This window comes from Lygodium microphyllum, chromosome 16, assembly GCF_053477565.2.
Source record: "Lygodium microphyllum isolate KBCC chromosome 16, Lygodium_microphyllum_v1.1.10, whole genome shotgun sequence".
NCBI classification, from domain to species: Eukaryota; Viridiplantae; Streptophyta; class Polypodiopsida; order Schizaeales; family Lygodiaceae; genus Lygodium; species Lygodium microphyllum.
Genome location: NC_141150.1, coordinates 103,783,160 through 103,855,248, shown reverse-complemented (window position 1 = coordinate 103,855,248; position 72,089 = coordinate 103,783,160). Strand labels below are relative to the sequence as shown.

Here is a 72,089-nt window from a genome sequence, read left to right as displayed (position 1 = left end):
TATTGCTTATGCAATGGCTGATGATTTTAATTCCTCTTTTGTCCATAGTATCTGCAATATCCTTATGTAAAACCATTGGAATAACTCACAAAGATTGTTGCATGAGGAAAAAAATGAAGTCACAAATGGGCCTTTTAGCCCCCCCTTCTCTCCTCCTTAAAACAAGGAAAAGAGGAGAGAAGAATAGTAAAATAATTCTCATTTCTCTCCACTTTTGCAATCTCGTTTTGCCTTTTTTATATTATCTACAAAGATATACTCAGATTCCTTCTCTCTTATCATTCAAGAAGTCTTTTTCAACCAAATTTTATATTCAAAAAGGAGTTAGTTACGAGAGTGTGGTGCTTTGTTTTCAATGCAAAATGATTAGTAGATACGAGGTAATTGATTTTTTAATCGAGAACAAGGAAAATGAAATTTCGGAAGTTCCTTTTAAGATATTTTTGGGATTTTTTATATCCTAGCTTTTGGTCAAAAAATAAACGAACTGGTCAAATTTCATGTTTTTTGGAGATGTTTTTGGAGGCAAAATAAAAATATCTAAAATACAAAAAGTCTTGGACATCGCTATCCTCTGAGCTGTTTCCCCCCATATCTATACTCTCTCATGGCTCTATTGTGACCTCTTCTCTGTGTTTATGCAACCTTCACTAACAGAGTGAATTACTTACACCCTCCTTTCCCTTGGCACCTTTGTGTGACTCTATGTGCATCTCCACTCTACCTCTTGTGACAACCAAGTAGGCTCCCCGTTTCTATTAATAGTAAAATGAATACAGGAAAGAAGGAGCTGCATATTGAGGTAGAGATTGAATATGTCCCATTATTCAAAAGAACCCAACATACCAGTGTCAATCCTTAGGTTTTGTAGAGTTACATGCAAATGGGATTGAAACATGTGGATTTGTGGGTTGATGGGGGAATCTACCCAATTGACCCCTTAAACAACAGACCTCCAACTTTCTCAAGAATCGCAAATTTGCTGAAGTATGTGTGCGAGGGTGAAAATGGGTTACTTGGTTATACTAGGCGGCTCAATGATCAGGCGTTCAAAGTATTTACAACTTGCCAAGCAACCATAAAAAATTGCCATGATGTGATCGCTGCACATCAACTTCATATACAATAGCTCATAGGACAAGTGGTACAATTGAATGACACTATAATTCAACAAAACAATCAAATTATTTCAATGCAGGACACTATCCATGACATTGGTATCTCATATGAGGAGGCAATTGCACAATTGGATGACTTGAGAAAGATCAACAACAAGCTAACATAAGAGCGCAAACGAAAGAAGAAGCCAATCAGTGAGTTAATTGTGAATAGTGGCCAGTGGAAGCGACGCATCAAAGCATGTAAGGTAGCTTAGAAAGAGAACCTAGGTGAGGGTGAGGTTGGATTGTGTATTAGTAGATTGCTGAAGGCAAGTATATTGGAAAATGCTTTGAGCAATCCTAAGTTTAAGGCTGTGAAGGAAAAGGTGATTGAGTGCACATTAAAAGATGTGTCAAATGAGTTCTCAGCTATGGATGCACAATCTATTTGTGACATGGCTAGCATTAGCACAATGACTTACTCAAAGATATTCAAAGATGTGAAGGCTGGGTTTGATCGTGTGCTGAAGAGAAATAGAATCATGTCTCTTCCTCAACCTTCAAAGTTAATAGAGGCCCGACCACAACTTAATACAAAGGTTTTGGAGTTGATAGATCCCATGCATGTTCAATGTGTGGAAACACTAAAGGTTGGGACCAAAAACGCATATGAGGTGAAGTTCACTGAACTCAACAATTACTATTTAGATTTGAACAAGGTGCAGTATGTACTACAATATGTCTATTGAGGAATGTAATGGTAGATTGCAGTTTGTTATAAAATTAGGTGAAAGTGAGGTTGTCAAAGGAGTGAAGCTTGAAAGAGTTAGTGCAACTCTGATGAATAGAGCTTTACAATTCAACAAGAACAACCCAGGGAACTTTAGTGTTCAATCCGAGTGCCATGTGTGGTGGCTCGCTGCATTTGAAGTTCCTAAGGAAACATTTGAGGTGTTGCAGCTATTCTTTATGCACATAAGCATTCCAAGCATCATTGATTGTAAGGAACATGGTGAGATGCTCTCGGTTGAAGGGTATGGTCAATACTTGTTTGAATAGCATCTTGCAGAAGACTTGAAAACTTTAAAATGCATGTGTGGAATCTCCAATGGTGCAAATACAAAGAATCCATGTCTATATTGCTTCACAGAGAGGGTGGAAGGAAAGGATGGAAAGAAGAACTGGCGAAAGGTGACAAGTGCTGCACCGACGCGCAATAGTGAAGATCCCACTTGGAAGCCCATCTTCAACATTCCCTTGGATCGTATTCACATTTGTTCATTGCATGCCTTTGTCAGAATCATGGAGAAACTTGTATATGAATACATTTGCTTTGCTTATAGGATGCAACCAGAAAAAGAAGCCATTGTAATGTGTAGGAATGTGAAGCGAGTGCTATCAGAAATTGGGCTACATAAGCATCAAGTGATGATTGAAAAAGATGAGAAGAGATCAAGAAAATCTGGTAACTTGCCAAAAAAGCCTTGATTTGGAGGAGCAAAGACTAGGAAGTTTCTCTCAGTACCCATCAATGAGAAAGGGAATGTCATAATTCGTAGGCCGCAGGACTATGATGGGTGGAAAAAGTTACATTTTGCAGTACCTGATTGAAGTAATGGAGGAAAAACAAGATTGGCCAAAGCTAAGGTTTGGATAAGTCTTAACAAATTGGCTCCCTTACTTCGCAAGATGGTGTTTAACAATGAAGATAAGCAAGAATTTATCAATGTTGTGCATAGCTTCTACTAAAACATGGTGGAAGCATGGGGCAAAAGCTCTATCACACATTAGATGGTGCGTACTAAGTTATTATTTTAAAATTGTATGAATTGTATAAACTATTGAGCATAGTTTTACTCATGTGTGATATGTGTCTTTGTAGCATATCCTTGAGGCACATGGCCATACTTTGCAGAAAAGGGAAGCATCGAAATTTGGTCCACACAAGGGATGGAAAATTCACATTGGATAGCACGTGGTGCATACCAAAGAAAAACTGATCATGGTGGAGGAGTGAATGGTAGCAATCCAATGATCCAACTGCTATCTTGGTGGTATAGGATTATAGTACGAGATGAAGCTAAACTCTCACAAAAGAGAGCAAATGAAAGTGCTGGTGAATCGACTGTAGACATGATGGAATCACGTTGTGTCACTAAAAGAGTGCGTTATGAAGCCTCAAGTGCCAAAGAAAACCATGCCAAGTGGCTAGAAACAAGGCTTCGACGAGGTAGCAAATGGGTTTGAAAAGAGCTAAGATAGTAAGATGAACAATGTGAGTCAGTGTGAATGCAATTCATAGTTTAAGAGAGAAAGAGAGAGTGTGCATCTATGTGAATGAGTCTCACAGTTTAGGGTTATATAAAAGAGGGTTTCACTTTCTATCTTATTCATTGAGTTCTCACATCTCTTGTGTAGGAAAGATGGCTAGGTCTAAGGTAGTTGCAAATAAGCTTCCGCTCAGAGCCCCATATCGTGTTCAGCCCCTTGGAGCATCTACTAGCTCAGATGCACCCCTTTCTCAACCTAATCCACCTTCCTCAAGTCACCCTCACAAGGGTCCTCCTCAGCATCCCTACAAGAAATGCAAGTGGAAGCCAGGTATAGTAGCCTTGAGAGAAATTAGAAGGTATCAATGCTCTTTTGATCTTATCATTCTGAAGGCGAGCTTCTTGAGACTTGTTCGTGAGATTATGCAAGACCTCTACCACACAGAAAGCAGGAGGTTGTTTTTGGCACAAGGTTAGGATAGACCTAATTGCTTCACAGAAGAACGTCTTCAGGCTCTATAGTGTGCTACGGAGGCCTTTTTAGTTGACTTGATGACTGATGCTCAACGTTGTGCAATACATGCGAAGCGCATTACTATAACTCTCAGGACTTCCAACTTGTAAGAAATCTTCAAGCAGTGAAGGATGCATTCGTTCCAATGGAATGAACATAGTTTGCAATGTTATCTTTTTTGGCATAGTGTTATCCTCGTACATTGGACATATGACTATGTTCTAGTGCAAAACTATTGTATGCGCCCTTAAAATATGAATTAAAATTTTACACTTGTCCTTTGCTCTCAACTTTGACTGTGCATCTTCGCTGTATTTTCAATTCTTACTTACAGTTTTTGTTAGCACTGTCAATTTCAATAGGAATAACATGCAAAAATTTGCCATTTCTTGTTGTAGACTTTACTCCTAATGCCTCTATATAGTCTATGTGGTGCGAAGTTTCTAAGGGCCAGTAGTCGTGATGTTGATTTCTCAATTATCAATCCATCCATAATTTTGGTGTGGGATAATTTTTAAAACCAGAAAGTGGCTCCAGACGCCAGACTTCGGACCTGGGATCTGCACACACTTTTTTTTCAAAAAAAAAAAAGGGCTCTTGGCCACCTAACGAGTGCACGTGTGAAGTTTCGTTGCATTCAGATAAAAGGTAATGGATTAAAAGTTCATTCTTCTTCTCATTTTCACATCTTGATTTCTTTGCTTTCTCCATTTTCATATCCCCAACCTCTGTCTCTTCTCCGTCTTACCCTCCTTGAGCTTGCATGGCACACACCAAGCAAGCATGTCGCCATTTTGGCCCTGGGAAGACATCACGCCAAGGCCTGCCACCTGAAGCACAAGGTGGAGCCTCCTCTAGTGAAGCAATAGGTGCTCCCCGTAGAGAATAAGGACCACCACAGAAGAAGAGGAGATGGAAACCGAGCACTGTCGCCCTTCGAGAGATAAGGAGAATCCAATGCGAATACGAGCTTCTCATCCCGAAAAGTTCTTTTCTTAAGGTTGTTCGAGAAGTCATGCAAGACTTGGAGTTGAAAGGGATGTAAAGATTTTGGGCACGAGTGTGGGATGGCCCACCAGCACGAAGGTGGACCACTGCAGCTATGGAGGCCCTACAAACAACTGCAGAGGGGTTTCTCATTGACTCGTTTGATGATACACAGCTTGCGGCCATCCATGCAAAGGGTGTCACAATCACAGATAAAGACATGAATTTTATCATTCGGCTTCGACACGGCAAGGGGACTCTGCCATAGTTTACTAGATTAATGATGCAAGGTTTGTAATGAGTGTTACATCGCCATAAAATCTTGGAAGGCCAAAAAATTTTGTATACTCTGCCACATTGGAATATTTATTTATATATACATAATATCTCATGCGATGTGTACTGAATTCAAATAATTGAGTAAAGTTGTTTTGTTTTGCTTCTTGAAACACATGACTCTTAATTTTTGTTTAACGTACGAACACATCGAAAGTAGTAATACGTATGGATACAAGTTACGTTATTGCTTATGCACAATCGCAAGTGCAATACTACACGTTGAATTATGTTAATATATGCGGATGTGTCATTCACGTATCACACATTATCGTCACACTTACACAATCACAAGTGCAGTACTAGGCGTTGAATTATGTTAACGTATGCGAATGCGTCATTCATGTACCACACATTATTGTCACACTTATACGAATCACACATTTATTTAATAAATATTTATTTGTAGGGACAAAGTAAAGTATCTTATATTCATCAAGAAAAATACATGTGATGGCTGTTAGTGATGGTAGATACAAAAAGCTGATAGCCAACAAGAACTCTCAATTGTTCCTTGTCTTTTTCATCGGTGGAGAGAAGGGGCTTACTTCCGATGAAAATATAAGTTCCTTCTTTGCTTCAAAAATGATGCGCTCCCCCTTCAGCTCTTTCTCTAGGAGAAGTGGATCTGACACTTTGGCGAGGTCGCCTAATGTAGCAAGCACACACATTGCTCCACCACGTGTTTGGTCAAACAAGTAAAGAAGCTTTGATCGCTTGATTAGCACCACCTTCTCCAAGCTAGATGTCACATGTATCGCTCGAAAAGGTTCAAACTTAGTCAAAGCTCGAAATTTCATGATTATTTCTTACCCTCCTAGTGAGCACTTCTTGTGGAAGACCACCAAATCTGCAACAAGGTTACCAATATACTCCTTCAGAGTTGAATCCTTGCATCGATTCGCATGTCGAGCTCCTCCTTGCCTTGATGCAAACTCATCTATATATAGTATGTCCTGAATGACAAAGTGAAATAAAAAAATATATTTAGTGACTAACCTAGAGTTATCAGAAAGCGATGAAAATTGACGGTAGGGTGCGTCGGGTCCCCTGGAGTCCACGGGTGAAATCTTGGCCAAAAATGATAGCTGCAGACTTCGGGGGACCCGATGCACCCTACCGTCAAGCAGAGGTCCCAGATGCTAGACTTCAGACAGGGCAGCTGTAGGCATAATTTTTTGCCAAGATTTCACTAGTGGACTCCGGGGGACCCGATGCTCCCTACCGTCAAGTTTCATTGCATAAAAATATATGGTAGTTAGAAATCTCACCTTCTCCAGATCATCTTGTATCTTCATTTCATCATGTATCAAGGAGGCACCTCTTTGAGTAGAGGGATCTACAAACTCCTTGGTAGGAAGTTGGGGCCTTGGTCTGAACAAATCATGCTGTAGTGCTTCAAATTCAGCATCTAGCACAAGGTAATCTTCTTCAACCAAGGTAATATGCTCCTGTGCTGCTATGATCACACTCACAGTATCTAAGCTTGTGCCATCATATCTTCCAATCTCTGCCATTGTTGGATGCACATCCATGTAATCATAATCGCATGTCTTCCATTGAATCCTTGACTAGGATAGAAAACAACTCTTCTTTCTTCATTTCCAAGTATTGCAGTACATCTGATAGAAGCAAGTATTGTACACCATCTACTTCAATGGGTGTCAAGGAGGAAAGTTTGTTGTCGACTTGTGGCTGTTCTGAAGAAGATGGCACCATGAGAGCCAACCCTTACTCTGCCACCACTCGATGTTCCTCTTCAACATTTATGAGCTCTTCAATCGGTTCTTCTCCTGTGTATGTGATAGAAACAACCTGTGGAGTTGTATCTTCATCACTCTCCTCCTCTAGGGGTGTATCCAATGCAAGGAGGTAAATTGCCAATGCATAATCACACTCCACGAGATCCAAAGGTGATGTACCTGGTGCACTTTCCATGGGAACAGTGCATACTCTATGCGAAGGATCCACATGGGCCAGACACCTATTCACCACTTTTTGGTGATTCTTCCCTGCCTAAAATACCATGAGCTATTCTAGAGATACTCAAGTCATGTCGGATCCCTCGATGGAGTATGTGCATGTAGCAATGGTGGTCACAAAGTCTTCCAAAACCTGAAGGGGGGGATCCAGCGATGAGAGCACACTTTCAAGGTTGAAGTTCTTAGAGAAAACCCGGAATATCTCATCACCCTGGTTGGCAAAGATAGTCTCGTGGATCCACTCATCAAAGTGTGCATGAGCATCCATCGTAGCAGGTAGGAGGGATGTGGTGGATATAAAGAGATGAAGAGAGAAAGTGTGAAATGAAACAATGAAACAAGAACTAAACTAGTTCTATATTAAAAACCTTAAGTTTTAAACCATTAAGGGTTGTTCACATACGATATTTAGTTATGGATTTACTTACATCTTTGTAAAGTTTACATGTATATGTAAATGTGTTGATGTGGAAAGTGTATAACAAGTGTATGATTTTGCATAAATACCATAATTTTTTAATATTAGAGTTTGTAAGCAACAATATTCTATTGGCCAAAAAAATCCAAAAATTTATAGGTGTTGGATATTACAACTTGTGGTGTTGGGATTTTTAGGGAGACTCTACAATTTCTAAAATATGTGAAGCCACACACTTTCCGCTAGTAACAGTATCCTCAGCTCGGCTTCGAATTTTCTTACCATATAGTTTAAAATAGAAGCTAATAGGTGGATTTTGCATTAGCATTGTAATTTCCTAGCGTATTATACTCAAGGGCCAATCATCCTCCATTTGCAACACTTGGGGCTCGCGGCCCTCACAAATGACAATAACATCCACAGCTGCACTTTCACACATGTCTTGATCAACACACAATCATTTACCCTTGAGCATCCTCCATCTATGATACTTGAACACTAGGCATAAAGTTTGTCATGCGACAAAGTACCTGTAATTGGAAAGGAAAGTTAGCCGATTCATCCCAAAGTAAGATAATAATCAACTAAGAGAGAAATTTTTTACCTAAAAGCCATGTCCCTTGTTGTGACTCGACACTCCACTGTGTCAGGACTGTGAGTTATTTTTGATGTCCAAGTTTTGCCTAGAATCCTTGTTATATAATCCTCTGATGTATTTTTTATGACATACGTGCTTTTGGTACGTCTCAAACCCTTACATTCCTTGAACACGTGTGCAAAAATTTCAATCGGTATGAACCAGCTTAGATGTACATTCTTTGAGTCGGTGCTTGGCTTCATAGAATTCAATATGTCTGCTGAAATTTTTGTGCTACACATGTGCAAAATGTCGCTACTACACAATGGCCATTCTATGCTATTGAGATTCGATATGTGCTTAGACTCAAGGGTTCCATATTCTTGACTCCCCTTGGGCAATATGTACTTGGAGTCATAGAAAAAAACAAGGTCCTCTGCGAGTTGCTTAGCTGTACGCCCCTCAAAGAGCAATCTACCAAGTTCGAGGTGGTAACACTTAAAAGAACTAGTGAAACTCTCAACATTTTGCCACTCACAGCATCCGAAGGGTATACTTCTGTAAATACGAGACAAGTTGTTACATAGGTATCATGAAATTTCTCATTCTCAATGAGTTGCAAATACTTACTGTTTGCAATGTTTCGTTGAAAGGGCACAGTGGGTGCAATATGTATTTGTTTTTGCATGAATACATGTTGTACAAATGCCTCTGTTACAAGGTGAGAATCAACATTCCTCTGCCTAAGAGCTAAAATTTTACCCTTCCAGTGCTTTGATACATCTGCAATTGCAGATGCTTTCACCTTGAAAGCTCCCTTCATACTTGGACGCATATGTACCCAAGTCGAGCAATGATACGTATCAGTGATCCAATTCCCTTCTTCATCTTTTTTGTTACGTACTTCTATCAAGAGAATGCTTATTCTTCTCTCAGGCATTATAACCTATGCATTAGATGTAAAGAAGTATGTATTAACCCCTAAATAATAAGCATTTTAAGTATGTCCAGTAATCACCAATATGCCATACAAATCAACATGGCATTAAGAGATGTTTACACTTTTGTAAAAAGACATAAACATCGATATCGAAATGCATGTGGTTATATATATCAACACAAAGTATAGATTTAATTTCAAGACATCACTTTAATCATACAATTTACATGAAATATAATGAAAAGAATAGCACAAGAATACTCAGAGAATTTTGCCCAAATAAATTTTATTATAATGAAGAGGAGTTTGATTTGACTCAATACATTGTATGAAATGTGGGTATTATAGAGTTGTTGTTACAAGGATAGCAACCACATGGCATGCAAATCTTAATAGACACATTGGATTGACACCTGAGATATTCTAAGACTCAACACATTGTGTGTTATATGGATGATATGATACAAGAGTTTCATGGATCATTGCCAATTGGCATGGAGATCCAAATGGACACATAGGACCAATAAAGCAGAGGATTTTTGAACCATTGACTTCCAGCAAATCCATATCATCCAACACAAAGGAATCACTCACCACATCAAAATAGTTGATCGAGAATTATATGCTTCACCTCAACCTTGTACAATACCTGCATGCATAAAAAAACACCTGCATGAATCTCTTTTAACAAAAATACTTACATGAATTCCTTTTAGGAAAAAATATCTAGATAACTGCATGAATAGAAGCAATACAAAATAGGGCCAATCTACCTATAAGCTGATTTGCTAAAGATAAGATTGAATAATTGCTAATCAAAACCCATTGCAAATGATGGACATAAGAAAATATTAATCCCATCAAACATAAAAGTCACTAATTAAATGAAAAAATGTTGGCACCACAAAATATGGCAAATTTACCTGTAAATTGAGCTACAGAATCTCTGCTCTACCTTGTGTTAAGTGCCACAATAACAATTGATTCTTAAGTTAGAACTAGCATCAAACCCTATTGTAAAGATAGTAGAAAAGGGATAATGCAGAGAGAAAGAAAGAGAGAGTGTGTGAGTAATGCGGGAGATGGAAAGAAATGAGCACCTATCCAATCTTGCCCAAATTGATCTCTCCAAAAGACAATTTTGCAAGAGTTAGTATTTACATGAAGGTATACTGAAAAAACAATAGAAAAGAGGAAACATAGAGAGAGAGAGAGAGAGAGAGAGAGAGAGAGAGAGAGAGAGAGAGAGAGAGAGAGAGAGAGAGAGAGAGAGAGAGAGAGAGAGAGAGAGAGAGAGAGAGAGAGAGAGAGAGAGAGAGAGATAAGCACTTATGCAATGTCACTCAAAATGATCTCTGCAATAAAAAAACAAGAAGGGTTAGAACTAACATTGTGTTGTATTGAAAAGATATTAGCAAAAAAAGAACCAAACAGAGAGAGAGATTAACACCTTTGCCTCTTGCTCCAAATAAACTTTGCAAGAAAATAACAATTAGAACTAACATCAAATTCTATTGAAAACACAGCATAAAAGAGAAACAACACATAGAGAGAGGGGGGAAAGAAAGGAGAGAGAGATGAGCACCTCTGTCTCCTGCCCCAAACAACCTCTCCAAATAAAACAACAACAACAGTAAGAAACAACATCAAACCCTATTGAAAAAATAGCAAACAAGAGAAAATGCAAAGAGAGATGGGCACCTGTGTTTTGCCCAAAATCTGGAGCTGCGTGGAGAAGAAAGTACAGAGGTAAGCAGAATGCTCAAAACCCTAATTACTCTCAGCAGGGAGCTTCAATGGAGACGAAAATTCACGAGTATACAGAAGAGAGGGAAAGTGGTCTATTGCTCAACTTTTGGGTCAAACTGATTTCGTGAGAGGAAAAAAACCGAAATTGAAAATTATCCAAAAAAAGGGGAGAAATACAAGGTGAGAGAAACTCAAATTTTGTGTACTATTCATACTCCCTTTTTTAAATCCCCCACTATCTCTTTTTTTAGTAGAAAACCCAAGATTTGGAGAGAGAAGATTCATCCTCCATGGATGTCAACATCTAGCCTTCCTATTGGACAATCCAAAAGGCCCACATCTTAAACTATATTATTTTTAAGGGCCCATTTGAAGTTCATTTTTTTCCTAATGGATTTTCTAATACCACCACCATGTTCGGTATGCCTGAAATACACATTGCGTCCCATGTAATGGGACTTTTCCATGCCTTTTGTGCTCCAAATACTTGGATCCCCATACTTTTCAATGAAATATGGCATATGATTGTATCTGATGTGCTGCAGATAAATGGTTAGTCTTTGAACATTGTTTAGTAGACACTGACAATTTTATACTAACATGTATGAAACCAAAGACTTGTCTTACCATGTAGTGTGTGAAATTGATGTCTTCCCATGCTTTTAGGAACTCTTTCTTGAATAGATCTAGAGTAATTTGAAACGTCTTCTTGTCTGTATTTGTCCATGTCTCCTTATCCAACATCTAGAATATGATATCCACAGCATGCCACACTTCTGCCTTTGCATGTCTTGAAAAAGGTTCGTGAATAACATCTGGTAATGGAGTCTTTTGAAAGACCCATTCCAATGCTTCATAATTCTCTGACACAACTAGAAATGTCCCAAGTCGCCATAAATTCATTTCGGACTATACACTGAAGTAACGGGGATCATCCCTTGGCATGTTTGCCATTGCCCTATCCATCAATGTAATGGCTACCCTCTCCATCTTAACGTCTTTCACAATCTGACACTCATCCATCTTTAATGTAAAGTTCAATATGCCATTTGCCTTTCATGTGAGATGTTGTAAAACTCAACCATTCAGAATTGTAGTATCTCCAAATCCATGAAGATATTGTTGTATTCATCATAGACAACTAGACTGTGTTTTACCTAAAACTCTCCATTGATGTGATAGGGCTTTCCAACATACTCCTCCTACTTTAAGTTAAGATATTTCCAAAGTCTCCAAATTGCTGCAGTTGTGATTTAAATGAACTTGTAACCTCTTTTTGTAAGAAAGCATAGCCATTGCGACTTATATCACTCTCATCCATGGTGCTCTGTATACCCTCCACGCAAACCATGTTCTAGCTCACAAATCGCTCAACAACTTGCCTTTGCACTACCTTAAACTTCTTCTACTGTATGAGTTCTTCTGCAATCTTTGAGCTAACAAGTGGCTTAAGTCGCTTTACAAGGTCATTGGGGTTACAATTTTCCTTGTTTGGCTGTAGCACATCCATGAACGAGAGGGACAATGTAAAGCAAGGAGACATAATAACAAAAAAGCACAGAGTAGTAAGATAAGAGATTCCTAACCTGATAGCCCTTATTTGTTTCTTCATACCTCCAGAGCGCACCTTCAAATCCTCTATGCTCTTTAGTTTTCGTTTCCTTTGTCCAAGGCCAAACAATATTTGCTTTTGTCTCAAAATTTGTAGCTACTTGTTCAGCTTTTCTATCTCCTATTGTTGGGCTTTGATCTTTTCTTCTTGGAGGTTGCATTCTGCCTTTAAGTTATTGATGGTTCTTCTCTTGATGTGCATCATTGCACTCTCCATTGCAGGCGTTGGAGAGATAGCTTTGCAATAGCCAAGAAGGCCATTCTTGCCAACTTCGACAAAAACCTAAGAAGGGTGCTAATATTGTGAGAATATTTGGGATAAAGAGAACCATCACACCAAAGGTCAACATACCTTGCTCCTCCCTCACATAGTTGCATCTTCACTGTTTCTGAGATGTAATTTCCTCCCCTCCTTTTTTGCAATGGGGCATAAACATTCTCTATGTCTATGTGGAGGTGATACTTGGCATTGGTGTTGAGAGGAGGTTACTGCATGTTATTGTCCGCCATTGCACCTATGTGTGGTGGATTTTGCACCATTGCTACAGAAGCAGGAAAGGCTCTAGAAGAAACTCTCACTTTTTGAAAGTGGTTAATTTGGGGCATTTAATGATGTTGCCTTCACCTTAGGGAAGAAGCTAATTCAGTATCTCGACCTTTTGGTACAGATGGGGACACGTTTTGGCCCAAAAATGAGAAAATGTGCTATTTTTCCAGAAATAGAAAGTTCAAGGTTGTATTTTCTTAGAGGGCCCATTTTTAACCACTAAATTTGCTAATGCTCATTTATCTAGGTGATGTTCAATACTGTGTTCAAGAGGCTTTTTGTTGCTCAAGCATCCCTATCTCCATAGCTTCAGCTTTGCTTTCCACCATAATGTGTTTGCTATGTGAATATGCTAGGTGGTAAGGTAGATCTTTAATCATGTCATCATTTTTAGTTGCCCATTCTTCTGCCTTCCCTTTTATTTGCTCAAATCCTTGGTTTTGGTATTGTGTGAGGGTACTGATTACTTGCTCTTGCTCTCACTATAATATACTCGTTTGCTCCTTCTCTCTCGATTGTGGTGCTCTACTTGTTCCCTTATGATGGCCTGCATGAAGTTGATTATGTAGCTTAGCCATCTTTCTCCTTGCTTCTTGCTCACCTTGTGCCTTTGCCTCTTGTAGTTCTTCAGGTAGTTGTTCTTTTTATTGCTTTAAGCTATTGACATCTTCCTCAAGGAATCTCTTGTCTTGAGTTGTGAGAGCGCATTGTGCCTCTAGAGTAATGCGGCTCTCCATTCCTTCATCATACAAGTCTTGCAGGCTCTCTTCACCTTGCCTTGCCTTTAAGTACTTTTTTAATGCCATCACTTCCCTGGTTATTATGGTCATCTGCTAGCCTCATTTTTTCCAGTTGGTAGGTTGCAAAGGCATTCCTTTCTTCATCTAGCTTGACAAGTGTAGCCTTTCTTTCTTCATTCATCTTGTCATGTTGACTCTGAAGTTCTTTCACCATGTCATTATACTCTTGTGTGTTGTGTGTTGTTGAGGGTGCCGAAGTAGTAGATACTTCAAGGTGGGGTACCTTCAGCCCTTGGTGTGATTACACATTAGCTTGCTACTAGCCTTTTGGTTCCTGCGAGTGGAGCTCCTTTGCTTGGTGTAGGTGCTCTTGCACTTTGCTTACAAGAACCCAAGCCCTGATGTTACTTTCATTGACTATCCCTTTTTTGATTCCTTGTGTTGAAGTGGTTGTTGAGGCCATGACTGGTGGGATTGCATGCATGGGGGCCTTTCCCTTCCATTCCACCATTGGTCTTTACTAAGATCTTTGTCTACAACAGCACTTGTCTAGGTACATCCTTATGTGTAGGGCTCATCATGGCTAGCTCTTGAGATTGATAGGGTTGCTCCACTGATCTTTTAATAGCCATGGCCACTTGCTTCTCCTCCTCTCATCTTAGTCTCTCTTCCTCTTCCTTCTATTTCTTTTTATGTTCTTCTTCATATCTTTTTGACTCCCCTTTCACTCTCCGCAAGTGCTCATCTTCTTCCTCCTATTTCTTTTTGTGTTATTCTTCTAGTCTCCTTGATTCTACTTGGGGCGGCTTCTAGGTATCTTCCCCCTTTTGTTGTGGCTCTGATATTTCTACTTGGGATTCTCAACATGATTTTTCTTCTTTCTCCTTAGCTTGATGGTGCAAATCCCTGCTTCTCGTATTCACTAATTGTCCTCTTGCTTGAAGTTTCTTGCTCTATCGAGTTGGGTGGTTGGCTTCTCTCTTCTTAGCAACTTGTTCTACCTTCTCTTTTGCTAAACTCTATTACATTATTCCTCCTTCGAATTCCCCATTGAGAATGAAGTGGAAGGGCTCACTGGAGTGGAAGAGCAATGCTCTTCTTGGATCGGTGATCATTTAGGGGTCTCCTCCACTACTTCTCTTTCCATCTTCCCCACAACTTCTTGTATTACGGTTGTTAGCACCCATCCAAACCCTACGGTCGACACCTTGGATGCAAGTTTTTTCCTCTTTGATTTTTCTATTGTAGTTGGAGACTCTCCTCCTGTTGCCCTTGGAGCTATTGGTAGCACCTTTGCTGATGCCTAGATTGTTTTTTAGATATAAGCATTCCAGTTTACCTCATCTAGTGCATTTGCTACAAGGCTTTCAAGTAAGGGCACTCCTATTCTATTCATAAGGGCATTATATCTTTGACTCAAGAAGTGAGTGTGGACCATCTTTGCTTGCAATCTGATGGTGGGCTCAAGAATATTAGCCAAGTTGATTCCGTCATTTTTGTAAACCTTTTTCTTATCCATTCCTAACATCCCATAGACATCTCTCTTCGGCCTTTTTTTGGCTTGTCCCCACTAACCCCAAGGCATTCTCCATGATCTTTGGGGTAAGTTCGACTTCCACCCTTCTAGTGGCATCTCCTTGTCTGATTGTCACCGTGCCACTATTCTTCTGGACATCAAATTTTTTTAGAAATTCAGTGCATTTGCTATGATCGATGTCCTAGTCCACACTCTCCAAGTACTCAGCAAGATTGCACTGTTCCATTATCTCTCTAACTACCTTTTCTGATGTCACCAAATCCTCTAGGTTATGTTGTGGTATTTCAATTGGTTGAAGACGTGTATCTCTGTGGCTAAGTAGCATTTTTGTGTTCTTCCTCCATGAATGGGAGTTTGTTGGTTTTATCTTGCTGCCTTTCCATTTGGGTTCTTATCACCACACAAAACCCACAATGAGTTCTCTTTGAATGTCATTTCTTGCATAAAAGGCAAAGTGATTAGAAAGAAACACTATCAAATGGTGTAATGTATAAACCACGAAATGAAAATTTGGTAACTTGCATCAAAGTTTTATTGGTTAGCTTTTAGGAAACCTTGTATGCACTATTGGCTTATGTATATGATTATTTCTTATTTGGGATTGCATCTATGTTTATGACATCTTTGGGTCTCTAATAGTAAATTTTGGTACCTTGGTGGTTTATGCTTTATTTTGCACTACTAGAGGCTTCGTATATCCCAGTTGTTACCCAAATATTTGTGACAATGGGAGCTTTATCTTTTTCTTGTTTGCCTCCAATTATACATTCATTTTTTGCAATTTTGCAACCAACTATACTGAAAATTCAGTTTGGAGCTACTCTTTGAGAGTGGACACTTCTATTATGCACTCTAGTGCTTCTTGCTTGTGGATAATAGTGTTTTGGGCTTAGTCTTCTACCTTTTGTATGCTTTTTGGATGAGCTTTGGGGCTTATTTTCAAGTATTACAATAGTTCATATTCTTTTTTGTTTGTAGACGTCATGGCAAGTGTTTCAAATTCTTCCAAAGATAATGCCATCTTTAACATTAACAAATTAGAGGGAAATAGAATTTAGTATTGAAAAACTTAGATTTGGCAAGTATTGGTGTAAGGAAAACAAGTCACTCCATCAACAGATAAGAGAATTAAGTCAAAAAATTGGGATAAAGATAATTAGGATGAAGAATGAAAGTCCATCATTATATTTATCATTGTCTAAGTAGGTGTACTTCAATGTTATTTCGATTGAAGATGATACTTATGATTTATGGAAAAAGACATGTGATCTTTATGATAAGCAAAGTTTGGCCTCGCAATTGTAGATTGTGGACCTTTGCATAAAGTAAGCCACTCATATATCCACTCATTTGAATGAGTTTCACTCTATTTTTAGCTAGCTTGTCTCATAGGGCACTCAGTTTGAGGATAACATTAAGTCATTATTCTTGCTTGTCACACTACCTGAGTTTTACGATATATTTTGTACTAGTATGAGTGCTAATACTCCTGAAGATGGCTTTAAATTCTTTAATGTTGAGAGTGCCTTGCTTATAGAAGAAGTGAATAGAAAAATCATTGATATAACTTGCACTTCTCATGCACTTATAGCTAGAGGTAGATGTGATAGGAAAGGGAATAATGCAGCCCGTACTTCTCATGCAATTATAGTTAGAGGCAGACATGATGGGAAAGGGAATAATAATCATGGTAGAGACTCACATCCTGATAGGGGCAAGTTTAAGTCTCATGGGTAATCACTTAGTAGGTCATGTGATCTTAAACTCTCTCTTACTAATTATTATTATGGGAAACAGGGATAAAGCTACAATGCCATAAGATGTGCAACGATAGATGTAAAAAATAAAAATGGAAAGCATTGGATAATGCTAAGTCTTCTAATAACTACACCATTGTTCCTAAATCTGGCCTTAAGCTAGAAGAGATAAATGCCTTAGAGTACATCTTAGATGATTAATTACTTACTACTTCTTCACTTGATGCTACTCAATTCTTAAAGTTTAGTCTATTTACTCTTAGCATTAGCTTTCTTGATTAAAGGGACTCTTTTCATGTAATCTTTCATTGTCATTGGTTTTATACCTACCATACTGTTACAGAATAAGGTAGACTAAGAGATGATCATATATGTGATATTATTGGCATAAGTGATATTAAAAGGCTCATTTCAGCTAGATAGTCGGATGATGACAACTATCATGTGTCTTTTGGTGATTTTGCATGGAAGTTACACATGGCAACCTCATTTTTGCTAGAGGTGCTAATGTTGGTAGCTAGTGTCCCTTGCTTGTACCTGATCTATTGATCATGTTTTGGTGACTGACTCGTGATTGATCTACCTTATGTATCTCTTTGGTATCACCATCTTGCGTATATATTCCTTAAAGAAATGAATGTTCTCACTCATTTCTAGTATTTTCCACTTCTCGACTAGTCATGTTTTGACTTCTGTAATCATTCTTTATATGGTTAGTAGACTTGTAACTTGAATAAAAAGTTTGGCTCTATGCACGTGGGTGAGCCATTTAATCTTGTGCATTTAGATGTTTGTCATTCCATACCCTATCAATAATTAGATGATACTAAGTATTTTGCCACCTTTATTGATGGTTATTAGCATAAGGTTTGGGCCTAGCCTATTACGCAAAAGTTAGAGTTGTTACCCACTTTTTAGTACTTTCTTGCTATGGTTGAGAACCAATTTGGGTATAGGCTAAAATATCTATGATCTGATAATGGGGTTGAATATGTATGTATGACATTTGAGACATTTTGTTATGACAGATGTGTTAATAATTAGTTGATTGCCTTGTATACCCCACCCTAGAATGGTATGTAGAGTGCATATTGAATAGGACTCTTCAAGAAAAAGTTTGTAGTATGCTTAGTCAAGAACGCCTACCAAAGTACCTTTGGGTTGAGACAATTACTATTGCAATTCATTTGGTTAATAGATCCCCTTGCACTACTCTTGGTAATAGAGTTGCAGAGGAGGTATGGTCTAGTAAATCTCCCTCATATGCACACTTGTGAGTCTTTGGATGTAATGATTTCTACCATATTCCCAAAGACAAATAAAATAAGTTGGATCTAAAGTCTATCAAATGCATCTTTATTAGATATGGTGATATAGGTGAAATGGGCTATTATCTTTGGGATTTGCAAGCTCAAAAGGTTATCTATAGCCATGATATTTTCTTTCAGGAGGACAAGGTGCATATGAGAGAAAACTAGGTGGTTAAGGTAGGTAGAGTGATTCTTTAGGAGGAACCTCTTGTTACAATATAGCAAGTCCCCATTAGATAGCCTAAGTAGCTATTGATGGTGATGTAATGGCATGAGATCTGCTTGTTATATGTAACGTGTCCACCTGTCCGCTGGTAGGACACGTCTTAGTTGGACCAACAAGGATCTAATATTTACAAGGAAACTTAATGAGGAGAAGTAGAGCAAATGTTGTCGTTAAGAACATTTCCTTACTTATTTATTAATGCTGGCCTGCAGAGTCACGAAGCATGGAACAAATTCTTGGTGTTCCAGGTTATGTTTATGACTGCGATGCGTGCTTCGGATTATCGACGGAGGCTAGGTATGATGAATATCCTAGACCACATCTACAATCCTTCGCTCCTGTACGTGGAACGGAGATGGATGGGTGATTCAGGAATTTATTACATAGTTGCCCACCGACTTGCGTACCTTGGACCAACTTGAAGAGAATCAAGTGGATGGAGGACCTAAAGATCATGAAGTTGCTCATCTTTGTTGAGGCTCACACAAACACAACCCTACATGTCGGTGGTCGAAGGGTTAAGCAGAATATGTATGTGTATGAGAAAGTGACTCGAATAATTCCTGCCGACAGAATCAAGGTGTTGGGACATTATGAGAAGAACGGGTATCAAAGGAAAGGATACCCTAATCTTCCTATGACCTATCGATTCCTGAAAATCCATGACCCTAATCCATATTATTACTCAGTTCTCGTAGCTGAATGTAACACAATCTTATTCTTCCCAAATTGATGTGCCAATCAGCTTGTTCACCTTCCCAAAAATAGTTGTACTCAGAAAGGGCTATGCCCATATGAATGAAATAGACTTTTTTTATCAATGACTGTCTTGGCTGTAAGTGTTGGTAATGGAGTTAAGTGATTAGGCCACTTGGCTAAAAGCTGAACTGGGCATGTAATGTAATGTGAGAAATGTTTAGCAAGTTTTTAAAGTAAAGAATTTTAAATGCCTAGGCGCAACCTCAAGTGCAGATTTCTAGTCCAACCCCTATACCAAGTACGGCTATCAAGCCACCAGAATTCGATGGTAAGGGAAGGACCGTCCAAACTGATGCCGAGATCTGGATCGAATCCATGGAGGATTATTTCGAAGCAACAGATAATGTACTCGCTAACCAAGCAATGCTTGCCAAGCTGAAGCTTACCGGCAAAGCAAGACTTTGGTGGAAGCAATGGTGCAGAGACCAAGGGATCTCGGAAGGGTCAGTTACTTGGAAAAAGCTTAAAAGAGTTGTGCGAGGGAGATATCTACCACCTGCCTACCGCACACAGAAGATGAACAAATTCTATGAACTGAAGCAGGTTGGTCTATCCCTTGATGCATACTATTCAAAGTTCATCTCTCTTTTAAAATATGCGGCACAAATGGATATGACACAACGTGTCAAAGTTTTGTGCCGGATTAAACCCACCCATAAATACCCGCCTGGAAGCAATGCGCCCAACAGATCTACAGGATGCGCTCATTCGGGTTGCACCGATAATACAGGAGGTGCAGACCAAGCCAAGGAATAACATGACTTGGTCATACAAGGATCAGAACAAGGGAGTGTACATGTCTCAGGCTAAGAGAGCGCAAGGCCAAAATCAGGCACCAAGGAAGAAAGCTAGGACTAGCACTGTCAATAATTTCGTTCCTACCCAAGGTAATGGCCGCAATCTCCATTGCTTCCATTGCAATGAGCCCGGTCACTTTAAAAGGCAATGTCCCCAACTTAGCGGAGGACAACGTCAGTGTAACGCACAAGGCGTGTGTAGCGTGCAACTTCCCACTTTGTGTTTGTCACCCACGGTTCTCACCATGATTCCCCTCGGTCTTTCCCCACCTTTAGCTTATAAGAAGGCACTTTGCTTAGAAAGAAAGTAGATTTCAAGAAGACTTTGTGATTGCAAGAAATAACACTCGTGTTATGTTGGTGAAAGGCCCGGGTGGAGGGAGAACACCCAGGCAATGCGAGATGAAAATGTTGGTTAAAGGCCCATTCCAAGGAACCGTCCATGGACAAGGAGCCACCGTCATGGCCAGAGGGAGAACCTCCAGTGTTGCCAACAAGGAGTTGTGTGATGAAGAAGACCCAACCATGGAAGCTACTTTGAGAGGGCAACAATTCATGCTGCTCTTCATAAGAAAGGGCTGAATCGCCAGTTCTGGGTGATTCAAATACCATCGGATTATCAAGGTAAAAGCTTCAAAACCTTGATTGATTGTGGCAGTGCACATTCCTTCATTTCACCAATTTGTGCAAGAAGATTAAGAATAGCCACAAAAGATGCACCTACCTTACTTGTGGAATTAGCAAATGGTCGTGAGGTCGCTTGTACCAGGCAAACTGCTAAGGTGGAATTCCTACTCGGTGGAAAGTCGACTTCGGTCAGATTCAGGGTAATGAACCTAGGTATCCACAAATGTTTGCTCGGTATGGATTGGCTAATACCCAATGATGCCCACATTCACTGTGGAAAGGGCCAAGTTTCCTTTCGAAATTCTAAAGAGGAATTGGTCACAACTCAAGGAGAGGCTGGGAAGCCAAAAATTCAACTGGCCAAAGCATCTCGGATAATAAAAGGAGTTAGAAAGGGGCTACCTGTCTATTTGATTAAGCTAAATAAGCTAGATCAGAATCAGGAGTCTAGGGAAGAACCTTCATGGCTAAAGGAGTATGCAGACATATTTCCTGAAGAGCTGACAGAACTTCCTTCCCAAAGGGAAGTCGATCACGGAATCAAGCTAGCACCACCAGGAGCTGCACCAATTGCAAAGAGACCGTATAGGATGTCCATCCCGGAAGCGATTGAGTTGAAGGAGCAACTCAAGCAACTGTTAGACCAAGGCTATATCCATCTTAGCAGTTTTCCATGGGGAGCTCCAGTGTTATTCCAGAAAAAGAAAGATGGAAAGCTTCGGTTATACATTGACTACAGAGGGTTGAATCAATCAACCATTAAGAACAAATATCCCATTCCAAGAATAGATGAACTTCTTGACCGTCTTCAAGGTGCAAAGATCTTCTCCAAGATCGATCTTAGGTCTGGATATTATCAAATAAGGATCAAGGAAGAAGATATCCCAAAGACGGCATTCAGCACAAGATATGGACACTTTGAATTCCTAATCATGTCATTCAGGCTGACAAATGCTCTTGCTACCTTTAACAGGTTAATGTAGGATATCTTTAGGCCATATCTTGATGACTTCGTACTTGTCTTCTTTGATGATACCTTAGTCTACTCCAAACAGGAAGAAGATCATGAACCCTAGCTTCACATTGTCCTTGAGACAATGAGGGCACACAAGCTTTATGCCAAAAAGAAGAAGTGTGCATTTTTCAAGCGACAGATTGAATATCTGGGATTCATTATTTCAACGAAAGGAATTTCAGTAGATTCGACCAATGTCAGAGATGTTCTGGAGTGGCCAACACCAACAACTGTCAAAGAAATACACAGTTTTCTTGGATTGACAGGATGGTACAGGGTCTTTATAAAAAACTATGCCTTGATTGCAGCGCCTTTGAGACGGATCTACTGAAGAAGCAAGCATCAATTGAATGGTCACTGGCTGAACAGTCCAGCTTTGACAAACTAAAGCAAAGCTTGGTATCAACACCAATCTTGAAACTTCTGGATCTTAGTAAGAAGTTTGAAGTAATACTGATGCTAGCACACTTGCTTTAGGATGTGTGCTCACGCAAGAAGGTCATCCCGTAGCATACTCTTCAAGGAAACTGAAGAGCCATGAATGGAACTATGCTACCCATGATCTGGAGCTTTTGGCTGTCATCCATGCTCTCAAGCTTTGGAGACACTATTTGCTGGGTAACAAGTTTACCCTAGTGACGGATCATAAAAGTCTTAAATGGATTTTTACCCAGAATGAGCTCAATATGAGGCAACGTCGATGGATTGAAGTGTTGGAGGAATATGATTTTGAAATCAAATACTAGCTTGGAAAGGAGAATGTAGTTGCCGATGCACTCAGTCGCAAGGTATTTTTGAATTCTCTGATTTTACAAAATCCATCAATAGCTAGATCTCTAGCCACAAAGCTATCCATGCCAAACAACCCAATACTTGAGCTAGCTAAAGAAGAGGCATGCCATGATCCAACCTATCAGAAATTGCTAAGGGAGATCCCTATCAAGGATCAAGACTCGAAGCTACAAACAAAGTATCAAGAATTCTCTATCAATAATGGACTTGTCTACTATAGAACAAGATTATGTATACATGTAAGTCAATCACTCAAGCAGAAGATACTTTGGGAAGCCCATGACTCCCCTTTTTCAGGACATCTTGGCTATGCCAAGACCCTTAATGCAGTCAGAAAGAGCTATTATTGGGAGAGGCTTAAAGGTGATGTTCTCAAATATGTCAGGGAATGTTTGTCTTGTCAACGCATTAAGGCCGAATATGTCAAAATGCCAGGGAAATTACAACCACTTGACATTCCTCAAATGAAGTGGAAATTCATTAGTATGGATTTTGTTGTTGGCCTGCCCCAAGTTCAGGGAGGATACAACTCCATTATGGTTGTGGTAGATATGCTTACCAAGGTTGCACATCTTATCCCTGTTAAGACAAACTATAAAGCCTCAGACATTGCAAGGTTATTCATTAAGGAGATATTCAAATTGCATGGGTTACCTAGAAGAATCATCAGTGATCGTGACTCTCTCTTCACATCACACTTCTGGAGGGCTATCTTTGAGGCCATTGGGACTCAAGTCTGTTTTAGTAGAGCTTACCATCCCCAAACTGATGGTCAAACGGAGCGAGTCAACCAAGTTATTGAGGATATGCTAAGGGCACATTGTTATCGTGAACCCAAAAAGTGGATTCAATATTTGCCACTAGTTGAGTTTGCCTACAATGCTTCCTACCAACAAAGCATTCAGATGACCCCTTTCCAAGCATTGTATGGGCACGACTGTCATAGTCCTTTAAACTTTTCGGATCCAACCTTGAGGATTGAAGCTTCAAAGCAGATGCTGGAAGACATGGATGACCAAATGAAGTCAATAAGACAGGACATCCAAGCCGCCAAGGATAGACAAAAAGCTTATGCGGACTTGAAATGGCAAGACAGATCCTTCGTTGAAGGTGATATGGTCTTCATTTGCGTATGTCCAAAAAAGAGTTTCCTATCTTTGGGTGAGTGCAAAAAGCTAAGTCCAAGGTATTGTGGACCCTACAAGATTCTCAAGTGCCTAGGGCCTAATGCTTACAGACTGCAACTCCTCGAAAACCTAAAAGTTCATAATGTATTCCATATCAGTCTATTGAAAAAGTGTGTATCTAACCCTAGTCACGTACTTGATGATCAACAAGTTGTAATGCCTAGCCAAGGAGTCCTTGAGCTACGGCCTGACAGGATCTTAGATGTTAGGGAGAGGCATTTGAGGTCCATGACCTTGAGAAAATATCTCGTCCAGTGGAAAGATTATCTCGAAGAGGATGCCACTTGGATGGATGAAAGTACTCTCAACCAACAATACCCCCAATTCTTCTCGAGATGAGGACATCTCGATTCCTCTAAGGGAGAGAGAATGTAATATTTCCGCACGAAATATTAAAGATCCTAGACCCCGCACATCTCACGCAAAAGCAGTGCAAAGTAATCTCCCACAATGAAAAAATGTTGGTGGCTAAGTGCTCCCTCCGCATGCATCATCAAATTCTAGCCCGCATTGCGTACAAGAGTCCGTGACTAAAAACCCGCAAGCCCATGCGGGAACACCCTTCACGGGAAAGGCAAAAGGATAATGGATAATTGAGTGCAAATTTTTTTAATAACCCCCTCCCCTTCAGCCATTGCATGGCGGGGGAGAGGGAGTGGAGAAGAGTGGGTGTGGAGTGGGAGAGCACGGGGGGGAGAAGGAGACATGCAAACTAGCCACATGTGTGGCTATTCCTCCCCCTTAAAGCCTATAAGAACCCCCCCTTAAGCTTGAGGGGAGGGGAGGGATCATGGGGACTGTGCCGTGCTGCCCGCCAGAGAAGCTGCCACGGGCCGTTGCTGCCAGGCCGCTGCTACCACGCCACCTCCACCATCATCATCGTCATCATCATAATCATTATCCTCATCATCATCTCCTCCATCATTTCTTTCTCTCTCCACGTCATTCTGTGGAACTGAAGCTTGGAAGCTTCTTTAGAAGCTTCTAAACAAGGCTTCCATAAGCCTTATTCATCCACACCATCTCGGGTTTCCTAAAACCGTATCTGCAAGGGGCCGTGTCCTGCGCAGAAGAGAAGATCCTGGGCAGAGAGGATTCGATACGCAAAAGTAAGCCAAGATGAAGTTGCTAAACCGAGATTTAATGGCTCCCAAGCAAAAGACGCGAGGCGCACACATGAGAGCTTCCAACCCGAGTACACGTGTGGACAATGCTCCGAATCTTAATACCCAGGTTCCAATTGTATTCTTGCATGAAAGGGATGCGTTAAGCATGATGGCTTTTAGGAAAATTTAAATGCATTTGTTTATTCGTTTACGAAGTTAGTGCATGTCGTGCATTTGAAATTGCTTGCACTTCCAAGTTGCAATTCTAAATGCATATTGCATAAGTTAAAAAGATGGATTTGTCTAAATGTATCCTAGATTGCCTCACAGAAAAGAACAACGCATAATGCACTTAGGTAATAAGTTCCTAATCGTGGCTCGTGCATGAGATAATCCTAGACGCCCATTGAATGTTGTCCAAAATAGTCGCAATGCATGGAAAGGAATTTTATGAACTTGTAAATTGCATGCAATGATAGTTCATTTTGAGACGGGTTAAGTGCTAAAGGAAGGATTAATTTAATGTTGGACTCATGGTATTCGCTCATGCGTGGAGTCCTTTGCCAAAATTTGAACGCATCTTCATCAAAATTATTAAAGCCCTGATTTCGTTGCATCAACGTAGGTTTTTATACGAGTTAGCATTGATTTGTAAATCATCACTATAGGAAAGGAAAAGTAACAATCATTATAGATCTTATAGTTGCATAGAAGAAAAAATTTTATGGTTTTTGAATTCACATAATTGCATGGAATGTTATATCTTGCAATTATTTACATCTTTTAGGGGAAGCATTTGCATCTCTAAGGAAAGAACACCTCTTGTCGCAAGACAATTAGATCAATTAGGTAAATCGCTTGTAATGGTGTAACTCAAATGATGATCGCCTCAATGCGCTAGGTAGAGCTAAGCCGCGATAAAATTCTGCCTAGTATCACACTCCAAAAACCGACTGAATATTTCTGACCTCAAAGGCCCTACCCACATTCACGGAATGTTAGGGTTAGTTAAACGCCCATGCAAGAACGATCTAGGGTTCTTACCCTAAGGATCAATTGACCAAATACTAGACTTCCATTTGAATTTAGAAACCCTAGGGCCAAACGTTGTCGCCCTAGTAGGGTTAGGGTTGGGTTGGATCAAGAGGACTCCCAAACCCTACATCTTGACCGAAGGTGTTCTTGACCAAGGAATACCGTGTGATGGGAGGAATAATCCCATAAGTTAGTTATGGAATACCAGCTTGTACTAAATCCATTAGCTAATAAAGTTAAAGAAATACCAAAAGGGGTGCAACTTTTTGGGCCAACAAGGTGTCTACTATCCAAGAATATTAAGGTAGAGTGTGCATTTCAATTTATACTCTTTCATTGATTGATATAATTAAGTGCTTAACCAAGAATTATCCTAGAAGAAAGGTTGGTTTCACAAGCTATACTATAGGGGTGGGAGGTGATCCATGTGCAATCCATGTAGCCATAACGATGCCATGATGGTAGCCTTATCATTTTGGTGTTATATATTGATGACAAGCTAATTGTTGGGAGTGTTCATGCTAAGCTAGCTATCTTAAAGACTCCAACTCAAGAAGAGCTTTGAGATAAAGTACATGGGACATACCTCTCATATACTTGATATGGATATTATTTGCAATTTCCCTAAGGGCAGACATTTATAAGGTCCTTAGGTGGTTCCATATGCATGGTAGTAAGACTATTGACTGCTTGTTACCTTATCAAGTGAAGGTCAATCAGGTAGATTGTCCCCAAGCAGATATTGAGAAGACTGAGATGACCCAGATTCCATATACATTGACAATGGGCAACTTGATGTATGCCATGATAGCCACTAGACTTGACATAGCATTCGTAGTGGGAGTTGTGGCTTAACACACTTGATATGTGATATGTAGGATGCCATGAAGAGTATCATGAAATACCTTAAGAAAAATATAGATATATGCATTTATTATGGTAGCCAAGATACTAGATTCATGATTTCTTAGATGTTTAGGGTGCAAAAATGTATGGCCTTGCCTAGTATCGAGGTTTACATTGCAACCACTGAGGCTTACAAGAAGTCCCTATGGCTAGACCATTTAATTGTAGACCTTGGTATAACTATGACTTCTACAATGCATGCAGAATCTATAAATGCTATTTAGTATGCAGGGAATCAAATATTTCATACAAAGATCAAGCATATTGAGGTTCATTATTACTTTATGTTAAGGGCAAGTAAATAGAGCTTGTTAAGATCTTGACTAATAAGAATTGTATGGTAGAATAGAGGTTCTTGTAATTTTGGTATTATTTGCCATTATTGTGGAAAAATAGGTCATATTTCAGCCCATTATTATGCTAAGAAGGATGACATATGCAGTGGTCAATTGCAACAAGAAACTATGCATTATCTTTTTGACAGAATAAAGACAAAAATGAACTTTGTTATGCAGCATATGATGAATGCTATTATAGGAAAGGAGACACGTGATGATGTATGGTTTATGGTATGTCGATTCAAGTGCATCTAATCATATATGTCGATTCAAGTGCATCTAATCATATGACTAGTCATTCTGAATGGTTTTTTGAGATGCAGGAGTTAAAAAATCTAGGTTATGTGTAGATACGTGATGATTCATGCCATCCAATTTCACACATTAAAAAGGTTCTCTTGTCCTTGCATGATGGTCAAATAAAGAGTTTGTCATATGTACTACATGTGTCATCAATCACAAAGAATTTCATGTTGGCCAAATGGTAGAGAAAGGTTTGTAGGTTTGATTTAATGCAAAAGGTTATTTTGTAGAAGACTTTAATGATAAGTGTAGGTTAGTTGCAAAAGGAAGTAGAGTTGGCCACATGCTCCCTTTAGATACTGGAATTCCTGTTATGAATGATGCCATATATGCTAAAGGAAAATGAGTGGTTACAGACATTGAAATATGGCACAAACTTATTAGACATACAAATGTGCAAAGATTGAAATTAATGCAATCCAAAGGGTTGGTTATAGAGTTGCAGAAATTCATAAACTATGTGATGCATGTCAGTTTGGTATAAGTAGGCAAAACAACCTTTTTTGCATGATAGAGATATGAGTAGAAACATACTTGATGTTATGCACATAGGTGTTTGGGGGCCCACACAGAACATATCTCTTAGTGGAAGCAAATATTTTGTTGTGTTTATTGATGATTGTTCAAGGAAGCCGTGGGTATATTTCATGAAGAAAAAGAATTATGCATTTGAGTACTTCAAAACTTTCAAGTATACCTACTTAGATAAATAGAGTATAACAATAGACTTGGATAACTCATCAAGCTCATACCAATCATATCTATCCCAATTTTTAAATCTTCATAATCTTGTCTTTCAATGGCATAACCTACTTCTTTTGTACCAATACCTACCATATTTGCATGTTCCAACGCTTAAAGTTGTCACCATCCAACTTCTCGATGTTGAAAATAGCACTATCATTAGATACATGTGAAGAGGCCATTATGTTTGCAAAGGATTGCAAAGTACAAGAGTATCGGTTATTATAATTATAACAAAATAGCCCAAAAATTGAGCCAAAAGTGAGCACAAGAAGTGGTGAACTAAAGGGTAAATAGATGTCCACAAACACTAGGTACTAGAGTGCCCAAACAAAGCATTCACTCTCAAAGAAAGTGCTCAGAAATAGTTTTCAATATCATAAAATTGTTGTAAATGGTCATACATCCATAGATAAATGAGCAAAATGAATAAGCTCCCATTTTCTTGGAATAATCAATAGCAACTCGGATATATGAAATGCAACTATTAGTGTGGCAACCAAGTACCAAGAACTATATAAACATATAAGGTGTCAGATACATAGATGCATACAACAATGCATATCAAGCATGGATCCACCATTGACAACCAATTTACAATAATAAGTACAAGGCATCCAATATCTCAAAAGCAAATCATCCTAGAAGAGTCACTATTTGTTCAAGAACAATGTATGCATAGATCAACTCACCATGTACACAAGCAAGAGACTCCCATTGTCTCAAATGAATCAAGCTCTACAATGTAAATACAAAGGGTTCCCATTAGAAGTGAATTCAAAATTCCTAAGCGTACAACATGATTCAATACATCAAGTATATAACATCAAAGTGTCCAAAGTACAATATATATACAACAACTGAGATCATATACGTCCAATGACTCTTCAACTTGTAACTAAGAAACCACTTAAGCAAACTCTGAAGCAATGAGCCATTGCAAGAAGCATGTGATCAAGCTCAAGAAGGAAGCTCAAAGCTTTATGTAAGCATATTCCATACATGTTATCAATGCAAGCATCCTTAGAAGCATGTAGCATTTCCAAATGTCCTATAGGCATTCAAATCATAACCTTACAACCTGTAAGCTTGTTGGTTACTATGTATTATAGCAAGAAATCTTCAAGTCACTACATAAAGAATCCCAAATCAATCTAAAATAGGATCCACAATGGTCTAACAGGATCCCAACATCAATATACAGGTGCATTAACATAAGCTAAGTTCTACACATGAAGAGTATGCTATCACATGTAGTACATAACAAGTTTTTGTAAATAGTGAGTCAATGGCTAAGATCTCCTTCATCAAATAGTGGCCAAACTAAAGCCAATGAAGCCTAAAACAATGTCCAGTAGGGTAGAGAAACTCCTAGGAGCTAATGGCTAAGAGCAACACCAATTGTAGATCAGGGATAGAGGTCTCTCCAAGTAGGCACAAACAACATAGATTGTGTTGAGGGCTTGCTAGTGGTTATGTGCTTAATGCCCTGTGTTAGGCACTCAAGAGTGTCTACTTAATGCCTTGGAGGTCCTAGATTAAGGCTAGACAAGCCGAGAGATGGAGGGAATGAATAGAGAACTCAAATGAATAACTCAATGGCTACCATGTAAGTTGTAGGTGAATCTATTCTTCCCAAGTTGAAGCAACTAATAAAGGAGCTCCTCAAATGCCCACTTTGATACTAGTTAAATGGTGGAGTAGAAGTGGAGGCATGAGCAAAAGTAAGAAGGAAAGAAAGAGCTATGGAGGTTCAAGCAAAGAAGAGACAAATTGATGTGTGAGAACTCTAACAATCACAATGTGTGACTTGCCTTCCCTTATTTTATTGCCACTAAAAGAATAAAGAATCAAGTGACAATGATGGGTGTTTGCCACCTGCAGTGTACAGGCGTGCAGATGCAATGTACATAGTACATGTGGGTGGCTAGGCATAGACACCTTTAACCCCCAACATCCTTGCACAGTGGATAGACCTACTATAAGATCCATGCTAATATATTTCCATTTCATTTAAGGAATATTGAGAGGGTGTAGTTTACCATGCAATTTGACCCTTTTGACCTTGATCTTTTGAGAGCTCAAGCATTGGCTCATGTATCTAGGAGTTTTGGTATTTCATTCTTAGCTAGTAGCCACTTCTCGTGATTGTTATTTATGATATTGGCATACCTTGGATATCCAGCCACATAGGGTTGTCATGTGGTTCTCACAAAATGTTCTTCTTTAGCTCTAAACTTTTAGGTATATGAACCCTTTTTCGATAATACAACAGCTCATCTTGAAGAAGATAGATATATACATATATATATGTGTATATATATATATATATATATATGTATATGTATTATGTATTATGTATATGTATTATGTATATGTACTATGTATATATGTGTGTGTGTGTGTGTGATATATATATATATATATATATCACACACACACACACACACACACACACACATACATGTATATATATATGTATATATATGTATATATATATATGTATGTATATGTATATATATGTGTGTGTGTGTGTGTGTGTGTGTGTATGTATGTATGTATGTATGTATGTATGTATATACATATATATACATACATACATATATATGTATGTATATGTATATGTGTGTGTGTGTGTGTGTGTGTGTGTGTGTGTGTGTGTGTGTGTGTGTGTATGTGTACACACACATGTATGTATGTATGTATGTATATGTACACACACACACACACACACACACAATATTTACATACATACATACATACATACATACATACATACATACATACATACATACATACATACATACATACATACATACATACATACATACATAGAATCTAAAATAATTCAATGTGGTTTTAATCTTTGACTATATAAATGAATTAGTTCACCCTTAATTAAATAAAGGTGTATGGTCTAGTCTAAGAAAAAGGAAAGCAAATCACCTTTCATTTCAGAGCTTATGGATAAGAATGTTAAGCTGATAACTTTAAAAGTGGGGCCATGGTAATTTGAAGCATTCACAAGATGTGGGATTTTGGTACCCTTTTCACATAGGAAAAGAGGGAAGAATTACTCTACTATACAAAGTTTAGATGGATTTAGTCATATATCACAAAATATCCCAAGCTTCAAATGCCAATCATACAACCTAGTGTTTGATTGACTCGCTTGAAATCTTGAATTTGACCTCAAGAGATAGGAGGACTTGCATCAATGGTGGGTTTGGACCCGTGTCTTAAAAAAAAAATGGATGCCCTTGCAAACGTGTTCAGTTTTACATCCATTCTGCAAAATACTTTATAGATGATCACTTCACCAAGAACATTGTTGAAGAGTTCATGGATTTCTTGAAATATGAATGCTACGTTAACAACTTGTACTAGTTCTTAAGGTCTATCCACCCTCAAGAAATACTTTACATGTAAATAATTTGAAGATGGGCACTAGGATTATTCAAAAAGTCACTTTTTCTTTGGGTCTATGTGCCTGGAGATTGACAAATGGGCCAAACCTTTGGACTTCGAGGAACTCATAGGTGATAGATTAGGGGTTAACAGGATGAACCTATAAACATGGTGAGGAGCACATGGCCCCAAGTGGACATTTTCATAATCAAGAGTAAGGCATTCCCAGTGTTAAGTCCCCTCTCCCTCTCCCTCTCTCTCCCCCTACCCCCTTCTTCCACCCTCTAGCCTTGAGGAGATGTGACCCCTTCACCTACCCCCTCACATGACTTGCCTATGAGTACCCAATCTGCAACATAAAGCATTGGTTAGTGCTACATGTATATTTTAACACGTAAGCAAAAAAAATTTAGATGGATTTCTAGGTGAATTTACTTTCATTTAAACAAATCTAGTCCTTTACTATGTTTTTCAAGTTGGCCCCTAGAAGGTATAAGAACTTGCTTTGAGGAAATAGGATACGATGCAAGAAAGCTAAATATGGGTTTACTTAAAAATCACCTTTTTTGTCTAGTATCCTATCTGTGACAAGTGTGGTACTCAGATGAAAAAAACACGGGCTGAAACCCAAGCGCGTTATTTTGCGTGCATTCACAAAAGAGAGAGGGAGAGGGAGAGTGAACATCTTGCATTTGAGAGGGAGAGAAAGAGAGAAAGAGGGAGAAAGAATGCTCTCACCATCACCGTCGCCATTCACGAAGAAGAGAAGGAGGTGTACGGAGGGTGAAAGGAGCCGTCGTCATGAAGAGGAGCCGCCAAACCCTTCTTAGAGCCTTTACGGTGAGTGCATTCTCCATTCTTGCTTTGCTTTTGTGTTTTCTCTCTCTCTCTTTTACTTGTTTTTGGTATAATTCGTGTGTATTGAGAGAGGGAGAGGAAATGAGAGAGAAAGAGAGGGAGAGGGAGAGGGAGGGAGAGGAAATGAGAGAGAAAGAGAGGGAGAGGGAGGGAGAGGGAAATATTAAACATAATAGGGAAAGAGAGAAAGAGAGGGAGGGAGAGAGAAAGAGAGGGGGAGGGAGAGGAAATGAGAGAGGGAGAGGGAGAGGGAGAGGGAGAGGGAGAGGGAGGGAGAGGGAAACATTAAACATAATAGGGAAAGAGAAAGAGAGGGAGGGAGAGAGAAAGAGAGGGGGAGGGAGAGGAAATGAGAGAGGGAGAGGAGAGAGAAAAAACATTAAACACAATAGGGAAAGAGAGAAAGAGAGGGAGAGGGTGAGGGTGAGGGAGGAAGAGGAAATGAGAGAGGGAGAGGGTGAGGGAGGGAGAGGAAATGAGAGAGGGAGAGAAAGAGAGAAAAGAAAATGAGAGAGGGAGAGGAGAGAGAGAAAAAATGAAAGAGGGAGAGGAGAGAGAAAAAACATTAAATCTAATAGGGAAAGAGAGAAAGAGAGGGAGAGGATGAGGGAGGGAGAGGAAATGAGAGAGGGAGAAGAAGAGAGAAAAGGAAATTGTTGTTGTTTGTTGTAGTAGTAGTAGTAGTCGTGGTCGTGGTTGCAGTTGTGGTCGTGGTCGTGATCATTAAAGAAAATGAGAGAGGGGGAGAAAGAGAAAAAAGAAGAAGGAACGAGAGAGAGGGAATAAACATATAGCATAATAAAGAAAGAGAAAGAGAGAGAGAGATGGAAGGAGAGGAGATAATAAATGGATGAAAAACAAAGAGAGAGGTGGCGAGGTTTGGTGAGGTTCGGTGCAGCACCATGAGACGGGAAACACTCAATTTTTACTGAGTTACAAGAGAAGAAATCCCTTCTCAAACAATTTAAGAAAGAAAAAAAGAATGATAACAAAAACAAATTGTTTGTCGTAACGTAGACAAAATGGAAAACGATGAAGATCTTATTGTTTAAGATCGTGAGGCGTATCTTAATTAGCGTGTCCCATGTCCTTGCTCTCAATGCAAGCTGGCAATTAGATGAAAATGTTGATTGTCTATAGAATATGTACGACGCTTCGGCGAGTTTCAATTTGAGATCATTGATCAGGCGATCCTGGATTTTCAGCAAACGGTAAGAAAAGTTAATATCAATCATGCATTGTACTCGCAAGCTAATTGAATACCATATACAAGAAGATTGGGTGTGGCTGGCAAATTTTCTATCCAGGGAGGTGACGTCTCGTCCCAAGGAGGAGTGCATCCTTTGTGGCCAATTAGAAGAGTTCGTGGGCGTGAGATGGATGGAGTGCTTGAGCCAATCCACCACTTGGAAGGTACTACCCAATCTATACCGTCAATACCAGAGGAGACAGGCAGCCTTCCAGACCTACCTACAAACTTGGAGCTTGAGATGGAGGCAATGATCGATGCATTGATTCCCATGGATGTCGAGACATTTGATCCGCTTAGAGAGGAAGCATCCATACCATTATATGATGGATGCCGAGTATCTCGCCTGAAGACACTGCTTGCACTCCTAAGTATGCAAGCAAAATATGGGTGGAGCGATGCGAGTGTGACCGAGTTGTTCAGGTACCTTGTACGTATGCTGAGTTGATTTCTTTTCGGCACTATCATTAAAAACATTTGTGCTTTTTCAAGGCGTTTTATGATTTTTTTCAGGTTACTGAAATATCATATATTACCACCTGTAAATACCATGCATGAGTCTCGTGATGATGCACGACATGTTTTACGAAAGCTTGGCATGGACTACAATATCATCCATGCATGTATCAACGATTGCATACTATTTCAAGGAGAATATAAGACTATGGAGACATGTCGAAAGTGTGGTGCTCATAGGTATTGACAGGACTTGCAAGGGCAAACCATCCCTCAAAAAGTTCTTAGACACTTTTCACTTATTCCCCATATAAATAACATGTTTCGTATGTCCGACATGGCGAGCTTGACAACGTGGCATGCACAGAATAGGTCTACAGATGGAGTTCAATGAATATCAGCGGATTTACGCGCATGGAGCCACATTGACTCTACCTTCCGAGGCTTTGCCCGAGAGCTAAGGAATCTTCGGCTTGGTCTTGCAATGGATGCTGTGAACCCATTCGGTCTGCGCTCGACTTCTTATAGTGTGTGGCCTATAGTCCTTGTCAACTACAATATCCCTCCATGGCTTTCTATGAAGAAAGGACATCTCATCCTTAGCTTACTCATCCCCGGCCGCTACAAAGTCAAAAATATGGATGTGTATCTTCATCCATTAGTCGATGAGCTTAAGATTTTGTGGAAGGAGAGGGTCACCGTGCAAGATATGAGTAAGCGCGATGGTCGAGGTCCACCAATATTCGAGCCATTCTCATGTGGATGATGCATGACTTTCCGGGATTCGGAGAGTGCTTAGGTAAATAAGCTTTCGTTCTTGTTGGTAATATCTATCATAGCTCTTTCAAGTTTGTATTCACTGGATAGAGGTATTAGAACATGTCTGGTTACCTTAGGTTATCATGCATATCCATTGTGCCGGCCACAATTAGACTCCCGAAGGTCACAAACCATGAAGAAGACGGTATATCAAGGACACACTGCTTTCTTGCCAGAGGGTCATGAACTCAGGGAAGGTTTTCTTGGATGACCTCCAATACGTATGAATGCTGCAAGCTGGTACGAGCTGAAAATGGTCCACGAGGAGTCACATCCAAACGGAATGCGATGGTTCTCAGTTTTCTACGAGTTGCCATATTGGATTCACTTACAGAATAACCACCTTTTGGATCCCAAGCATATTTTCAAGAATGTGGGCAGCTTGCTATGGGATCACATCACAAGAAAGAGAGACACTATAGGGGTACGAATGGATTTAAAGGAGGTAGGCAAGATGGAGGCACTTTGGCCGTAGTCGAGTGCTGATGGTCGCGTGCAACTACCTCGCGCTCCTTGGGTTTTGTCCACTAAAGAAGAACGCATTGTGAAGCACATAGTCAAGTCTATCCGCACTTTGACGGGTATGATGCATTTTGCATTTTCTAAAGATGACGAATTATCAGGGCTAAAATCCCATGACTGACATAAGATATGTCAGGTTTATACCACGAATGGATTGTAATTGGCATCCGCATTTTGCTATTTTGAGTGTATCCATTGTTCACAATGCTTTTTCATTTGTGGCAGTTTATACTATCGATCGCGATTGCAGGATGCCTTACTCCAAAAATACGCGGGGCCATTTACAGGTTGTCGACTTTAGTGCAATGGATCTCACACAAGGAGATTAAGACGTCCTCTATTGAATCCGTGACGCGGGGACCAGTGGAGATGATCTGTCTCTTTGAGAAATACTTGCCTACCAGCATGCTCACGATACAAATCCACCTTCTTGTGTATCTTGTAGATGAAGTGGAGATTGTTGAACCTGTCCATACACGATGGATGTTCTTCTTGGAGTGCTTCATGAAAACCTTGAAAGGCTTTGTGCGACAACGAGCTCGGCCAAAAGATAGCATGGCTGAAGGTTGGTTGGTATCTGAGGCGCTAGTGCACATTTCACAATGGCTACCAATGGTGGATCCAGACAACAAAATGCTATGGTCGCTGAAGGATGATGATAGATTGATAGGAGATGTGGTGGTTGAAAATGGGGTAGAAAAAAGAATGGACGCTGCAATGGAGGAGAAGGTGAATCACTTTTGTATGTTGCACCATGCCTCTATGGAGACGTGGCTCACTAGGTACTAGCAAGCTAGGCAAGATTAAGAGGAAGCGCGATTTGAATTTTGACGTAGTACGCGCCATCGACCGATTCGATATCCCGAGAGCATGGAGGAGATGGCGCGGTTCATGTCAACGCGATGGTTGCATGGAGCTTTGACCGCCGCAGCATCTCGCGAAGGGGCAGAGTCTCAATCAAGGAGTGGTAATTCTCAAGGGGATGTAGTTCAAAGGTGATGATGTGTTTAGGATTTATCGTATCCATATTTTATATGTGACAACTAATTTGAGTGTTTCAATGTATAGTACAAAATATATAGTGCAGCATGGTCGCGCGAACGACATTTTCGCGTGGAGCGTATTGACAAAATGCACTCCACAATGGACTGTGGTATCATGGCAAGATTCGAGCAAGAGAGCCGACGACGAGCAATGGATCCAAACACGGTTATAGACGTGTTGGAGCATTTTGGAAACTTGCAAAGTATTGTTACGGTGGATTACCGTAGCTTCTCCATGATACTATTCGATGTACAGTGGTTCAAAGTGGTACTTGAAGGAGCTGGAGCAACAGTTCGATGAGGTCCATCTGGATTTCTCGAAATAGATTTCGAAAGAAAATGGACGGATTTGTGCGACACCTTTGTGTTGTCGGCCCATTGTGAACATGTGCATGAACTCATTTGTTTGTTAATTGTATTACGACATGGTACATGTCACAATAGTTTAATCTCTCTTATACATGTTTGTGAATATATAATCTTCTATCCAAACCCTCGACAACCTCGATGGTGGTATGTTATACCTTCAGCTTCTCGAAGTGCGAGAGTATATGATCAAAGCGATGTTCCGAGCATAGATGATGACAATATGCAAATAGAGGGGTCGATATTGCAAGGGGTGGAGGCCACTGAAAGCTTGGAGCATGTAGAGGAGCTAGCATCGAGTAACAATGATGAAAATACAAGAGTCTAAGAATTCTTTGAGAATGAGGTGGACTCATCCTTTTGTGGTGATATGTCTATCGACCTTCCAGTGTATGCGGAATTGTGTTAGGAGATTGACATGGGACCATAGGATACTTCATACTTGGAGCATCGACTTACTCAATTTGTTGACTAATCGCTTATAAGGGTACATAAGATATACACTTTAAGTGAGATCATTTTTTAAAGATTTATATTACCGTGCTTTGTATGATTTAAATTGATTATGCTAACATCATTTTTTATCTGTGCACGTGACATTTTTGGATACTTAGATTGTCAGGATGAGTCGAGGGATGAGCGATGAGGAGTTACAGGATATCTTCATGCGCATGTCTCTAGATCAGATGGCGAGATTCAAAGACATGGCAGACAAGGAGCTACCTCGGACATTGTCAGGCCGCTCTATTAAATCTACTTCGGCGCGATCAGATGCTTCAGCTTCGAGTAGACGACGAGGTCCATGCTCCAGACTTGGGCTAGAGGGAGGGAGTGCTTCAGGGTCAGGGGGATGCTGCAGAGATACGGAGGTAGTGAGCCCGCGGTCGGCACAGGATACAGGTGCTACTCCTCGCCCTCGTGAAGGTTCCAGGGAGCGTGGCTCAGGTGGTTGTTGTGGAAGCATAGACGCGGTGTCTCTGACTCATCGTTCTGCTAGAGTTGCATCACCTCCAGGATTTGTCACACATGTGGGGACGTATACTCTAGTTACTCTGGCTTTTGCTCAACCGTCTGCAGGTGGCACCCTATAGATGCTACATCGATAGATACTACCCTGGTCGGTACACCAGATGTACAAGGGTCTCCTGGATATGCCCAAGAGCGTGGTCACAGGTGAAAGAGGACCCATCTTAGGCATACCCCAGAGGGATATGCCTATCTTGTCGATGATAGGTCAGGAGCCATCATTATGAATGATGAGGGGAGGAGGGTGATGGCTCACATGAGAGTGTTATGCCAACAAGTTTTTTAGCACAACATCTTAGATCATTGAAAAAACATACCGGAGGGGAGCAAGGACTACATAGTAGCATCCTTGCATGAGGAGTTTCTGATTCCAATCACAGTAGATAGATTTTCTACGGGCTGGATGATGGACTGCATGCGTGCATATATGTCACACAGACGATCGGACATGCGTAAGGCACTCAAGAGTGGAGCTGCAAAGCCCCAGTGGCTAGATGCGGATGACCGGCACTAACTGAGGGAGGAGGCTACAGATTCTCCAGCACATTGGAGTCAGCATGTGAGGCGACGAGGGCACGACTAGAGGCCGGAGTGGTCCATCATCTTGGGAGTGGCAGCCACAGGATATATCTGGAGGACTTTGTAAGTTTTTCTTTTGTTTTGGTTGCTTATTTTTTTGCAATATCCTTTGTATTGACAATCATGTTTCTAACAGTTAGTATTTTGTTTTCTTTGCAGCACTCCATTACAAATTGTGATCCGACCGACCTTGAGACTCAATATGCAAAGAGGCACGGTCTCACTGCATTGATCGACCGATTGTATAGACGCAGCGGCCCTGTAAGTCACTCATATTTCTTGTTGGTAGTTACCATGTTTAATTAGAATGCATTATTGTATGGTGGACTGATGTGTAGTTGTTTCTTTTTTTGCAGAGTTCGCTCGATACTCCTTTGCGACGGGAAGAGCTTTCGGATGGCGAGGATGTATAGCTCGCCCTTGGATCCCTGGAGCTCGCACACCCTTCTTTTTTGGTCTCCTGATTTGTGTAGACGTTTTCTATGTAGTAGTGATATCTTGCCATGATTGTACCAGTCGCTTTCATTATGTGATCATGTATTTATTTCATGTATCAATGTTATGATTTAAGTACACTTTGTTTTTATTTATACGAGCGTTGTACACAGTACAAAAACTATTTTGTATGGCCCAAATACAGCACACAGTGCTATATGTGGCAGTGCAGCTTGCTGCCTTGCCACAAATTTTTTTCCTTGTTACCGTCGCTATTAGTGTCACAAAATTACTGCACGCATCGTTATTGACATCGTTATTAGCATCGCATAGCATCGTTATTTGCGTCGGTATCATTGTTGCAAATGCGGTGCTGATACTGATGCAAATAGCGACGCTAATAACGACACTAATACCGACTATTCTATGGCGTCGCCAATAACAACGCTTTTTGTGACGACGGGGGAAAATTTTTTTATTTACATTTTCGCCGCTTTTAACGTCGGTATAAGGCCTATATCTTGTAGTGTCATAAGAGGTGCAACCAAGAAGAATAAAGAGATGCATGCCAAGGTCTCTAAGTTGGGGATAATGGAAAACCATAACATTGTGCTAGGCAATGCATTGGCGAGCTTGTATGCTAAGTGTGGTGTGCTCACTAAATCATAATAAATATTCAATAAGTGTGGTGTGCTCATTAAATCATAATAAATATTCGTAAGCTTTTCAAATAGGATCTAATCTTGGAATGTCTTAATCACTTCTATGTTGAGCATGGACATCATGATGACACTTTGAAATGCTTTGGGTTCATATGAGACAAGGTTCTTTCACTTGATTCAATCATGACAGCTTGAGGATGTACAACAAACAAGGGAGGAGAGATGCATGCCAAGGTCTCTAAGTTGGGGACTATGGAAAATCATTATATCGTGTTAAGGCAATGCATTGACGAGCTTGGATGCTAAGTGTGGTGTGCTTAGCTAAAGAATAATAAATATTCACAAGCTTTTAAAATAGGACCTAATCTCATGGCATGCCTTAATTGTATCTATATTGATCATGGAAATCATAATGAAATTTCAAATTGTTTAGGTGTATATGAGACAAGGGCCTTTCACTTGATTCAATCATGAGTGCTTGAGGATGTGCAAAAAAGAAGGGTGAAGAGATACATGCCACGAGATCCTACAATAGCTTGGAATGCCAAAAAAGTAGAATGTGACCTCTTGGAATTCTTTAATCACTACTATGCCAAGTATGGACATTGTAATGCAACTTTGAAATGCTTTGCCTGCATACGAGAGAAGGGCCTTTCCCTAGATGCAATCACAAAGAGTGCTTTGGGAGCTTCCTTTATAGGATATGTTTGACTTGAGTAAGGTGAAGAAGCATGTATGTGTTTCATGAAAATGCAAAATAAGGTTTTTCACCTTCACTTGCAAATGCAAAATAAGGATGTCCATCTATGTAGGGTATGTTTGATTGAGCCATAAGGGTTTTCTCCTTGGCAGTGCTTTGGGATGTTTATATGGAAAGTGTGGTTCACTTATAATACATTGATTATACAATATTCCCAACACTAGTAGGATGAGGAAGCACTCAATCATTTTATAAATAGCACAAATCAGGGCATGCCTCTTACCTCAATCACCTTGATAATTTCTATGTTTTGAAATCCTGTGGCAACATAGGATGAGCTAAGAGGGGAATGGATAATAATATTGTGACAAAAGGGTTGTTGAAAAATATTTTGTGATTGGGAATGCTTTGTTGAATATGTAGCTAATACATTTGTGTCATTAGTTATGTAAATGGTGAAATTAGGAAATGAAAACTTGGATACCTAGAATGTATTCCTATAGAGTATCTTTTATGATTCCAAGGGGCAAGTTCAAAGGTACGTGTTATCAAAGTGATAATAAGATAGGAGGAGGCCATAAAGGAAAGTCAGGGATTTCCAACAATGTTTAGTGCTCTTGATACTTTTGGTTATTGGGTTTCGAATGCAGTGCTAGAGTTGTGGCTGGTTGATAATAAGAGACCTTGCTACATGAGAACATAATAATTATAGAGGACTCTTTCTTCCCTAAGTGGAGGGGACTATGAAAAGAGTCACAAGAATGAGAGTCCATGAAGAAAAAGGACCAAAATATTCTTTAGTCAAATAGATAAACCCTTTTAGTGTTTCTATAGGAAGGCCATATCTCTAGCCATCATATTATTGTAGAAAGAAGTTGGTATAACAAGCTTTGTTGTTGAGCAAGAGCTCCTATAGGGGCAACCTAAGGGAGACAAGTGGATGCTATTAAAATACACCAATTCAAGGATTGGGGTACCCATTTTTATAGAAAGAAAGAAAGAAGAAAGAAGTTGAATTAAAATACACAAAGTCAAGGACCAATGTAAGAAGGACTACATGTGTAGGCCAGAAAGATGTGGGTTCTCTAACAAGCAAGTCAAGAAAGAGGAGAGAAGAAACAAAATAGGACACATGAAGATCAATAAGTGAATGTTTGATTGTATTTAGAATATTTAGAAAAATCAAGCTTAAAAAAGCCCTGGCACTAGTGGGATGTCAAACACCCATCATGTGACTCAAATACTCTTTTTGATTGGTCCTCCACTTCATCTACAACCTTTTAGCCCTAGGAGTGGTTGTGACTTAACCAAAATATTTGTTTTTTAAACCTTGATATAGGTTGAGTTTAAGAATGTCTTTTTTTCCTTTCTATCTTAAAGCACAAAACCTTAGTAGTCTACACCCAGCATCCGATCGTAGACATGTTGTGATTAAAGATCACTCAACATGGCATTGTACCATTCCTGTTTTATCATAATTGAATAATTGTTTAAAGATTAAACCAACATTTGATTCGAATTATAGCATTCACATTAGAATTTTCCTCACTAGCACGAGGAGACATTTAGATCCATTAGCTCAAGAAATGTTGTCCAAAGTGGCATGATCTTATCCGATTGTTCCATAGTTGTGGAGATTTTGCTAGTTCAATATTTGATGATTTGATTCAAATCCTCTTTTTTGTTGTCGGCATAATAGTTAAATATCCTGTCAGAGAATAGAGGTCGCCTTCATCCAACAGTAAGACATAGAATAACATCATCATCCCTTTAGGATTCAATTTGGACTGAGGAAGCCATCATCTTCATGACAAACTCAATAGCTTTGTATGTATTCTAGCTCATGTTCAGATGATCATTGAGGAGCAAGAAAGCCCATGTGCTGGTAGCTCCATAACATCAAGCATACGATGTGGTTATATAGTAGCATGAAAAGTCATCTCCAGTTGTTTGGCACATGGAACCGGACTAATCTTTCAGCACACCCTCTTTGCATATTGATAGAGTTGGGATCATTCCTAAATCAATGGATTATAGTGTTGACTGTAGCTAATCCACTTGACGACTCATCATCTATCATACCATCAGTAGCCACATGATGCAAATTGTCCCCTACTCCTGTCCATCGCACTATACAAGGTTGGCTTCATAGCGCTTGAGTTGACTTCACCTTCTTCATCTTGTGGTCATGCTATTCTTTCTCACAGCTAGGTCTAAGTGGTAGGTTAGCAATCAGAGTCCCATGTTGCTATGTGCTTCATCAATGAGTCTCTTAGCCACTCACAAACATTTACAACCTCGGAAGAGCTTGTGGATGGTTCCACATATATGGAGGGTGATGGCTCACATAATAGAGTTATGCTAACAAGTATTTAGGCACAACGTTTTAGACCACAGAAATGCTAGAGGGGAATGAGGATTATGTGGTAGTGTCCTTGCATGTGGAGTTCTCGATACCTACAATGACATAGAGGTTTCCCATAGGATGGATGATGGATTATATGCGTGCATACATGTCATATTTAAGTGGTTAGATAAAGAGGATTGGCGGAGACTCAAGGAGGAGGCTACAGACTGTTGAGATGACAAGCTCAACACAAGCAGACATTAATGATGGACCGCCTGGTTAGATGGGTCCACACGTCTACACATAGCATGTCGGTGGTCATTATGACTCTCACATGGCTGACTCATTACTTATTATATTCAGGTTGTTACACCTATTTACAGCTGGCATAGTTATAACACCAGTCGTCTAGTGTAGTCGGTTATGCATTGTTTGACTTAGTAGGCCACTTTCCTTTATATTGTATCTTATCTATACTTTGTGTACATTGTAAAGTGTGTGGAAGAAGAAGAAGAAATCAACAAGAAAACGTTTTGGCCTCCATCTCTCTTCTTGTCTCTCGAGTGAGCTTCTCCGTGTGCATTCTGTGTGTGTTCGGCACAGCATCTTGAGCAAGTCCCCCCACCACGCGATTCTTGATATGGTATCAGAGCTGTGCCACTGAGAGAGGTTGATTTTGAAGGCTGAAGTGAAGGAGAAGAAGCAAGGTTCGAGCAAGCAAGCCACGGGTAAGAAGCTCTCCCATTCTTCTACTCTTTCTCTTGGACAGTGCCTGTGGAGGCACTTGAAGCAGGGCAGAGCAAAAATCTCAGATTGCAGTGAGATTTGGTGTGCATGAAGAGCGCTTTGTATTCTGCAGATTGGCCGTTAAGGGCTTTTCCACTGCTATTTTGGCCATCCGACGTCATTTCAGGCCCCGTTTTAGAGCCGCAAGGTTGCGGACAGCAGTTCGAGATACCCTGCAATTTCAGTTGTGTCTGCCGTATACAGGTGCACAAATTAAAGATTTTAGATTTGTAAGTTCAAAGGTGTTTACCAGCGAATAAACACAAGGTTTATCTACAAATTGGTTGCAGATTGCATGTATTGTTGAGCAGACAGTGAAAAAGGCTGTTTGGTGTATTGCTGTGCACTACAGGTCGAGGGTTGCAGAAGATTTGCTTGCTGTTTGGTATTAGTTTTGTGATAATGCAAAGAACAGTGGAAACCCTATCATTGACAAGCTCGACAAGAACAACTACCCTTCATGGAAGTTCCCTGTCACGAACTTCCTTATTGGAAAAGGCCTCTACGAGTTTGTTTCAAGTGAAGAAAAGGAGCCGGAGGTGAGTGATCCTTCAACTGCAGAAGAGACAAAGGCACGAAAGGAATGGAATGCAAAAGACAAAAAGGTCATGTATTGGCTGTCTGCAGTAATTAACAATAATATACTGGGACATATTAGAAATGCAGAGAATTCATATGTAGCTTGGACCATACTTGAAAGTATGTTTTCCGTAAATACAAAGGCACGAAAGATTCAACTCAAGCAAGAGTTGAATACATTGAAGAAAGGGAAGATGTCTATCAATGAGTATGCACTAAAGCTAAGGAGCATTGCAGATGCCTTGGTAGTGATTGATGCAATGCCTGATGATGATGATTTGGTGTCGTCTACCTTGGGTGGACTTAACAATGAAAAGGCTTGGAAGTCTTTTGTAACTTCCGTATATGTCAGAAAGCCATTTCCAGATTTCGATGAGTTGGTCTTCCTTATGATCACTAAAGAGATCAACATACAGAGTGAGACATTTGAAAGAAGTGGTGAATAGGTCCAAGCTTTCTACTCCAATTCAGAAAGGGGATGTGGTAGGTTCTCTTCAAGAGGCCGTGGTATAGGACGTGGTAGTGACAACCAACAAAACAGATTGAATCAGCAATTTGGCGATATGCAGGTTTCAGGAGGTCGTGGTAACTTCAGAGGTAGGGGGAGCTTTAGAAGAAGAGGTGGATGACAGAATAGAGGTTCTAACAACTTTGGTATTGTGTGTCACTACTCTGGCAAAATAGGTCATATTGCAGCCCAATGTTATGCTAAGAAAGATGATATTCACAGTGGTAAGTTGCAGCAAGGAAACTATGCATCGTCTTCACGACAGAATGAAGACAAAAATGAACGTCTGTTTGTTATGCAGCATATGCTGAATGCTGTTACAGGAAAGGGAACACATGATGATGTTTGGTATGTTGATTTAGGTGCATCCAATCATATGATAAGCCATGCAGAATGGTTTGGAGAGATGCAGGATTTGCAAAATGCAAGTTATGTGCAGACGTGTGATGATTCATGCCACCCAATTTCACACATTGAAAAAGTAATTCTCTTGTCCTTGCATGATGGTAAGACAAAAAGTCTTTTAGATGTATTACATGTGCCATCTATTACAAAGAACTTGGTGTCGGTCGGTCAGATGGTAGAGCAAGGGCTGCAAGTCAGATTTAATGCAAAGGGCTGCTTTGTAGAAGACTTCAATGACAAGTGCAGGTTGGTTGCAAAGGGAAGTAGAGTTGGACGTATGTTTACTCTGGATGCTGGAATTCCTACTATGAATGCTGCTATGTATGCTAAAGGAAAAGGTGTTGTTGCAGATATTGAAATTTGGCACAAACACATTGGACATGCAAATGTACAAAGGCTGAAATTAATGTAGTCCAAAGGGTTGGTTACAGGTTTGCCTACATTTAGAGTTGCAAAATTTCATAAGGTATGCGAAGTATGTCAGTTTGGTAAGCAGGCAAGACAACCCTATTCACATGACAGAGATGTAAGCAGAAATTGTAAAATATTACACGGCGCAGCGAACAGAATCTGAGAAAGAGATAGAGAGTACACAACAGATAAGAGGAGAATCAGTAAATTCTTTAACTCCAAACAACTGATACAAAGATGGCTCTGTCCACCCGTGCGCTTCCACTGAGTGAAGCTTAGATGGCGATCTAGACAGAAGATAGGTGAAGAGCTTAAGGCTAGCTGGAACAACAACTCTGACTGGGTGAAAGATGAGTGTAAGATGGCTGCGAAGGGGTTTAGCTTTTATAGCCCGCGAAGGTCGTTAGGTCGGCCTGCTGACCGACCTACCATATGAGCCTCCACTAGTCGGCCAGGGAATATTCCAGGGAATATTCCCTTTACCATCGGGCCGGGGGCGCTGCCCCCGGACCCCCGCCAGGGGGGCCGCTGGCCCCCCTGGGACCCCCCAGCCAGGGGCCGCTTCCGCGGCCCCCGGACCCCACAATAGGGGCCCCTTTTAACTCCCTTACCACGCAACTCAATGCAATGTGCCTCGAGTTGCTACCAGCTTAACCACTCCGTCTAACCCAAAGATTAGACCCACAACAGTCACCTTTTTGCCATCCGGTCACATAGACCTCATCTGATATACAAGTCAGGACTCAACCAATGTCCGGGCTCACATTTGGCTTCTCCTCATAATGGGGGCCTTACAACTTTGAGCACCATGGATCATTGGTAGCACCTAATGAGGGTGGGGCATTGATCATATCTAACACCCCCCCTCAATGTCCACCCATAGGTGAACTATCTCCTCGGCCCAATGCCGAGTCTCTGAAGATGAACTTGAAGCAGATCCTTCGTAAGTGCTTTGGTGAAGATATCTGCTCCATTCTCCTCTGTTGGACAGTAGACCAATTCCACTATCCCATCCTCCATCAAATCACGCACATAGTGATACTGGATCTCTATATGTTTGGTGCGTGCATGAAACACTGGATTTTTGGCAATGGCGATGCAACTCTGATTGTCACATCTCAGCACAGTTGGTTCTTCATCCTGCACTCCCATATGCCATAAAATCCTTCTCAACCATACGGCCTCACATGCAGCAAAACAAGCTGCCTTGTACTCTGCTTCGGTAGAAGACAATGCCACTGTTGGTTGCTTCTTACTAATCCAAGAGAAAATTCCTGAACCCAAAGAGAAACAATAACCAGAAACTGACTTCCTGGAATCAATGTCTCCTGCCCAATCTGAGTCACAGTTCCCCACAAGAGAAGTTCCGAAACTGTATGTGATACCATAGTCAAGAGTTTTCTTCAAGTATCTGAGCACCCGCATCCCAGCCTTCCAATGACTCTCATGAGGTTTGTTTGAGAACCTGCTCAAAACACCAACAGCAAAACTGATATCTGGTCTGGTGTTACACAAGTAGATTAGACTGCCGACCAACCTCCTATACCTCCCAATGTCTGCTAGTGCTGATGTATCCTCAACGGATAACTTTACACTCACCTCCATAGGTGTAGCTATCTCCTTGCACTCGGTCATGCCAAATGCCTTCAAGATCTCCCATGCATACTTCTTCTGAGAGATGAAGATCTTTCCTGGCTCTTGCCAGACTTCAATCCCCAAACAATAGTGCAGCAAGCCCAAGTCTGTCATTTCAAACTCAAAACTCAAAGCCTTTCGAGTTTGGTTGATCATATCTTCATAGTCACCTGTAATAAGAAGGTCGTCCACATATAGGACAATCACTACAGACTTTTTACCATCCCTGTAAACATACAAGTTAGCATCTGAGGCACATCTTTTGAAGTTTAGGTTTAAAAAGAACCTATCTATCCGCTGGTACCATGCTCTGGGGGCTTGTTTCAGCCCATACAATGCCTTCTTTAGTTTACACACTTTGTTCTCAGAATGGGGGGCCTCAAACCCTGGTGGCTGAGCCACGTACACCTCCTCCTTGAGGTCACCATTTAAGAACGCTGACTTAACATCCATTTGGTACACTGGCCACTTCTTGTGGGCAGCCACTGCAAGTACCGTGCGAATAGTGGTCATTCTGGCAGTTGGGGCAAATGACTCTTGAAAATCAAACCCTTCAACTTGTGAAAATCCTTGGGCAACCAGTCTAGCTTTGTACTTTTCTAAGGTACCATCAGCCTTGTACTTTACCTTCCAGATCCACTTGGTGCCAATAATCTTCCGCTTTGCTGGCCGATCCACTAGCTCCCAAGTGTCATTCTTCATTATGCTGTCATACTCCGCCTGCATAGCAGCCTTCCATGATGGATCTGCAAGTGCTTCTTCTAAGTCAGTTGGCTCCTTTACTTCTCTCATAATCTCAACCATCAAGGCCATGTTGACTATGTGAGCAGAAGCCCTCCTTTGCTCCTCTATTCTCTGAGACCTCCTTGGTCCGTCTGCCTTCTCCTCAACAGATGCAGGCATAGGATTATTGTGGTCATAGAGCTGCTTCACCCAGCGCGGCAATGGCTTTTCCGGTGGGGTGATGTCAGGTTGGTGAACTTTTTCCTCATCATCTGAAGATGATGCTTCCTCCTCCTTAAGGATAGGGATAGCTCTCGGGACAGGTTCATAGTGGACTACTTCTTCGCTTGATGATAAAGTGGAAGACCTTGCCTTCTCCTCCTCCACTGTATGCGGCTCCTCCTTGAACACCACATCACGGCTCGCGATGATCTTCTTTGCCTCTTGGTCATATAACTTGTAAGCCTTCTGCTCATCACTATAACCCAAGAAGATACATTTTCTGCTTTTTGGTTGTAACTTGTTTCTCTTCTCATCTGGAACATGTGCATAACATTCACATCCAAAAATTCTGAAATGTGAAACAGATGGTTTCTTACCAGTGTAAGCCTCATGAGGTGTTTTTCCCTTGAGAGCCTTTGTGTAGCTCCGATTTAGAATGTAGACTGCAGTATTAACAGCTTCAGCCCAAAAATGGTTAGGCAATCCCTTGCCCTTTAGCATGCATCTTGCCATCTCCACAATGGTACGATTCCTGCGTTCCACAACACCATTCTGCTGAGGTGTGTGAGGCGTCGTCAATTGACGCTTGATCCCTTTGCTCTTGCAAAAGCCTTCAAACTCCTTTGAGTTGAACTCACCACCACCATCTGTTCTAAATTTCTTCACACTTTTCCCTGTTTCATTCTCAACAAGTATTAGCCATTCTTTAAACTTACCAAAAGCTTGAGCCTTATCACGAAGGAAGTACACCCACATCTTCCTACTGTAGTCGTCGACAATCAACATAAAATAAGAAGATCCCCCCAAGGCCTGTGTAGGCATCTTACCACACAAGTCAGCATGCACCAACTCTAGAGGAGCATGTGCTCTATTCTTGCTTTCTTGTGGAAATGCCTTTCTCTGTTGCTTGCCCATCATACAAGCTTCACATGGTTCCTTCAATTCAGTTATTGTAGGTAGGTGAGCAACCATACCTTGCTTTTGCATCTCCTTCAATACTGCAAATCCGATGTGTCCAAACCTTTCATGCCAAAGCTTACTTGTGCCCACTCCAGCGGTGGCTGTAAGAGCACTTAGCTCATACAGGTTGTTCCTTCTTTCTCCTTTGCCAACAATTGTGCCAGCACTATCAATAATTTCTGCACCTGTCTTCTTGAACCTCACTTCATGACCAAGATCAGTTATGGCAGCAACTGATAAGAGATTTCTCCTGATTTCGGGAACATACAACACATTTGAAAGCTTTTTGACTTCACCATTTGCAGCAACAAAAGAAATAGTACCTGTGCCCGCAGCAGGGCATTTAGCATCATTTCCAACCGTCACAGTGATGGATTCTTGTAGAGGCTGCATAGAACTGTATAGACCTTTCTTGTTGGTCATGTGACGGGAGGCCCCACTATCCAACACCCAAGAGTCAGTGGTAGATTCTTCTTGCGCCGAGGAGCACACTTCCTCAATGGTCGCCATGAATAATTCCAACTCTGCTTCAGCCGTATTGGCTGTCTCTTTCCCTTTAGTTTTAAGGGTACCATTCTTTTCATCTGCCTTCTTGACACGACAATCTGCAATTGCATGTCCTTTCTTCTTACAGTAGAAGCACTCTCCTTGAAACTTCTTCTTGCCGCCCTTTTTCTTTTTGTCACCATCATTTTTGGTGGAGGAAACACCTTTGCCTTTTGCATTGGCAGAGAATGCAGCATCTCCATTGTTGCTTCCTTCTCGGGCTTTCAGCCTTAACTCCTCCTCCATTAATAATGCACAAAACTCCTCAAAAGTCAAAGCTTGAGGTCTCACCTGAGTATTAAGGGCAGTTACTAGTCCATCAAACTTTTGTGGACAAATCCGAAGACACCTCCGAGCTAGCTCTTCGCTAGTCTTTTGTATCCCAGCGCCAGCCATCTGGTCGCGCAGATTCTTAATCCGAGTGATGAATGCTTCAACCGTCTCTCCTTCAGCAAACTTCTCCGCTGCTAGTTGATTCTCCAAGTTTTGAATCCTTGTTTGGTTTCGTGTTTCATACTGACTCCTTAGTACATTCCAAGCCTCTGACGCTTTGGTTGTATGCTGAATCAGAGTCAAAACACTGTCAGAACAGCTTGTAACTAAGGCACACAATGCATCTGCATTCCTTCGTTTCCAAGCTCGTAGAAGATCTGCATTCGGAGGAATCATCACACTAGGATTTGATGGGTCGGGGGTAGGCTGTGGTTCTGCGTCAGTCCCCAGCACAGTCTCCAGAAGCTCATAAGAATCAAGGATAGTAGTAATTTTGAACTTCCACAAGGTGTAGTTTGTACCATCTAACTTGCCTTCGCTGAAGGTTGGTGGACGAATCCTCAGTGTTTGAATAGCCGGTACAGCAGCACCACCTCCTGCACCGCTTCCTGATGCGCCAGAACTGCTTCCCGGAGTCGACATCGTTTCTCTTTGCTATTGAAGCCTTTGCCTCTTGCACGCTCTCCGATCTCTAGAGCCCCCTGGGCTCTGATACCATGTAAAATATTACACGGCGCAGCGAACAGAATCTGAGAAAGAGATAGAGAGTACACAACAGATAAGAGGAGAATCAGTAAATTCTTTAACTCCAAACAACTGATACAAAGATGGCTCTGTCCACCCGTGCGCTTCCACTGAGTGAAGCTTAGATGGCGATCTAGACAGAAGATAGGTGAAGAGCTTAAGGCTAGCTGGAACAACAACTCTGACTGGGTGAAAGATGAGTGTAAGATGGCTGCGAAGGGGTTTAGCTTTTATAGCCCGCGAAGGTCGTTAGGTCGGCCTGCTGACCGACCTACCATATGAGCCTCCACTAGTCGGCCAGGGAATATTCCAGGGAATATTCCCTTTACCATCGGGCCGGGGGCGCTGCCCCCGGACCCCCGCCAGGGGGGCCGCTGGCCCCCCTGGGACCCCCCAGCCAGGGGCCGCTTCCGCGGCCCCCGGACCCCACAATAGGGGCCCCTTTTAACTCCCTTACCACGCAACTCAATGCAATGTGCCTCGAGTTGCTACCAGCTTAACCACTCCGTCTAACCCAAAGATTAGACCCACAACAGTCACCTTTTTGCCATCCGGTCACATAGACCTCATCTGATATACAAGTCAGGACTCAACCAATGTCCGGGCTCACATTTGGCTTCTCCTCATAATGGGGGCCTTACAACTTTGAGCACCATGGATCATTGGTAGCACCTAATGAGGGTGGGGCATTGATCATATCTAACAGAAATATCCTTGATGTTATGTATATACAGATATTTGGGGGCCTACACAAAATGTATCTCTTGGAGGTAGTTCATACTTTGTCACATTCATTGATGATTATTCTAGAAAGCAGTGGGTATATTTTATGAAGGAAAAGAGTGAAGCGTTTGAGCACTTTAGAACTTTCAAGGTTGCAGTTGAAAGAGAAACAGGCTTGAAAGTAAAGTGCTTGAGGTCAGATGGAGGGGGAGAGTACCTCTCGAATGAGTTCAATGATTTTTTGAGGTCTCATGGGATAAAGAGACAGTTCACATGCAGGTATACCCCACAACAAAATGGGATTGCAAAAAGGAAAAACATGCATATTGTAGAAGTTGCACACGCCTTGATGGCTGAAAAGAATATGCCTAAGCATTTTTGGTCGGAGGCTGTTCATACTGCTGTCTACATTATGAATAAACTCCCACAGTTGCAGTTCATGGGATGACTCTTGAAGAATGCTTTACTGACAAGAAGCCTGATGTATCGCACTTGAAGGTATTTGGCTGTGTTGCATATGTTCATGTGCCAGATGAGCTACGGAAGAAGCTTGATCCAAAGGTAGAAAAATGTATCTTTATTGGATACTCTTTAGAGCAGAAAGGGTATCGCTGTTATAACTCTGTCACATGTAAGTTCAGAGTAAGCAGGGATGTCATCTTTGATGAAATGAGCAGTTGGTATGCATCTAGTGGTGATGCATTGGATGATGATGATGATCATGACACTCATGTGTAGGCTGAAAAGCAAGAATCACGGACTCTTAGTGGACTAGAGACATCATTTGGTAGTCCTTGGTCTGGGAGACTAAGGAGTAGCTCTACATCTTCAGGTGCATCTAGTAGCACTACAGGTAAAGAAAAAGGAAATAATAAAGTGTTAGATGGCATTGATGCAGTTCTTGATGGAGACTCTAGTGGCTCAGAGAGCTTGGATGATGAGCTTGGTATTCCTTCTGTCAGGACACCAGGTGTATAGAGAGCTTATAGTAATGTAAAGGCTCCATTGAGTGATTCGGTGGTACACAGATTTAGCAAAGTCAGATACCTTGTTAAAAGATTTGGTTTTGAAGGTTATGCAGTTCACCATTATGCTTATATGGTGAAACTAGTTGAGGATGTTGAGCCCACTTATTTTGAGGATGCTGTTGGTCATACTCACTGGGATGCAGCAATGGATGAGGAGATGGCTGCATTAGAGGCCAATAAGACTTGGGATCTAGTATCATTGTCGAAGGGCAAGAAAGCTATTGGATGTAAGTGGGTTTATAAGATTAAGCACAATGCAGATAGTTCTATTAGTAGGTACAAAGCTAGGCTGGTTGCAAAAAGGCTATGCCCAGACATATGGCATAGATTATGAAGAAACCTTCAGTCCAGTTGCTAGGATGGCGTTAGATGTGTGATTGCTTTGGCAGTAGCCAAAGGTTGGAGGTTGCAGCAAATGGATGTGAAGAATGCCTTCTTGCATGGTGATTTGCAGGAAGAAGTGTATATGGATTAGCCAGTAGGTTATGAAGATTTAGAGCATCCCACGTATGTGTGCAGGTTGAAGAAGGCGCTCTATGGGCTCAAGCAAGCACCTAGAGCATGGTCTGACAAGATCAAAGAGTATCGTGTCAATATTGGCTTTTATTTTTCTTATGATGATTACTCACTTTATGTGAGAAAGGGAGATGCAGGTTTGGTAATCATAGTCATCTATGTGGATGACTTGATTATTACAGGTGATAGTGATAGTGGGATTGCTGAAGTCAAGGACTTTTTGAAGAAGAAGTTTGAGATGAAGGATTTAGGTGAGCTAAGGTACTTCCTTGGCATTGAGGTGATCAGATGTGATGATGGTATATGGCTGTCCCAAAGACAGTATGGCTTGGATATGTTGTCCAGGTATGGTATGACAGCATGCAAACCACTTTCAGTTTCATTGGAACCCTAGATATGGGTCTCAAACCAAACTCAACTAACTAAGGTGGCATACTAACTGAGCCACGAACTAGAGTAGAATGTAAAGTTGAGTGCTGATGTTGGGGATGAGATAGAAGACCCTACTATGTTCAGGAGAATAGTGGGGATTTTGATCTACATGACCATTACAAGGCCAGACTTGAGCTACGCTGTTGGTCTTGTGAGTCAGTTTATGCAAGTACCTAGAAAGCCACATTTGGATGCAGTCAGACGCATATTGAGATATGTGAAGTCCACATTACATTATGGACTTTTCTATGAGGCAGATACATGTTTTTTCTTGGTAGTGTAGCAGTTACTTGGAGTAGCAAAAAGCAATCTACAGTTGCTTTGTCGAGTACAGAGGCTGAGTATAGAGGTACTGTTGTTGTAGCATGTGAGGTAGTATGGTTGCAAAAGTTATTGGCTAATTTAGATGTGCAGGTGGAGGGTCCAGTTGTCAGAGCAGTATATAGTTGGCTAAGAACCCTGTGTTCCATGCCAGGACAAAACATATTGAGGTACACTACCACTTTGTGAGAGAGAAGGTACTAGCAGGTGAGACTGACTTGGTGTATGTCAGCACACAGGATCAGATAGCTGACATCTTCACGAAGGCATTGGGTACAAAGAAGCTTCAAAAGTTTCGAAGCTTACTTGGAGTTGTAGAGATGCAGTTGAGCCTTGAGGGGGAGTGTTGAGATGACAAGCTCAACATATGCAAACATTAATGATGGACTGCCTGGTTAGATGGGTCCACACGTCTACACTTAGCACGTCGGTAGTCATTATGACTCTCACATGGCCACTGACTTATTACTTATTATATTCAGGTTGTTACACCTATTTACAGCTAGCATAGTTATAGCGCCAGTCATCTAGTGTAGTCGGTTATGCATTGTTTGACTTAGTAGGCCACTTTCCTTTATGTTGTATCTTATCTATACTTTGTGTACATTGTAAAGTGTGTGGAAGAAGAAGAAGAAATCAGCAAGAAAACGTTTTGGCCTCCATCTCTCTTCTTGTCTCTTGAGTGAGCTTCTCCGTGTGCATTCTCCGTGTGTTCGGTGCAGCATCTTGAGCAAGTCTCCCCACCATGTGATTCTTGACATAGACTCTCCAAGATGATGGCGACAATAGCATGAGGCAATGAGGGCACAATTGGAGGTAGGGGTCATGCATCATCTAGGGAGTGGAGGCCATAGAACTTATTTGGAGAAAATTGTAAGTTTTTTTTTGTTGTTCTTGCTTTTTTATTTAAAATACCACTTGCACTAATAATGTTATTTCTAATAGTGCTACTTTATTTTTCTTGCAACACTCCAACACAAACCGCGATCTTACAAGCTTGGAGACTCGGTATGCAGAGAGACATGGTCTCATTGCACTCATTGATAGATTGTATCCGTGGAGCGGCCCAATAAGTCATACCTATTTCTTGTTTTCAGTCATTAGTTTTTTGGTGATGTATTATATATTGTGGATTAATCTCTAGTTTTTTATATTGCAGAGTTCGTTCAACACTCCATTACATCGGGACAAGCTCTTAGATGGTGAGGAGCTGTAGCAGTCGCTTGGATTTGTGGAGTGCATATCCTTTCTTTTTTTGGCTATATGATCCATGCAAGCTCTTTCCATGTAGTATTCCTTGTATATATTTCTCATCCTTTGTATGAACTTGCATTTTGTGATATTTATAGATACATTTCCATGTTTGTTTTGGAATCTCCTCTCATCTATCATTCCATGTAGTTCTATGAGTTGTCATAATCAATCTTGTACTTATTTAAATATTGAATCAACAACTCTTTTTTTCTAGCATCTCATGATGCATGTGTTTCGATGACCATTGTGTACTCAATTTATAATCTTTATGAAATATTGTTCAGCACATGGTGATAAAAGGATGGTAGGGAAGTGCCACTTATTTTTTTCCCTCTATAGTCGTTATTAGTATTACTAATTTATTGCATGCATTGCTATCAGTGACGGTAAATATGTCGAAGCAGATCTATAGAGACGTGTATATTGATGTTTTTAGTGACGACATGGGCAAATTTTTAGATGAGTAGTTTCCTTGCTTTAGATGTTGGTATATGGCTTGTATCTTGTAGTGTATACAAACCTTTGTAGATTTTCTTAAAACCTCATTAACAACTTAAGCAACACACATATACTTCTTATATAATTATAGTGCTTATATGCATCCATGAATATTTATGTTTATATGCATAAATATATCTAAATTAAATATTTGTAACACAAATGCACACATTATGTTTATAGTGCTTATATACATCCATGAATATTTATGTTTATATGCATAAATATATCTAAATTAAATATTTGTAACACAAATGCATACATATACATATTTGCACACCCATAACTAGTTAATTCACCACTTGCACATGCATATATATGCACACATAAATAACATGCACATGCGTATATATACATATATCTAACTTGTTGACTAAATCAATCAACTAAAAAAATATGTAAATAATATAATACAAAATTATATATGATCTTTAATGAGTTCAACTTGTAAAATGAAAAGTGAAATTTTGTAGCAATCTTTGAAAACATCTTGATTAATTCATTGCGAAAATACACCTCAAATCAATTTTATGATAGCTAATTTAGATATTTAATACATTTTTATCTTAATTTCATATGACTATACCTTCTATATTCACTTCTAGATTTAATTTCTTCGGACTAAACCGGTTGTCTCTCCTCTGACGTTGGCAAGCCTTGTGATTACATCACCTTGTATTTTTTTTCGTTTTTGTCTAGCATCTACGAGGATAGAGTGGTTTGTACCATCAGATGCAGCTGACGCATCCTACTTTCCTAACGTTGGAGTAGTACTTTACCATCATGTGAAAAAATCGTGTGCTAAAGCCCCAGGAGAGGGGAGAAGGTAAGCGTTGCGTAGGAGGAGGTGGATGGCCGCAACGGTTGATTAAAGAAGAGCTTGCCTGAGACTGCTGAATAGGAATTCAACCGGAACTTCGGCAGCGTATTGTATCTTTCTGTGGCGTCGTCGACGAGAAAATGCGCCATAACAGCTATCAGGGAATGTGGGGGCGCGGCATATTCAACAACTGCAGCCTCTCATGCGCGACTTATATTCCTGCAGCTACTAGCAGCGAATCATATCAATCAGCATGCCAATTATAATGGCCTACTCAGCAGTGCTATCGTTGTCAGTGTTATGCTAGATAGTAGCAGAACGTTATCGTCCAGACCTGTGTCGCCGATCACGAGGTGGAGCGATAATCGGCTAGCGGTTAATCTAGCAGCGTCGACCATGACGAGATGGCGATAATAGAGTGTGTCGGATAGTCTGTAATTAAAGAGAGAATGACGAGAGAGATAGTGCACATACAAGGGGGGCAGTGCGGCAACCAGATTGGTGGGAAGTTCTGGGAGGTGGTGTGTGACGAGCACGGAATCGACCCCACGGGGACTTATCACGGGGAGTCGGAGCTGCAACTGGAACGGATCAACGTGTACTACAACGAGGCGGCCTGCGGGGGCCGATACGTGCCGCGCGCAGTGCTGATGGACCTGGAGCCCAGCACCCTCGACAGTGTCCGCGCCGGCCCCTACGGCCACATCTTCCGGCCGGACAACTTCGTCTTCGGCACCTCCGGCGCTGGCAATAACTGGGCCAAAGGCCACTATACCGAAGGCGCCGAGCTTGTCGACTCCGTCCTCGATGTGGTACGTAAGGAGGCCGAGAGCTGTGACTGCCTCCAAGGTATATGTCGCTACCATTCCGAGTCGTAATAGAGGCTTCGGTACAACAGTATATGCTGCACCTTTAGGTCATACTCGTATCGCCTTGCGGCTCACGAGTTCCAGTATTGCTCGAGCTTCTGCAACCTGCACGCCTCTTGCTAGGTCACAATCGATAGTTATTGAAAAATTCGAATTCTTGCAGAAGAAGTTTTGGACATTTTCTCGTGTGAGCCATTAACGGGGCTATTAATTCCCTTGTTTGCTCTATCCTGTTCATTAACATTAAGCTTATGTTTGAGAGGCACCAGGCACCACACACCAAGGTAGGTGTACATGGGGCAACTGCAACATATTGACAACAGCTGCATATTGAGAGCGTTCCACGAATTATCAGTTCCTATTAACCCTTCCATTATGACACCCCGGCTTCGTAGCTAATACCAATTGGCGAGGGGTAACTTTTGGTGTGTAGGCTTTCAATTATGTCATTCGTTGGGTGGAGGCACAGGATCGGGCATGGGTACCCTTCTCATCTCCAAGATCAGAGAGGAGTATCCGGATAGGATGATGTGCACCTTCTCGGTTTTCCCATCTCCTAAGGTGTCGGATACGGTGGTGGAACCTTATAATGCCACCTTATCGGTGCATCAGCTGGTGGAGTACGTGGACGAGTGTATGGTCTTGGACAACGAAGCCCTATACGATATCTGCTCCAGGACATTAAAGCTGTTGACACCCACTTGTAAGGACTGATCCAAGTTGGTTTTGTTATTACAACGCTGAGAACATTGTTATCACAACGAGTGTATGGTGCATGCATGGGGAGAGAGAGAGAGAGAGAGAGAGAGAAATCATCTCTTATCCGCAGAACTAATTTTTTAAGTGCATGGGGAGAGAGAGAGAGTGTATGGTGCATGCATGGGGAGAGAGAAAGAGAGAGAGAGAGAGAGAAATCATCTCTTATCCGCAGAACTAATTTTTTAAATAAAAATTAATCTGTGAATATTGCACTTTATATAACTAATTGTTTTATGTACTGATGCCATGGATCACTGATGACGCGCGCTGTCGACAGTTGGGGATCTGAACCATCTGATATCGGCGACGATGAGCGGGGTGACGTGCTGCCTGCGGTTCCCGGGGCAGCTAAACGCGGACCTGCGGAAGCTGGCGGTGAACCTGGTGCCCTTCCCGCGGCTGCATTTCTTCATGGCGGGCTTCGCGCCGCTGACGGCGCGGGGGTCGCAGCAGTACAGGGCGCTGACGGTGCCGGAGCTGACGGCACAGATGTGGGACGCCAAGAACATGATGTGCGCGGCGGATCCGCGTGCGGGGCGCTATCTGACGGCGTGTGCGATGTTTCGGGGGCGGATGAGCACGAAGGAGGTGGAGGAGCAGATGCTGGGAGTGAGACGACGCAATTCGTCATACTTCGTGCCCTGGATCCCTCACAACGTCAAGTCCAGCGTGTGCGACGTCCCGCCCCGCGGCCTCCGCCTCTCCGCCACCTTCCTCGCCAACTCCACCGCCATCCAAGACATGTTCAAGCGCATCCGCGACCAATTCATCGCCATGTTCCGTCGCAAGGCCTTCCTCCACTGGTATACCGGCGAAGGCATGGACGAGCTCGAGTTCTCCGAGGCCCACAGCAACCTCAACGACCTCGTCTCCGAGTACCAGCAGTACCAGGATGCTTCCGTCGATGACGACGACGTCGTGGACGTCGACGACGACTATCTTGATGACGCCGACGATGAGCCCATCGGTCGATGAAGACGACGACGACTACTATGACACCGTCGATGAGGCCATTTGGGGAGCTCTTTTAATGGGCCGTGAGATTGTTCCACGCCAATTAATATACAGCTTCCGCGCCAGCTGCAGCAGTAGTACCTGCTGTGTATTAAAGTATCTGAATGTCGACATGGCACAAGATCAATCCCTGACCTGCTTCCCTCCATCAATTTCCTGACGACAGGCCAATCTGTATGCATGATTCACAGCTTACATGGTTATCCGCACTACCTCCCAAGTATCAGATCAATCCTTGACAAGTTGTGGACTTGCAACCCCTCGCTATTGACGACAAGCCAATATATCTCCATAAGTCACTTATATGACTATCCGTACTACCTCCCAAGCTGTATCGTCATCACGATGTCAAAAGACTAATCCTTGACAAATTATAGACCTGCAGCCCCTCTTCATCAGAGAAGGCAATGTGCATGATGTACTTCTGATATGCTTAGTACTGTACTTCCCAAGTAATCATCATGCAGTCGATGTCAGGACTCAGAAGAATCCCTGACGGCCAGCTGGACCTGCAGCCCCTCAATATTGTGCATGATTCACTCATATGGATGTCCGCACCTCCCAAGTTCCTTAGATTCGATGACAGAAGAGTCCCTGATCTGCTAGCTGTAGGCATTAGGTTCCATATTTGCTATTAATTGGTGGTACTGGTCGCTGGCCGAGCAATTTTACACTATTCATCTTAAAATCTTGATCTGACAGTTTCTTTAATTCTTCTCATCCATCTCCGTTTTGTTACAAGAAAACGTCGAAGTGGCTGAAGGACCCAACGAGTGATCTATAATAGATGAGGAATATATGACTACGAAAGCACTATTTCATTGACCTGCTACTTCTTCCGCCTCCTACAACAAGGGCATAATTGCTCAATAGTGATGTAACTAATTCTCTTCTGCTTGTTCGCGGAAAACATTTTTTGGAACCCGATACAAATACCTTTAACCTTGATGATTTGCATGTCTTTTCTTAGACTTAAGAGATTGTTTTATCATATTGTAGCTAAAATGTCCCTAGACTTTAACATTCTTTTGTTGTTATGATTTTGAGCCTTTCGATGTAATTTAACAATTGCATAACAACGGGCTTGAGACTAAGGTTGGTTCAATACCAAATGGCATATCCTTACTTTATAAGTGTTGATCAATCAAAAGTACTTATTTAAGGGTTGCACGTCTATAGTTCTTTACACATCAAAGTGCAAATGACATGTTGTGTCTATAATTCTTTACACACCAAAGTGTAGATGACTTGTTGTTTCCTTCCTAAACAAGTGAACTCCTTGTCCACTTTTGAATGGGGAGTCTCTCCCATCCGATTTGTAAAGTGATTGACAAGAGTGCACTTTTGGATGGGGAGTCTCTCTTATCCACTTTGCAAAGTGATGGACAAGAGTGAACTTTTTATATTTGCACCCAAACAATAATAATAATAAATATATTATTTTTCTTTTTTGTAAAATGTGTCTTTTTACTATGTAAAGGCTTTGTGCCCATGTCCGTACCTAGTTTTAAAAATTGTATATTACCAATACTCTTGGGTAGGGTTTGAGCATCCATCATTTGCTGTGTAACTAGCTTGAATCTTAGTTTTTTGAAAACTCTACTTCAAATACAATATCAAAAAGATCTAATTTCTATTGATTAAAACTATCACTACAAGATATAGGCCTCATATTGATGTTCAAAGTGATGAAAATGTTCACAAAGAAAATTGCCCCTATCGTCGCTAAACACGTTGGTATTAGCGACTCCATAGAATAGTCGCTATTGGCCTCGCTATTTACGTCGTTACTTGCGACGGTTTGCGATGCACATTACGATGACAATAGTGATGCATGTAGTAAATTTGCAATGCTAATAGTGACGGTTACAGAGTTTTTTTTTTGGTAGAGTAGCAAGCTGCCTTGCCATATTCTACAGATGGATTATATGTAAAATGTACAATGGTCATCAAAATGAAGGTAAAATGTACTTGAACCCACAAGACTAATACACAAAATAAATACAAGATTAATGAATGAAAGCTCATGGAATCATGGCAAGATACAAAGGATGATAATAACATAGTGCATAGAAAATACATACATAAATCATAGGATCAAAAAGAAAGAGAATATGCGCTCCACGAATCCAAGCACGAGCTATAGATCCTCGCTATTCGAAAGCTCATCCCAATGCAAAGGAGAATCGAATGGACTCTGCAAAAAAAAAAAACTACACATTAGTCGACCATACATAATGCATTTTAATAAAAATAGTAACTACGAATAAAAAAGATGAGTAACTTATTGGGCCACTACATGCATACAATATATCGATCAATGTAGTGAGATCGTGTCTCTCTGCATATCAAGTCTCTAGGCCGATGGGATTACGGTTTGTAATGGAGTGCTGTAAAGAAAACAAAATACAACTATTAGAAACACGATTATTAGTACAAGCAATATTGCAAAAAAAAAAGCGAGAAGAATAAAAGAAAAACTTACAAAGTCCTCCAGATAAGTCTAGTGGCTGCCACTCCCAAGATTATGGATCACCCTTGCCTCCAGTCATGCCCTCGTTGCCTCATGCTATTGTGTCCAATGCATTGGAGAATCTGTAGCCTCCTCCATGAGTTTGCACTAGTCATCTGCATCTAGCTACTCGGGCTTTGAGGTGCCACTCTTAAGTACCTTGCATGCGTCTGATCATTTATGTAACATGTATGCATGCATGCACTCCATCATCCAGCCTGTGAAAAAATTATCTGCCGCGATTCGTATCGAAAACTCCTCATGAAAGGATGCTACTATGTAGTCCTTGCTCCCCTCGGGTATGTTCTTCCAATGATCCAAGATGCTGTGTAAAAAAAGTTGTTGGCACAACTCTCTTAAACGAGCCATCACCCCCTTCCCCTCATTATTCATGATCACGGCTCATATCCTATCATCTACAAGGAATGCATATCCTTCTAGGGTATCTTTAAGATGTGTCCTCTCCTACATGTGACCACGCTTCTGGTCATATCTAGGAGACCCCTGTATATTTGGTGTATCCACGGGGGTGGTATCCCTTAGAGTAGCACAGATAGAGGTGCCACTTGTGGACAACTGAGCAAAAGCTAAAGTCATGGGAGTAGACGTCCCCATAGGTGTAACAAATCCTAGAGGTGACACAACTCCACCAGAACAATAAGATGGAGACACTGCGTTGGTACCTCCACAACAACCACCTGATGTACCCTCTCTTGAACTTGCATGAGATCGAGGAGTAGCACCTGTATCTCAAGCCAACCACGGGCTCACCGCATCCACGTCTCCACAGCATCCTTAGAACCAGTCCCTTTGTTCGGCCCAAGTTTGGAGCATCGACCTCGTCTACTAGAAATTGAAGCATTAGAGCGTCTCGAAGTAGGTCTAATAGAACGGCCTAATGGTGTTTGAGATAGCTTCTAGTCTGCCACATCTCTCAATTGAGTCATTTGATTTGGAGACATACATGTGAATATCTCTTGCAGCTCCTTGTTGCTCATCCCTCGACTTATCGTACTCTCCAAATATCACCAAAGGTCATCTGTACAGATAAAAATTGATGTTAGCATAATTAGTATAAAGATTCAAGCAAAGCACAATAATATAACTTTGAAAAAAATGTTATTACTTAAAATGCATATTCTCGAGTACCCTTATAAGTGATTTATCAATGAATTAAGTAGGTGGATGCTGCAAGTATGACGTAGCCTATGGTCTCATGTCAATCTCCTGACACAACTTAGCATGCACTAGAAGGTCGATAGAAAGGTTACCACAAAAGGATGAGTCCACCTCATTCTCAAAGAATTCTTGGCCTCCTTTCTTTCCATCATCATTGCCCGATTCTATCTCCTATATATGCTCCAAGACATCCTTGATCTCCACCCCTTGCAATATCGATCCCTCTATTTGCATACTGTCCTCATTTACGCTGGAAACATTGCTTTCATCATATACTGATGCTAGGAGGCATATTCCACGGTGGATTCCGTGAGTTTTATTTATTTTCCACGATGGATTCCGTGAGGTTTTGCGATGGATTCCGTAAAACTATATTTATTTATCGGGGCTCGTATACAAGGTGGATTCCTTGTGCGAGAAGTTGACGAGAATGCCTGTTCTTTTCCGGTGTCATATTAATTTAATGTGCATATGGGTGATTCCATAAAATAAATATTTAAATTAATAGACGTTTATGAGTTTAGGGTGCACTCGTATTTAATTAAGGTTAGGACAGAGTTCCAACCTACTTTTGATTAAATTATTTTCTGACAATTGTGAATGCTTCAGTTGATGTGTAGAGCAGGTAACGGTGGCGTTGGGAAGCACCTGACGATGGTGTGTATCCAGTGTGTATTCATATTACCTAGAAGAAATGATCATTTTTTATGGGTGCGCGCCTTATCATTAAAGACGTGGCGCTAATATTTATTTAGGCGTGCTTATTTATTGAAGTGCTTGACATACATTTATTATTTTGTATATGCATAGGTGCTCGGTTTAAATATTTCATTATTGGACATTGTATTTGGGCATAGCTCGACTCTTGGGACGCCCAACTGCTTTATTTTTTATTTGGGCAAAAGCATATACAAAAGACAAAGTATGCTAATTGTAAATTGAGCTAATTTTGAGCTCAGAGATTAATAAATTTATAAATACATACCTTGTGAAGTGCTCACACAAGGCATGGGGTGAGATTGTACCCAATTTGTCTTTTTGATTCATGTCATGCAAAACTCTCTTCTTGCTTTTTATGAGTTTATGTAGAGTTCTTTGTTATTGGGGACCTTCCAGTGCATCCGATTTGCGTGCCAGTGGTATTAGAGTGAAGCTGAGATCAAGGGCTTCCAATCGCTTACCATCACGCACGAAGGCAAAGCTCCTGGAATGAATGAGCTCTACATGCAACCGTCAATACCAGCATGTTCTTGGCAGTGAAGAACCCCCTGCTGTGCTGTTCGATCGCGAAGAACTACTCTTTGTCGATGGAGGACCATTAATGGAATTCCGTACCTTTAATGGGCAACATGACATAAAAATTGTTCTTGCTTTTATAAGTCAGTTTGATGATTATTTCCAAAAAGAGCATCATGCTGAAAAAGATAAACTTAAATGTGTCACTAACCATCTAGTGGACAGAGCATCGTTATGGTGGACTATTATCTGCAAGAGCATTGATTGTCCTACTACTTGGGAGGCCTTTCAAAAGATTTTTTTGTAAAATTTTATTCCACCTCAATTCCATGAAAAAGCAATCAAACAGTGGGATCTTTTGCAACAAAGAGATCGTGAATCCATTTTGCAATACACTGAGCGTTTCTGGAGTGCCTTACTGCGACTTCGAATGCTTGAAGATGTTTTTGAGGCAATCCACAAGCGCAAGTATATGTCTGGTTTGCTTGGGTCACTTCTATGCGAAAGTGAACATGTTCAAGCTAAAGACTTTAGAGGATGTGATTTCTTTGGCCCATGACGCTGAAGACAAAATTCGTGTATGAGAAAAGCAACCACAATAATTTCCAACTAATGGTAACTTTGGTACAAAGCAATTCAATTCTAACTTTCAAAGATTCAATCAAAATCACTTTGTTATTTCTTCTTTCCATAAATCCTGGATATGACCCCCTGCTTTACCATCAAACATAAATTCAAACCCTAAGCCATCTCTCCAACCAAATCTCAACATATCCAAATTTCCAGCCATTACCAATAATGTTTCCAAAGCAAAGTCTGTAGTTTGCTACAAGTGCCATCAACCTGGATACCTAGTGGTGAACTGTCAATCCAAGAAGCCAACGGTTTAAATCAACTGCTCGAGAGTGATTGAAGATGAAGACCATGAAGTTACACCAGATTTTACTGAAGATGATGAAGATATCGGTGATACTTCAGATATTTTACCAGGTATATCAAATTCTCATTAATTATTAACAATGAAATGTCTTGTGCATGGTAAAGAAAAGATTGTTTTGCATGATGATGGGAGCACACATGATTTTATCTACTGTCCCAACTCATTATCACATAAAAGCTACATTCTTAAGCACTAGATACAATGGCACATAAGAAGTTTATGACTTAGAAATTAAAATTAGTTATTATATTGAGCACATGAAATTTTTAGTTGTGCATTTGCAAGCTAGTGGCATTATTTTAGAAATGCCTTGGTGTAATAAATATAATCTCGATATAGATTATTCCACACATTCCATGAAAATTCATTCTAACAAAAAATAAATCATATTACATGGAACGCGCACCTTAGATCATTTTCCATTCCTTACTCACATACATGTTAAACGTGCATTGAGAAAATGTAGCAAATCATACTTTGTATAGATGAATGAAAGTGAAGCTAAGGAAAATCAGATGCATCCTAGGCACACAAAATTTCTTTCACAATTTAAAGATTTTTTTGCTATTGATTTACCCCCTGGTTTACCATCTACACGTCTTGAAGATCATAAAATAAACTTAATCCCAGGTTCTCAACCACCAAGTAAAGCACATTATAGACACAATCAGATTGAGCAAAAAGAAATCCAAGCCCAAGTTGTAGAACTGTTAACCCGAGGACTCATTAGGTCCAGTAGTTATCCTTTTGGTGCACATGTCTTATTAGTTAATAAGAAAAAGAATACTTATAGGATGTGCATTGACTATTGTGCCCTAAACAAGATCACTGTTAAGAATAGATATCCGATTCCTAGGGTAGACGACCTCATGGATAAACTACAGGGAGCCACTATTTTTAGCAAGATAGATCTTAAATCTGGATATCATCAAGTACGTTTGAATACACTTGACAATTTCAAACCTGCATTTAGAACTCAATTTGGTCATTGTGAATTTCTTGTTATGCCTTTTAGTTTGACTAATGCACTAGCTACATTCAGCCGTATGATGAATCAAATATTTTTGAAGTATTAGGATTGTGTAATTATTTTCTTTGATGATATATTGGTTTTCAGTAATAATGAGAACGAACAATGTGAACATTTATCTTTGGTTTTTAAATTATTGAAAGAGAATCAATTGTATGCTAACCTTGAAAAGAGTGAATTTTTCCAAATCCACATTGAATACTTTGGACATATTGTTTGTTTTGATAGTATTCAAGTTGATCCTAAAAAGATAGAAGCAATTTTGAATTGGCCAATTCCTAGAAATGTGCATAAGTTACATTCTTTTTTAGGTATTTCTAGCTTTTACAGAAAATTTGTGAGAAAATTTTCATTACTTGTATTGCCTTTGACAAAATTATTAAAGAAAGGTGTTATATATCATTGGTCTGATAACCAACAAATGTCTTTTGATTTACTGAAACATGCTTTAATACATGCACCTGTTTTGCAACTACCTGATTTTAATCGACCATTCTTTCTAGTAGTCACTAATGCTAGCAGATTAGGAATATGAGCTGTTCTTATGCAAGATTCACATCCCATAGCCTATTCTAGTTGCAAACTTTAACCCTCTAAGCTGAAGTATTCTACCTATGATAAGGAATTGTTAACTATAGTTCAAGCCTTATGTGAATGGAAACACTATTTAATGGGATCTGAATTTATGATCAAGACTGACCAATAAAGTATCAAACATCTCCTTAGTCAGCCACCCACAAATTTCTGACCCTCATATCAAATGGACTGCTTTCATTCAAAGTTTTCATTGACTTATCCAATATCAACCCGAAAAAGAGAATGTTGTTGCCGATGCATTGAGTAGAAGACCAAGTATCCATAATATTTTCGTTATATCTTTTGATTCCCTTATCTCTATGAAAGATACTTATGACCAAGATCCCAGTTTTCAAGCTGATTGGAGTAAATTAGTTGCTAATAACTGGATTCTAATTGATTCTTTATCTTATTTTGATGGATTTATGTTTTATGAGAAAAGATTGTGTGTCACTGTACCATTTAGATCATTTGTGTTGCACGAAATTCATTGTCCCCCATATCAAGGCCATAGAGGTATTATTTCTACTTTAAGAACATTGGTTGAAGATTTTTATTGGCCACAAATGGAATCTGATGTTTCTAACTTTCTTTTTGAGTACTTAATTTGTCAATGAGTCAAGCGACACCATAGTAAGATAAATGGTTTGTTAATGCCTTTACCAATTTCTGAATGACCATGGGAACATATTTCAATGGATTTTATAACTGGTTTGCCTAACACACAAGCTAATCATGATATGATTTAGACTATTGTAGACCGATTTAGCAAACAAGTATATTTCCTTCCATGCAAGAAAACATTACTTGCATCTCACGCTACACAATTGTTTTTGAAGAATATTTTCACTAACCATGGTTTGCTAAAAGTTATTATTTCTAATTGTGATTAATCTAGATTTTGCGATAATTTTTGGATTACTTTGTTTGCTAATTTAGGTACTAAGATTGATTTCTCATCTGTATTTCATCCCAAAACCAATGGGCAAACAGAAGCTACTAACAATACAATTCTAGATCGTTTACGTGCATACACAAATTCAAAACCTCAAACATGGGATACACATTTGCATTTACTTCAATTTGCATATAATAATACACTACATACAGCTACACAAAAAGTACATTTTAAAATCATTTATGGACATGGATTTCCTACACCTATTACATCATTGTCACACAAAGTTAAAGCTATTGATGATATTGCCAATACACATGCTATTATTTTTGCTGAAGTTAAGGATATGATTGGGAAAGCCCATCAATCATACACTAGACAAGCTAACAAGAAAAGAAAAGCCATGAGTTTCAAAGTTGATTATTATGTTTGGTTACACATTGAAAAGAGAAGATTGCAAAGTGTTGAGAAACACTCTATTGTTAAGTTACCCCCTGGATTTTATGGACCTTTCAAAATAATTCACAAGATCAATGACAATGCATTTAAATTAGAACTACCCCAACACTGAAAAATCCACAATACTTTTCATATCAGCTTGTTAAGCCCTTTTAGAGGCCATTTCTTATCCACCCTATCATATCAGTTTGTTAATACCTTTTAGAGGCCATTACTTATCCACCCTATCTATGAAAACCCTCCTTTTTTAGAAGAAGAAAATGAAATCCTTGAACTTGAAACTATTCTAGATACTGACTTTATGACCTCTAGAACTGGCCGTAGATATTCTAGATATTTTGTTAAGTTTAAAAGTCATCCTGTTGAAGAGGCCCAATGGATGCATGCCCGTGACCTAAGTGCTTACCCGTCACTACTTGCTCCACATTGAGCTAATAGCAATTGAGGACAATTGCTATCCCACCCCAAGGGTATGATGCCAGGAGGCATATTCCACGGTGGATTGTGTGAGACCACGGTGGATTTCGTGAGGTTTTGTGATGGATTCTGTAAAACTATATTTATTTGCCAGGCTCGCACACAAGGTAGATTCCTTGTGCAAGAAGTTGACAAGGACACCTGTTCTTTTCGGGAGTCATATTAATTTAATGTGCATGTGGGTGATTTCATAGCAGGCGATTTCGCAATATACATATTTAAATTAATGGATGTTTATGAGTTTAGAGTATACTCGTATTTAATTAAGGTTAGGAAAAAGTTTCAATCTATTTTATTATTTTATAGTTGAAGACTACTAGGTATTCACTTTTGTCAGTTTAATTTTATTATTTTCTAATAATTGTGAATGCTTCAGTTGATGGTGTAGAGTAGGCAACGGTGGCATTGGGAAGCACCGGTGGGCGATGGCGTGTATTCAGATTACCTAGAAAAAATGATCATTTTTTATGGGCACTTGCCTTATCATTAAAGGCATGGTGCTAATATTTATTTAGGTGCGCTTATTTATTGAAGGGCTTGACAGACATTTATTACTTTGTATGTGCATATGTGTTTGGTTTAAATATTTTATTAATGGACATTGTATTTGGATATCAACCACTTTATTCTTTATTTGGGCAAAAGCATACACAGAAGCCAAAGCATGCTAATTGTAAATTGGGCTAATTTTGATCTTGGAGATTAATAAATTTACAAATACATGCCTTGTGAAGCGCTCACACAAGGCATGGGGGGAGATTGTACCCAATTTGTCTTTTTGCTTCATGTTGTGCAAACTCTCTTCTTGCTTTTTATGAGTTTATGTAGAGTTCTTTATTCTTGGGAACCTTTCGGCACTTGCTACGCACGCATCCAACATCCAATTTGCACACCATATACTCTTATACTTCGGAGAGCTAAAGACACAACATACTACCATCAAGGTTGTTGGGGGTTTGGATAGAAAATTACATGTTCAAAATCACATTCAAGAGAGATTTAACATTTGTGACATATACCATATCATAATAAAATTTAAAAAAATAGTTAATGCACCTGTTCACAACGGGCCAGCAAGACAAACGTGTCACGTAAATTCGTCCTTTTTTTATCGGAATCTATTTCGAGAAATCCAGATGGACCTCATCAAACGGTTACCCCAGCTCCTTCTAGTACCACTTTGAATAATTGCACATCAAATATGATCATGAAGAAGCTACGGTGATCAATCGTGATAATACTTTGCAAGTTTCCAAAATACTCCACCTTATCTATAATGGTGTTTGGATTTGTGGCTCGCTATTGACTCTCTTGCTCGAACTTTGCCATAATACCACAATTCGTTGTGGAGCACATTTTGTCAATAAGCTCCACACGAAAATATCGCCTGCGCAACCACGTTGCATTGTATATTTTGTATTATATATTAAAATGGTTGGATTAGTTGTCACATATAAAATCTAGATACGACAGATTATAAAACATGTGGTTACCTTTGGATCACATCCCCTTGACAATTTCCACTTCTTAGTAGAGACCTCCACCCCTTCACAAGAGGATGCGATCAAAGCTCCATGTAACCATCGCATAGACATAAACCATGGCATCTTCTACATGCCCTCAAGATATCGAATTGATCGATAGCGCATACTACGTCAAAATTCGGATCGCGCTTCTTCTCGATATTTCTTGGCTTGCTCGTACCTAGCGAGCCATGTCTCCTTGGATGTATGGTGCAACATACAAAAACGATTCACTTTCTCCTCCATTGCAGTACCTATCCTTTTTTCTATCCCATTTTTAACCACCATATCTCCGGTTAGTCTATCATCATCCTTTAGTGACCATAGCATACTGTTGTTTGAATCCACCATGGGTAGCCATGTGAAAGATATTCTAACGTCTCAGACACCAACCAACCTTCAGCCATGCTATCTTCTAGCCGAGCTCGTTGTTGCACAAAGCCTTTCAGGGTTTTCATGAAGGGCTCCAAGAAGAATATCCATCGTGTATAGACAGGTCCAACAATCTCCACTTCATATATAAGATGCACCAGGAGGTGGATTTGTATAGTGAGTATGTTGGTGGACAGGTACTTCTCAAAGCGATAGATCGTCTCCACTACTCCCCGCCTTGTGGATTTAATAAAGGATGTCTTGATCTCCTTCTGTGAGATCCATTGCACTAAATTTGACAACCTATAAATCGCCCCACATATTTCAGGAGTGAAGTATCCTATGATCTTGATCGGTAATACAAACTGCCACAAATGAAGAAGCATTATGAACAATGACTAGACTCCAAATAGCAAAATACACAGGTCACTTACAATCCATTCGTAGTACAAACTTGACATATCTTATGCCAATCATGGGATTTTAGCCCTGATAGTTAGTCATCTTTAGAAAACATGGGTGTAAGAGAAAGCATCATACCCATTGGAGTGCGAATGGACCTGATAATTTGCTTCACAATGCGCTCTTCTTTAGTGGACAAAACATAAGGAGCATGCGGTAGTTGCAAGTTACTATCAGCACTCAACTATGGACAAATCACCTCCATCTTGCCTATCTCTTTCAAATCCATTCGTAACCTTGGAGTATCTCTCTTTCTTGTGATGTGGTTCCATAGTAAGCTACCCACATTCTTGAAAATATGCATGGGATCTAATAAGTGGTTGATCTGTAAGTGGGTCCAATGCGGCAAACCATAGTAAGCTGCCCACATTCTTGAACATATGCATGGGATCTAATAAGTAGTTGATCTGTAAGTGGGTCCAATACGGCAACTCATAGAAAATTGAGAACCGTCTCATTCCATTTGGATGTGACTCTGTGTGGACCATTTTCAACTCACAATAACTTTGGGTACTCATTCGTGCTAGAGGTTGTCCAAGAAAACCTTCCCTCAGTTCATGACCCTTCAACAAGAAAGCAACATGTCCTTGATATACCATCTTCTTCATAGTTCATGACCTTCGGAGTCTAATTGTGGCCCACACAATGGACATTCATGATAACCTAAGGTAACCAAACCTATCTCAATATCACTATCCTGTGAATACAAACTTAAATGAGCTATGATAGATATGACCAACAAGAACAGAAGCCTACTTACATGAGCACTCCCCGAATCTCGAAAAGTCATGCATGGTTCACATGAGAATGTCTCATATATTGGCGGACTGTCGACCATAGTGCTTGCTCATATCTTCCATGGCAACCCCCTTCTTCCACAAAATCTTAAGCTCATTGACTAATGGATGGAGATAGACGTCCATATTCTTGACTTTGTAGGGGCCAAGAATGAGCAAGCTAAGGATCAGGTATCCTTTCTTCATAGAAAGCCATGGTGGGATGTTGTAGTTAACAAGGACTACATGCCACACACTGTAAGAAATTGAGCACATACCCAATGGGTTCACGCCATCCATAGCAAGACCGAGCTAAAGATTCCTTGGCTCTTATGCAAAGCTTGGAAAGGTGGAGTCAATGTGGCTCCATGCACGTAAATCCACTGATATTCTTTGGAGTCCATCTATGGATCTATTCTACGCATGCCACATTGTCAAGCTCGCAATGCCGGATGTACGAAACATGTGACGTATATGAGAGATAAGTGAAAAGTTTTTAAGAACTTTTTAAGGGATGCTTTGCCCTTGCAAGTCCCATCGATACCTATGAGCATCACACTTTGGACATATCTCCATAACCTCGTACTTTCCTAAAAAAAACATGCAATCATTGACACATGCATGGATGCTGTTGTAGTCCATGCCAAGCTTTCGTAAAATATATCGTGTATCATCACAAGACTTAGGCATGGTATTTTCAAGTGGTAATATATGATATTTTAGCAACCTAAAAAGAAATCATAAAACATCTTGAAAAAGCACAATTGTTTTTTATAATGGTACAAAAAAAAATCAACGAAGCATACATAGAAGGTACTTGAACAACTCGATCATACTCGCATCACTCTACTCGTATTTTGCTTGTACACTTAGGAGTGCAAGCAGCGTCTTCAAGCAAGATATTCGGCACCCATCATATAATGGTATGGATGCTTTCTCTATG

At 40.4% G+C, this 72,089-nt stretch overlaps 1 protein-coding gene across 1 annotated transcript; it reads left to right on the top strand.

Moving 5' to 3' along the window:
* Positions 1-56,507: 56,507 nt before the first annotated feature.
* On the top strand, positions 56,508-59,753 carry LOC148023183 (tubulin beta-1/beta-2 chain-like). Its single transcript, XM_087696155.1, has 3 exons — positions 56,508-56,913; positions 57,367-57,636; positions 57,970-59,753. Exons 1-3 carry the CDS (start codon positions 56,514-56,516, stop codon positions 58,665-58,667), a joined length of 1,368 nt encoding a protein of 455 aa, XP_087552281.1. The 5' UTR covers positions 56,508-56,513; the 3' UTR covers positions 58,668-59,753.
* The last annotated feature ends 12,336 nt before the right edge of the window (positions 59,754-72,089 follow it).

What these genes read in the sequence shown, in the direction of transcription:
- LOC148023183 (XM_087696155.1), top strand. Translation starts at nt 56,514, where the DNA reads ATGACGAGAGAGATAGTGCACATACAAGGGGGGCAGTGCGGCAACCAG. An exon ending in GAGCTGTGACTGCCTCCAAG is followed by an intron (nt 56,914 to 57,366) that starts GTATATGTCGCT and finishes TTTGGTGTGTAG; the next exon opens with GCTTTCAATTATGTCATTCG. An exon ending in AAAGCTGTTGACACCCACTT is followed by an intron (nt 57,637 to 57,969) that starts GTAAGGACTGAT and finishes CGCTGTCGACAG; the next exon opens with TTGGGGATCTGAACCATCTG.